At 41.4% G+C, this 72,089-nt stretch overlaps 2 protein-coding genes across 2 annotated transcripts; both read right to left on the bottom strand.

Annotated features, from left to right (window-relative positions):
* Positions 1-15,495: 15,495 nt before the first annotated feature.
* On the bottom strand, positions 15,496-36,012 carry MSL3 (MSL complex subunit 3). Its single transcript, XM_066313865.1, has 13 exons — positions 35,883-36,012; positions 33,917-33,999; positions 33,280-33,375; positions 32,628-32,728; positions 31,653-31,744; positions 30,834-30,956; positions 30,214-30,374; positions 28,128-28,286; positions 27,596-27,858; positions 27,106-27,215; positions 26,816-26,915; positions 26,272-26,356; positions 15,496-16,412 (listed from the first exon to the last, which is right to left on the bottom strand). The coding sequence occupies exons 1-13, from the start codon at positions 35,979-35,981 to the stop codon at positions 16,313-16,315; spliced, it is 1,572 nt and encodes a 523-aa protein (XP_066169962.1). The 5' UTR covers positions 35,982-36,012; the 3' UTR covers positions 15,496-16,312.
* A 28,353-nt stretch (positions 36,013-64,365) lies between these two features.
* Positions 64,366-69,137, bottom strand: LOC136375180 (skin secretory protein xP2-like). Its single transcript, XM_066340547.1, has 3 exons — positions 67,980-69,137; positions 65,491-65,538; positions 64,366-65,404 (listed from the first exon to the last, which is right to left on the bottom strand). The coding sequence occupies exons 1-2, from the start codon at positions 69,135-69,137 to the stop codon at positions 65,530-65,532; spliced, it is 1,167 nt and encodes a 388-aa protein (XP_066196644.1). The 3' UTR covers positions 64,366-65,404; positions 65,491-65,529.
* Between the last annotated feature and the right edge of the window lie 2,952 nt (positions 69,138-72,089).

Below are 72,089 nucleotides of genomic sequence, written 5' to 3'. Positions count from 1 at the left end.
CACAGTATCCTCTGGAATAAAATTGAAATTTATTGTAAAGATGATCATTCAGCAACGATGACCCTTTCTTATGGTCCTCTAGATTCAGCAGTGCTTTGAAAAGCAAGAATTTAAAGATCAAATCTACCAGTGCCAGTCTACTTTTTTTTCTGGCCAGTTTTCACAACTCACTCTAAGAAGCTATTTGATATTTGCGTGCAGCTGCAGTGTCCCAGCTGGAGTGTCACCGAGGAAGGAGCGACAGAAATTATTGTTATATTCAAATTTCTGGTGAAGTTTGACCACTTACTCTTTGTAATCTTTGAAATTCTCTTACATCAAACTAGCCAAACAACCCCCTCAAAATATCCAGCACATAAAACTATTTATATGTCATTATTTTAGGAACCTTTCTGAGGTGGCTCTGCCTTGCTCAGATGAGTTGATCAATATATTTATGACACTGAGAAAGGATTATAAGTCACAAAGCACAGAATTGGTCAGGTTAGAAGGATCCACAGTTGGTCATCAGGTCCAATCTCCCTGTTCAAGCAGGATCATCTCAGAGCACAGGATGCATCCAGAAGGTTCTGGAATATCTCCAGTGAGGGAGATTCCACAACCTCTCTGGGCAATCTGTTCCAGTGCTTGGTCACAGGCACAGTAAAGAAGTGTGATTATATATATATATATAGAGAGAGAAATATAAAAATACAGCACTTGATACTCAAAGCTTGAAAAATACATGAACTTTGAAAGAAACCCAAAAAACCTCTTCATTTCCAAAGGTGAAATTACTTCTCTTTCATTATCTGATACTTCTTGGAGACCTCATCTTTAAAGTTCAGAACTGGAAATATCTAACTACCTTATGTTCAGGATGTTTCAGCAGGGCTGGAGATCATCTAAGAGATAAAACTAAAGATATTGGCTGAGATTTCCAGACCAGTGAGAAATGCTTTTGTGAACCTGAACTTACAGGCACTGAAACAGCATGAAACCTTTTGAAAATCTTCTTTTACTCATAAGCACATCACCCATTGAGAGGACAAAGACATCATCATTTGATGGAGTTTCTGCCAACTCCATGTTCACTCTTTGCAAGAGATTCTGGCAAAATATTCAGAGAAGGAGATAATTTTTTCTGAAACAAGCAGAGTATATCCTTCTATTGCAGGGTGCTTATGGCTATAACTCTAAAAATATGGACAGCTTTTATATGGAGATCAATTAAAAGAGTGATGCACACAGACTGAGAGGCAGTGACTTCATAAACACAGAAAGCCCTAGAACAACATGATCCAGTAGTTCTGGTGAAATTATATTGTTGTCATGAATGCATCATTTAAAAATAAGGCAGTACATCCCTGAAGAATACAGTTCAACTCAGATTTAATATGGGTTCACTGCTCTCTACTCCTAGCTACTATTTTAGAAGAAGAAGCCAATATATTGAGAAAATGTTTTAGAAAGCACAAATACATTTCAAGTTCTGGTAAAATTATTGGAACCTTCTAGGATTTGCTTAAGTATGCCATATAGTTAGCCCTTAGTTAGTGATTTAAAACTTAGGTTAAATATATGAGAAAAGCCTGTCATTTCACTTGAAATAAGTAAGACTTTTCTTCCACAATAAGCATTTGCATTTTTTTTATATTTGAAAACTCCTATATCTTATGATTATGTTGCTCTGCCAAGTTAGGATACTTTAATTAAATTGAAACCAGTTAGATTTGATGCAATCACCAGAGAAAAACAAAATATGAAAAATGAATCTGCTATTAAAAAAATCTTCCTTGAGACATTTTATCAAAATGGTGATTTTGAAATCTATTAGCAGCTGAAGGGCAAAAAAGGACATGAAATCACTCAGGCTGGCAGATCCAGAGGTCCTTTTTCACTAAAGGTGAAACTATAATTTCAACAGCTGTATTACAGCCATTAAAGCTGTACTTCAATCAGCTAGCTAGTGGTCAAGCTCCTTCTGTAACATATTATGGAATAAAGTCATGGAATTATAGCTATTACAAAATTAGGTACATTTCAAAATGTACAACCAAACGTTTATAGAGGTTTGCAGAAATGAGGTTCATGGCACAGGAGCTCACGCTGTGCAGAAGCAAGAGTTCACCAAGTCTAATGCCTGTGACCTGCTAACGCTGCGCTGCACTGGGAGCCTCACAGCAGCCACTTCCAGAAAACACACTACAGGCCAACACTCACAACCTCTGCTTCAAAACTGCAGGGTGCTGACTGAGAACAAGGTTGTTGGGCCACATCCATCCTATCAGCCCCACTCCTCTGTGGCTCCTCTGCAGCCTGTGTTCCTCCTTCCCTGCCAGCAGAAGGGAGGTGAGCATGGACATCCCAGAGGCAAATCTGCATGGTCCACAGAGCACCCAGAAGACATGGAACACGAGATGGGTTTTGTGGATGAAAACAACAGAAATGGCATTGGAAAAAGTGGCATCCTGGAAATGGGGAAAATTTCTGCTCCACTGTACAGATGTCCCATTGCTGTGAAGAATGAAAAGAAGCAAAATGCAATTGTAGAGAGGTCTGCTATCCTCACCTTCCCTCTGCTACTGCATTTCCTAAGTAACTTGCTGTTTCTTAGCATCCCTTTGACACTATTATCTGCACTGTAAGTCAGAGACCCATGGGTTAGATGTGTTAAGGGATTCAGGTTTTCCAGCAGCAGCCATGGCAGTATCTGCCTTCCTGGTGCCCAGCTGCTGAGTGCCACCTGTGCTGGATTTGTAACAGGCAGAGCTGGGAGCAAGGATGCTCCAGGGCTTACTGAGAGACACCTTAGAGAGGTACCTGCCTGAGAGCCCACCACTCATGTGGCCATGCCTGAGTTACAGTTAAATTAGCTTCGAGTCATGCCAGGGGATGTTTAGATTGGATATTAGGAAAAATTACTTCATTAAAAGGTTTGTCAAGCCCCGGAACAGTCTGCCCAGGGAAGTGGTTGAGTCATCAGCCCTGAAGATATTGAAAAAAATGTGTCGATGTGGCACTCAGGGACAGGGTTTATGGTGGACTTGGCAGTGCTAGGCTTACGGTTTTCCTTGATCTTAAAGGTCTTTTCTAACCTCGAGGATTTTGTGATTTGCATCAGGTTGGAACTTCTAGCCTGGAGTCCTCTCCTGCACTGCAGCTGTACACTGTACTCAGGCCTGTGTAACACAGAGAAAAGTCATTGCCTGTGTGACAGGGAAGCAGGAGGCTTCCATATTAGCCAAATTAACTAAACTGTGTACAGGTCTCACTTGCTGTCCCAAACATTCTGCTGCAGGCTTTATGCTCAGGATGTTCCTCTCCCTTCCTGTTGCAATCATATTCCTGACAAAAAAGAGATGAAAAACATCAATGGACTGATTAGGAGAGAAGCTGCCTAATCTTTTAACCAGTGACTGGGAAACCTGATCAGAAGTATAGAGGCTTGGTTTCTAACTGCTCTAACAGCTATTAGTGTGCACAGAAACAAAATACTTAACACTTGGTGAACAGAAGCATGAAAATTTGTATGTCTCAAGAACTAGCTTAAGGAATGGCAAATAAGGATCAAAATTTAGGGTTTAATATGTGAAATTACTCAGTCCCATTTAGGGAACCTCAAACCTTTCTGAATTTGGGCTAATAATGGCAGATCTGAACTGTTAAGTACAGGGGGTGTGGAAAGGGGCAAGGGGTGATCTAGAACCAGTGCCAGATGCTTGTCCTTTATCCAAGGATAACAAACTCAGTTTTACAGCCCTGTGCTAAATACGACACCTTTTCCAATCAGCCCTATGTGTGCCAAATCAAAACAAGGAGGTTATGTTGCACATATGGAAGCAAACACCAGACCTGGTGAATACATTTAGCCACACACAGACCCACCACATCAAACATGGATGCAAAGTCAACAAGTTTCACTGGCATATTATCGGCCATTGATGGAGAGACGGGAAGACTGATTCATGATCAGAATTCGATTTTACTGAGGTTTTCCAAGTCTTATATACCATTTCAGTGAGGTTAATAATTTCTACTACAATAATTAGGTTAGAAGATCATACAAGCAACTCATGCATTATACAACATCTTTATCGTAGGGGGTTGATTGAATCTTTTCCCTTAAACAGGTTTTAATCCCATCTTCTCATAAGCTCAAAGTTCTGTTTGTCCTTGCCACGGCATCCTAGTCACCAGACTAGTTATGCTAATTAAGTCTGTCTTACTCTCAGACTTGTGTATTCCCACAGCATATTGATTGTTTAAGCCTTTGCTAAAGGGTGAGTCTCCCACCAATATCAAACCATAACATCAGCCAAACTTCATCCTTCCAAAATACAAGTACTGACAAAACTGGGAACAACAGATGCACGAAGTTTTGCTGTCTTAATCCAGTAGCATCTGAAAACAAAATTCTGCAGTTTCTCTGCAGACTTCAGGCACAGAGCTCATAAAACTGCTGTTAAATAGAATTCAAACTAATTGCCCCTGGTTGCAGGATGTGAGGTGCAGTTATATAAAACTGTCCGTGTCTCCTGATGAAATCAGGATCCGTGTTCTTCTGTGAACACATTTGCATTTTTAGCCCTCTCAATCCACAAAAGAACCTTACATGTACCAAAGTTGCATCTTGTCCTTAAATGCTCCTTTTCCCTCTAAACTCTCTGCTTCATTTGGTGGTTTATCTGTTGTCTCTGCTTTCTTTGAAGCCTCTGGATACCATCTGTGAATTTGATTGATGTGTGAGTTTTCTTCTCTTATTATTTTAGGTCATTTATACAGAAGTGAGTGTTAGGCTCAACACTAGGCTCTCTTAGTGAACTTGACTTTGCTATTTTACTCCTCATCTTTGTTTTGGTTTCTTATTTTTCAGTTATTTTGAATTAAAGCTGCAATTATCACTGTGGGTTTTTTTAAAAGAAATTGTTTAGATTGGATTTCCTTTGTTGAAAGTCTCATATTTTTGCAGAAATTTTTTCCTTTACCTAGTTAAAGTATGAATAAATTAAAGAAAGGAACAAAGTTTATGGGTTTCTCTTAGACCCATGTGTCCTGTAGCATATCTGGTTATACATGACTGGTTACATAACAAAGAGTTCTGTATTTGCTGTGCTGTAAAGACAGTATATCCACTTCTATATATAGCATACTTCTATACATACTGCATGGAAGTTTAGATTTATAGGGCTTATCCACAGCATAATAAATGTTCACTTTTCACTCATTATAATGACAGCTGCTTGCCCTAGCTTATTTGAAGATACGGAACTTTACTATCAGAAGAATAGGTGGAATTCCTATTCCTTATCTCTTCCTCCTCCAGGTGAGATGGAAAGAGAACTAGCTCAACATTTATATGTTTCCTTATAAATGCTTTATTGGTATAAAATTTCAAAAATAAGGGGCAAATTTCTGTTCTTCTAGGAAAAAAAAAAAAAAGCAAACTAGTTTTTTTAATATTTCCAGCCAAACATAAGGCGTTAATTAAAAACCATAAAAAGGAGTTTAATGCTGGTCACATACATCTCTCTCTTCTGGAATAACACTCTCTTAAAGTGATGTTTCCACCAGGAAGCAGAGAGCACAGACGATGTTTGATAGCCAAATATACAGACCCTCACCTTGAGCCTCATTCAGTGTCACCATGAGATGACAGTACAGAAAACACTCCACTCTGGCAAGTGGATGACCACTGCTAATCCTGGTATTCAGGGATAGAAAGTATGTGCATCTCCCTGTTCTTACAGCCACTTGTACTTACAATTTTCAAGTTATTTATCAGAGGCAAAGGTGCTGACTTTGCTTTGCTCTGTATCATTTCAGCTGAAGCACAATAAATGCTATAAAATGACTGGAAAAATACCTAACACAAACCTGCATTCAAAGAAATGGTGTCAGAAAACCAGGAGAGAGAATTTTTTTAAAAAATATTTTGACTGATTTGCCTCTTGTGCTTTCAGGTCTGCCACTCATAACTCCACAAAGCTTGTCAAATTCACTTTTCCACGAGGAAGATGTGAATTTTCTTCTCGTTCTGCTCTGAGACAAAAATCAAAGAAAATGGAGGTGACTTCTGTAATCTTTCAATACACCAAATGTTTCTCCCTCTGCAGTTGAACAGCATAATTAAGAAGTCCTCATTTAGAATTTGAAACTTTAATCATGGTTGTCCTAATAAAATCCTCTCTGGTTTGATGAACTTTATATTACTTCTCCTTGAGTGAACCCCAAACTGATTACTTGACAGAGAGCATTATCTAATTAATTATTTAGAGGAACAACTACCAAATTACACACAGAGATTGAGCAGCATATGGTGATCCAGTTTTAATCTTCTAATCCAGAGTTCAAATCCCAGGTGGGGACTACAATCTTCTGAATATTAATCTAATTGCACCTCTACTGTCCCAGAAAATGAGTTTCTTGTCCTTATGAATTTTTCATTATTTCATCTGTAGTGAGAGAGAAGCCTACATCCATCACAGTTTGGAAAGCATGAACTACATCTCCACGAACTCCACTTGTTCACCCTATTTCTGAGCAGTTCCTCTGCATCTCTATACCTTCTTGGCCCACAACACTGACTTCCACCATCACCCCTACAAAGAAACCCTCAGCACTTCTCTGCCAAGGCATTGAGGGCTGTACTCTGGACAAGCAAGACTCCATCCAACCTCTTCAGTGTAGGAAGCCCAACTTCTTACCACTTTCTTTAATCTATGCTCAGTACACAGGTGACCCACATGGAGACCCATATTGGGGTTTTGAGATTTGTTAGATCTGATGACTACTCACAAGTCTATTTCTTAAAGTAACTAAACACTTGAACAGCTAAATTAGGGTTGAACTGATTCCAAATACAAGTGTTGCTGCATCTTTTTCTTTTTCTTTTTTAACATAGCCCAAGGATAAATTGACTTCAAAATTGTTTACATGTTAAAAAAAAGCACATAACAGCGAGAATCAGAACACTGCTTCACAATGTAGTGTTATGTTTGTCACCCAAATGTCTGTGCATATGACAAACACGGTGTCAAACAGGCTAGAATTTGCATGGCCTTAAGCTTAAGGACAGAAATAAAGTATTTAAAAAAATAGGTATTCAGAAAGAACTCCTTTCAAGGCCCTGAAGCCTCTTGATCAGAGCTTCATAAATGACTCAAAACCCAGCCTACTGCTAATCCTAAGGAAAGCCACATAAAACCCCGTGCTGCATCCAGTCCTTAATTCCACGTGATGGCCCACAGCACTACATGGACCATACACCCACCTCATTCACCAGCTGCTCCCCCAAATCTAAACACTGTAAGTCTCTCCTAGCCACCAACCCAGAGGCAATTGCCCTCCCAGCCAGGTGGAGATGGGCAAGGGCAGCCTCACAACAAGGCAGTCTGTGTATTGCCACCTATCCCCAAGGTGTCATTGACTACTTAAATCCCCACAGGTGGCTTCAGTCCATGAAGTAAAAAAAGCAGGGCTGCTCCCACACTGATGCAACGGGCTAGGTGAGGGAAGTGACAAAACTGAACCCAGGGTGCACCCTCTACTGGTTTTCACACGCTCCTGAGCAGAAAAGCAATGATTGATGTGAGCAATTAAAAACTGTGACTGGTATGGGACTGAAGAAAACAGTCCTACCGCAAGAAGGATGTTTGAGCTGGGGTTTATTTCTCCCTCGGCAGCACTATCTTTCACAGTGCTTTAGCAAGAGCTGCTGTGGGGTGCTATGCGCAGGGTCTGCTGCAGGATCTGAGAAAGCACAGGTTTCACTGACTGCCTGCACTTGCCAGCAGGACACCAGCAACCATGGGCTAAATGTTACAGCAGAGGCAGGTAAAAACAGTGTTGATCCTACCTACTCTGTGCTTGTTTGCTTGCTTTCAACTGCACATTGTGTGCACATTAGCCCCTTATTTGCCAGCTCTCTTCCCCCACAACAAACAGTTATTCTTCATGTGTTCCACGCTCTATATTTTCCAAGTTTCTATCTTTCATGTCACGAGTCTCTGAATGCTCTTGTAATAACTACATAGAATAACAGGAAACCTCTCCTGGGCTTGGAGAGAGAGAGAGATTTACATTTACAAAAATACCCTAAATAAAGGAGAGCAAAATATGAAGTACAAGCTTTAGAATGCTCCAATAAGTTTAAATTTATAATAAATAGTACACAGAGGGACACTCTCATGTAAATGTATGCCTAAGCATCTGTGTCAAGCTCTTGACTCCACTCTCTGAGCAGAGAGCAGGCGGTCTGGCTCAAGAGCTTGTGTTCCCACTTCAGGGCAAGATCAGCCACACCCTGAAGTACTACTTCTTTCCAAGGACTACAGAAGGGTATTTCAGATCCATCATCTCTATTTGCTGAGCTGAATCCTGCCCTACATGCTTGAGCAGCAAGAGAAAAAAACAAGTTTGGGTCCATAGGTAGGTTGGGGGACTTTTTTGGTTCTTTATCAGAAGAACCCAAATTTCAGATTTGAAGTGGGGCTTTGGCCCTCTCCAAATGCTCAAAACTTGTGCCTGGTACTTCTCAGATAAATTATTTCCATATCTCCAAGCAGGCTGTGGCAAGGCTGTCTTCAAGGTGTGCAAAAAATAAAAAGGAAACAAAGCACTGTATCGGGAAACTAGAACATGCAAGTGGAAATATCACTCTCTACTTCAATGAGAAAGAAAATTCTTCCTTCCTGCAGCTCTTGTGGCCCTTTCTGTGCAGTGAGACATTGCTAGGAGCAGTCTAAAAGGAGGCCTCATGCAAGAGGCTCTGTAAAGTGCATAGCTAAAGTTCTGAGGTGGAGCAGGTATCAAACCCAGATCTCCCATTGTCTAATCCACCTTTAAACCACTGTATCTAAAGGACATGCCACAGCATTTCCAGCCTGCTCCTCCTGCCACAGCACTTGCTCTTGCTGTAACGCGGGTTGCACTGCCATTGGCAAGAGGCACATGTCCTCCAGCAGATGCAACTGCAAAACTGGTGCCCAATCTGTACATCCCACATGGTCTTGCAACCCTGCCAGGGGTGTTAAAAGCTCTGTTTGTCTTTTTAATATCTAAATAACTTGACTGGAGAAAACTTAGGCAACTACAGCCATACAGATTGCTGTGCTAGATTTAGAAAAAGAAAGGATTTGTGGATTGGTCTCTTTAGATTATCTGATCTCAGCCTATATTTTTCTTTAGATACTTACTACTCTTTCCAGAGCTGGACCTAAGATAACAGCAACAACTTAGCTTGTCACAAGAGAGAGACAATTCAATGAGTGGGTCTAACAACACAAACATATGAAGTTTGCACACACCACACAGAAACCGCAGAGTTCTCATTTAACTTCTCATTTTCTTCTGATGTATGATTTCATCATCTTCATCATCATTCACAGCATAATTCCGTTACTATGGTAAACAATTTATCTCTCTCATTTTATTAATAGTCATTCCAAACAACTCAAAAATTGAATCTACAAATTTAAGCTTATGCCTTTGGCAAAGGCAGCCTGTTTTGTAGTTCAGCAGATATAACTGTCCTACCCGGAAAACCTCACTATCTGTGGCTTGTGTTATGTTCGCACAGATGTTCACAAACAAACTCAGTCATGATTATTTCAGATTAATGACATCCTGCTCTATTAGAGCATTGCCAAATCATCCTTTTATTGCCAGTCTTGTATGGACGGTTTTGTTTGGGTTTTTTTCCTAAAGCTCCAACTCTAAAAGACCCATGATTAGTCAAAACCCTCAGTTTTCCTTCCTAAAGTCTTCAAGAAAGCCTTGTCGCAAGCTTGACTCATGTTACCCTAGGGGCCCAAAGAACAGAAGTTAATTGTCATATTTTCTTAACCACTTTCAAGACTTTTAAAGGTCTGACTCATGATTTCTAATGCCTACAGTTGGCAATACTGCATATACATTACATGTGTCATATCATCCATATGCCAGTAAACAAAATCTTTATGAAATGTCCAATTAGTTACTACTCTACTGTTTATAATAAATGATTTTTAAAAATAATGTTTCAATCTCTGGTGCCCGGGAAGTTATATCACTGCAGTAGTCACTCACAGCAACAGAAAATAAATTCTTCATTAATCTGATTAAAAACAATCAGTAAAATCTGCCTCCTACTCAGACATGCATGTGAAACCTAAACAGAACTAATTTCGATTTCTTAACTCAGCAGCCTACAAAACAGAAGGTAAGCCACGAAAACTTACTAAAAATCAACTATACAAGCATTTGCTGTCCTGCTGTCATTGAAATATAAACGTAAGAGACAACCTGTGAAGGTTTGCTCCATCTAAGGACTTTGTCACCATGTGCTTACCAGTGCCCCCAGCCCACCAGTGGAAGAACCCTGCGTGGGCTGGAGGCATTCTGGGGAGAGCTGCAGGTTACCTTAGTCCTGCTGCTGAGAACGACACTTTCAGCCACCTGCCAGCAGATTTGTCATATACTCCATTTCTAAGAACCTTTTGCAAAAAGAAGGGTAGATTTTCTGTTTATAACATGGGATGGTAGCATTTCTATGTTTGAATTCAAATTTATGGCAAAATATGATTTTTTTGATTACTCATGTTAACATTTCATCAGTTTTACACTTTAGAGAAAGGCCCTCATGTATAATGCTTGGCATCAAGTAACCAGAATCAGAAAGCAACATATAAAACAAAAAGACACCCAACATACAAATACATACAGTGGAAATAATTTCAGGCATATTTAAATTATCCATTAACTCAATTAGATATTTACACCATTCAGTTCACTTCTTTCATTTTGGCTCTACTTTCAAGCCTACAAATAAAAGCCTAGTATATGTTGTACAGATGTGATGACTGTACCTCAGAACGAAGCAGAAACATATAAATGGTTAAGCAATCTACGTGCTCAGACTCGCTTAGTCTGAGTCAGAACCCTTCTTCTCTCCATGAACCTCATAAGCACGTTTTTCACAACTTTCTAGACTAATAGAAAAAATATAAACAAGGAAAGAAGGGAGTAAAGGAAGAAAACACTTGCAAGATATTTTTGTTTCAAGTACTTTAAAGATTATTAACTTAATTATCAGATCGGCAATTATTAATAGCTTATAATTAAAGACTAAAAAATGTTTAATAAATTGAACATCTACTTGACATTATCTACTGGAAGCCCAACCTGCACACTACTGCTGTAATGGAAATGTTGCTCATTTTGCCAGGAACTAAACATGTTTATCTCTATAATTCTTGGTATATAAGCACAATTTGTTTTCCAGTTTCACACTGAAATATCCCCAAGAATATATTTGTATGATTCAATGCTTTAATACCTGGGTTGCTTTCCCCAGAATTAGATCCAATACCTTGGTTCTAATTCTGGTATTGGTTAAGAATTTAACTTTTAATCAAAACTTCCCACCATTTCTAGAAACAAAATGGCAGAGAAACGACTCCATTCCATGGAATGCATTTTTAAAGGTCTGTATTAGTGGTGGGATTTATCAATTTGCATCTGAGCATTGTTCATTCTCTTCACGCTGTTGCCCAGCTCACATGATCTAAGCAACCACTCCCAACTGACAGACAGCAGGAACAACGTGCACTTCATTTTCCCCCTCATTTCTTTTTTTAAGACAGATTTCTTTTCATCTTTGAGCACAAGTTTATATTTCACTCATTTTATTCAGCTTGCTATAATCTTTACCCTTAATGCAAAAAAAGTCATCTGCTATGTGAGTTAGATGGGGAAAATACATAATGCATGCAAAAGGAAGAATGCATTGAGTTAGATCTTAGTAAGCATCCACATCTGCCACTCAGTCATTGCTGATAACATTTTCCTCAAGCCATATACCTTCCAAACTTTGGTTTAGGAGATGGGGGGAGGGGGTGTTGCCATTGAAGTAAAAAGCACCAAAAACTGAGACAGAAATACTGTAGTGTTTCTACCTCTGACTCCAGCAGTGTAGTGCCTGTATTCAATAACTTCATGCAGAAAAAGCATGCAGCTACACAAAAAGCAGAAAATCCCTCCAAATTCGTTGTTTCATATGCAAGTGGAAAAGCTGACTGTGTAAACACATCAAGGTTGTACTGATTGTGGTCAAATGCACAATGAATGTAACACACCATCTAGAACTGTTGTTCCCGGGAACCTCAAGACACTGAGATGTATTAAGGTATAAAACGAAACAGGTATCTATCTTGACTTGTTAATGTGATTAAGTGCCATCACAAAGATTCTACAGTGCACGGAACTTAACCAGAACACATTTAGCCAAAGCATGCTTGGGCTGTGGCTATTTATCCTTGAATTTAGCCTAGCCTTTGTGTGCTCTGAAGCACTATTCGCTTTCTGCCTGTTATTAGTCAAGAAGTTAAAAGTGATCAGACATGCACCAACCCAAAGACAACCCTCTCTGTCCAAGAGCTGCCAGCATTGTGCTTTCCTACAGCCAACTACCAGAATAAAGGCTTGACTTGAGACTTGGCAAAGGATAACAAATGTTCCTTCCTTTCCCCTGCCTTGAGCAGCTTATTTCCACCCCATTATACATATTTTTGGAAGATGTGCTAAAGATGGCAGTGGAGAAAATGTATAATTTTCACAAAATGAAGGATTTAATATACACATATACATTTTAACTCCCCTAACAATCTCCTCGGCATTCTTCCCAAATGTGTTGCTAACACTTTTGATGATAGAAACATGAGAAGCAGTAACAGCTTTTTATTTCAAATCAGCTTTTTATTTCCTCCTTGACTGCAGACACTTCTTTCAGCATAATCCAGAGCAAGGTTATCCTACACTAGTGTTTGATAAGTTCCCATCAAACATTCCTGACGTAATGGGTGACGACTCATTTGCTGTTAGCCCACACCAAGTGCCAAGGGAAACCCTAATATGTGCATAAGCTTGCTTTCAGAATGGGACAAGGAACATATTCTTAATTAGCACTTGGTCACATTTGCATTTGTCATCTCAGTGAGAAAAGGACCCTCCATGAAAGACTGAGCTTTGAAAAAGGAGCTTGACAAATCCAATAGCAGAATGAAAGACAACATGACAATTCTAGACAGTGCACCTGAAAGAACAGTATGTTTTTCTTCTTTTTTTCCTGAAGGATGGTAGGTACAGAACCAAGCTTAAAATCAGGAATTGAAGAATATTAAAGTTATATTCTGTTTATTCTTCTTCAGTAAACTTTCCTGTTTTTGTAAAGCACGTAACATAAGGTCAGTTTCATAGTCGTGTGGCACCGTGTAAAGTTCCTCAGGCACTTTTTTCCTGTGCCAAAGTCCGAGCAGGTACTGAAATGAGTCCTGTGAGTGCAGCCCAAGCACCTTGGGCACACAGGTGGCAGCTCTCTTCCCACCCATCAGGTGCATCACCTGCTTCTACACACTGTTCTGCTCTGCCTTTTCCCAAGAACAGTAATATCCAACACCAAAATCACCCACCCTGTGGGAGCACTCCACTCTTGAAGGGAAGTGCAGGACTCACCTTCAGCATAGAGACTTACCAGTGCACTGGGATAATTTCCTGAAATACACAAACAAAACTGCCTTGGAAAGGGATCACGTGTGACTTGTACAAACAGGTATGTTGGTATAAACTACCACTGCCCATTAACCTGCTTCCTCAGCTCAGCTCTGCTGCAGGCAACTGTCTCTGAGTCTGCTGGCAGACTTGCTCCTCTGAAGGCTCCCATAGCCTGCTTCAGTTGGGGTTTCCTATCCTCCAGCTAATCCAAGCCCTTTTGACTCCATCAGGTTAGAAAACATGGTATGAATAACTCTACAAAGAGCAACTAAATAACAACAAACAGTTAAGAGCAACTTTCACCACCTCAGATGGATGTGGGTCCCATCAAACATCTGATCAGCCAAGGAGATTGAAAAAGTTCCTTCAGATTCACACCATCTGTATGGCTACACCATCAAGCTTCCTTAGTCACAAGAACCTTGAACACTGCATTCCAAGTGAATTTTGGGGCCCACTCTGGTAAATCTTTATATATTTGAAGACTGTAAAAACTGCCCCTCTTGAGCTATCTATTTCAAGTTTTGGCAAGTGTCTCCCACTGCTCCAGCTTAAAAAAACTTTTACAAAACCAGGTATAAAATTTTGAGTGCCATAAATGAATAGTGACAGCAAAGGGGGATGTCCAAGTTGCACACTGAATATATAAACCTAGATTTTAAAAATTCATATATTCAAATATGGAAGTTATATCAATTAGAGGCACAAAGGGGTGCAACTTTGGAGAGAAGTTTTTGGTTGTTATGAGAGTAAGGTAATTTGCAATATCATTCACATAAAGACTACAGTGTAATTGGACCATCAGAATTTTTCCCCCCCACATCTTTTGAGCTTCTCCACAAGGTAATACCAACAGTACTCCTAACCCCTTGATGCAGAAATTTTCATTTCAACAGTTAAACACTCACACAATAGGGTTTTAAACTCTGTTAGTAACTTGTCTTACACTCACAGATGCAAAAAATGGAACAAAACCAGATCTGCACTATTATACATGAGCATTCTTACACTAAAAAGGATTAATGTTGAAGTTTCAGGCAGCATTCCTAGACTAATCTCATGTTAGACAGCTTGTTCATATTTTGTTGAATTGTCTTTTAGAGAAACAGCATTTAAACCTAGAATGAAACATCCTGGCAAAATTTTGAGGTACATGGATTCTGCTAGAGATTCAAAACTTCTGTCATTTGAGAATGATGAAAGCTTACAAATATGGGGTTTTCTTGGTACAAGAGAAGCATGTTTAAAAAAGAGTATTGCTGCTAAATGGCTATTTTTAGAATTAACAATCACCAAATCTGCATGCATCCATGCCAAACACTGGTTTAACAACCGAGTTCAACAGATTCTTCATAAGAGGTTTTTCTAAAAAGAAGAACCTACATTACTAAAACCTGGGTAATCCTTGAGTTCAAAAGTTTGAGCACACCCCAATGAATAATGAATATCAACAGCAAATTTTATATTTCTTCTGGCCTCTTAGTCTAAGCTTGCCATTTATGCTTGAAAGATGATGCATCCAAATTACTAGTTTCTGCAAATCTGTGAGTAAACTTGAGTTCTGCATTACAAGTGGAAATGTTCTGAATCAAGAAAGATTAGAGAGTGATTAATGCAGTCTGTAAACCAGAATCCTGTTTTCTCTCAGTGCCTTTAAAATCTTTGTCTATCTTGATACAGCTGAGGATTTTGAAGACCAGTGTTCTAAGTCCTGCATGTGGTTTCAATGACAAGAATTATGTTTCAATTAATTTCTACTGAATGTGTTGTCACATTTGTAGGAACTCAGTTCTCACTGAACTTCTATTTCCAGAGCCAGTGTCTTAAACAGTCTAAAGAGACATCCTTCAAGTCTGCAGAAGAAAACCCAATGACACAGAAAGAGCTCCTCTCCATATGTTGTCAGTGCTCCCACCTCTCATACGCACACTTAGCACCCTCAAAAATACTAATTAAGCACAAACAAGATGCTTTAGACAGTCAAAATCACACATCCACACAGCAGCCACTGTGAACTTTATTAAAAAAAGAAGTGTTTGCCAATTAAACTGCAATGACTTCACTGACTTTCCCGTTTACTTGTAGAAAATCAGTTTTTCTTAAGGGCTCTGGAAATCACTTATTGCCAGGTAAATGCCGAATCCCTGGCAGTGTATGGTCTGCTTGGGACCTTGTAAGCTCTACCATGAAAGGTTTATGTACACCCTTGCAAAATGCAAAGTCAGCAACACATCTTTCATTCAAGCAACAAAGTCATTTTTGAGGCAGATGCCACACTAGCCAAATAGCAAAGCCACCTTTACATTAAGCAATCCTTTCTATCATGACAGTTCCACAAATGAAATGTAATTTGTGAGGAAAACAATCCGTAAGATACCAGTTACAAATTCTCTTAATGTAACTGTTTAGTCAAGTCTTCTTTCTCAGGCAGGAGAGGCTGAGTTACAATAAAACACAGCATGGTGATTTATCTTCATGAAAATGTCCTATTGCCAATGCATCTGCTTTTGCCTCCTTTGCTTTTTATTACTCTGTGTAGTCCTGTGCAGTAAAGTCAGAACAAGGCTTCTTCATTTATCTGGAGTCAGATTTATGACCAATCCTCTAAGTGACTCATACCACTGTCCATACACATCTCTGGAAAGTAGTTCTCCACTCCTAAGTAATCCAACCATCACAAAGGTATTTTCCAACGTCTTCAACTCCAGAAGTTGTTTTATTTCCTTTTTCATCTTGTAGCCATGTAGCAGAATAGCATTGTCATGTGCTATGTATAGTAGGTTTTTAATCCTTATTAATAGCTTCAGTAGATTGCCCGAGGATTTTTAGTACTGTAGTAGGCTTCACATGCAGCTACATAAGCAGATTCTGGGAAGAAATCATCATGGTATTCTGCTAAAAACCTGAGAAGAAAGCACACACACAAAAAAAGAGCAGAATATGAAACATTTAAGAGGAAAGCTATTTTCAAATTAATTTTTAAGCTCAGCCAAAACACAGCCTGGGAATTAAGAATTATTACTCTTTGAAATTTGGCATACAAAAGATTTGCCCTATTTTTCACACGTTTCACATAGTGAGAAGCAGCCTTCCCCCATCATTCTGAAATCCAACAAGCATTAAAAAAAATTCCGCAAGCTCAGTAACAAAACAAAATAAAAAAAATCCAAAAGTTAAAGCTACACTCAGAAAAAGAATTCAAAGGAAACAGCACAGAAGGAAAAATAAAGTTGATATATTTCTGCAACTTCTGTTAAGTAATGTGCTCAGCACACCATTTTCACTTATATCCAAACCAGTATTTTCAGTTACCACTGTGTCAGTATCTTACACAAATACCCAGGAGCCATTAAGTCAAACTATATCTTTTAAGGCAAGTAAAGCTATGATTTTTCATATGTTTCATGTGCCTCTGCATTTAGGGTCTCCATCTTTCAGGAGTACCCGATTTAAATATGGGTTTCAACGGCAAAACACATCCTTCGCAAATTCAGTTCCTCAATTTCATATTTCTGCAAGTTGGTCTGCAAGTACTATTCAAACTGCCAAGCACCCAATGTTTTATGATGTTTTCCTGCTCTGCTAACACACAACTGTTTCTTTGGTTTAGGACTGAAAATGAAAATAAACACTGCAGCTACAAACACCAGTAAGAAACAGCTAAAATGACTATAAGCTCTCTGCTCCTTCTTTTGATTTCAAAGACACTGGGTGGGTAAATGGAGGCAAAAGGGCAAAATGGTTATTAAACGCAGGATTACAATCAAGCTGTACTTCAAAAAAAAACCACAGACCTTCAAAAATGCGTGGATATTAAAGATCGGCATCAATGAACGTGGCAAAGTGCTACCTACATGTTTTAAGAGTAGGAAGCAAAAGTAACAACAGAAAACAGTACCATTTACAGAATCTGTGTTCTCTGAAGAAACAGTGGCTGGGGTGATGACTTCACTATTGGAAGCTGAAAATACCGGTTTTGCATAGCTAATACTTTGGACATAGAAAATCCAAATTTAAAAAAAAAAAATGTTCAGGCGAATGCCATAAAAACTACAGGCCTTATCCAACCTCACTCACTGCTGTAATGCCTGAACTAGGGATATCCTTTGATCTAAAGGGAGCCAAATCATCAAAGAATACTGGCAAGAGCCTCTAAATAAAACACTTCAAATTTATTAAGAAATATATTAATTGCTCAGAGCTCATAGAAAATGGTGACAATATAAAATTGCAGATAAATGAAAAAGAGTTGATTTTTCCCAGCCCCCCCCCATTCTCTGCACTTGAACACGGACATCAAACAAGTGCTAAACTGAAGGAATAACTAGTTACATCCTACTAATTCTAGAAAAAGCAGCGAGAAATAAAAATTTTTTTGGAAGAAATCAATCCTTCATGGAGCCATCGTTAATTTAAAAGGCACATTGTCAACTTCTTCCACACTTCCTATTTCACAGCAGCTCTGTGTATGGGAATTAACAATATACAGAGGGGCCTAAATGGTTTCTGATGTAAAATGTTTCAAACCACTAAAGAAGAACACTGAAATTATAGCAATTTAGAAGCTAATAAAATATCCAAGTCATCAACTGCTATGACCTCTGACTTTAGTTAGCTACAAATCACTTTCCAGGATGAGGGGTTGGTATGAAGTATGTGTGGAAAAGCCTAAAACATACACAGACTTAACCCTAACTTTGCATGTACTTAGACTGTATATAGTTAAGATGAGCCACAAGTGGTACTTAATTAATACACATTAATGACTCCAAGACATTAAAAAATTACAGGGGCTATAGAAATTCTTAGTGTCTTTGGATAATATTCAGTAAAACACTGTACTAAGAGCTGGATCATACAAGGGATCACGTTTTAAAATAACTTCTGAGGGCATTTGAGTAGCTGACCCAAGAATTTTAATGGCAAGTAATGGGAAACAGGCTCACTTTCTCTTTTAAATTTCTTGACTTTTGCTTAAATCATCAGTCATACATGCCAGCTTGGTGCGTGCTACAGTGACAACTGGTATAGATGAGAAATTTTAGCTGAAATGCTGTGCCACAGCTAGAGCTCAAAAGAACAAGCAGAATACACACAGTCAAACAGTGAAATATACATCTCCCTGTTCTTCATGTAACAGTTGTGAAAAGCAAAACACCCCAGAGCTTGCAGACACAAATTATTTTATGGAGAGACCGAGCAGAAACACCCCTACAGATCAGGGTGAGGAAAATCTTCCTCCCGGTGGGCCTTTCTGCCACATATTAACACCTCTTACGTTTCGTTGTTCTATTGGTTTGTTAAGTTTATGTCACCCTGTTCAGTCCTCATTCACAATGCATGCACCCCTCCCAGAATGTTCTTCCTTCCCTTGAACCCCACTGGCTCTGTCTTGCCATAGTACCCCACCCCAATGGGGAACTGTTGGCTCCCCCGGTTCCTATTTACCCCTCTACACTTTTCCCGATCCCTACCGGCCCTTGACCCTCACATCCGTCCTATTTGTCTCGTTTATAGCCCTGTGCCCGTGGGCCCCTCCTTGTTCTCGTCCCTGATTCTGTTTGAAGCTGATCTCGTCCCTGAGCCGCTGTCCCAGCAGAAGCCGTCCCGCAGCGCCCCGTCAGTGCCCTTCCAGCCCCACGCTCCCGGGCCAGAGCCGCCAGTCGCCCTCTGGGACCCGAGACCACGCCCGCTTTGTAACAAAGGAACGCAGCTTCTGTATCCGTATACAACGAGCAGGGCCCCTTCTGAAGCTGCTTTCTATTCAAAAGACATCCCAGTGCAGAATGCTGGCACAGAAAATATCAGGAGACTCCTAAGACACTTGCTCTTGGACAAGCTAAACCAGCACCAAGATCAATTACACTGTTACCTGCAAGTCATGAGGCAAGATTTAAAGACAGAGGGAGCTGTAATTAGCAGACAGAGCCAATGTTCAGCAATAGATCAGAAAGCACATTGCTATCAAGCTGTTCAGAAACTGTTTCATTATTTTTAACTTACAAATCTGCTCAATTCAGTCACCTGGTGCATTATTGCCTTTTTCATTTTTATACTTTTTATGGAGCTGATATGCATACATCTACACAGTGAGACTGCTGATGAGCAACCAAGTTCTGGGATGCACAGTCCACACTGAATCGAGGCTGCATGCATTTTTCATGAACATCCTCAAAAACAAACTCACGCTTTACACTCATTCTTAGAGCACAGAGGTAACACGGTTCCGTGCAGCTACTTCCTCCCTATCACAGATTCCTAGAAGGGCAACACTTCAGAAAGGTCTAGAGGGGATGGAGACAAGGGCAAAAGAACGACTTACAAATTCTTCACGCTATGTTCTGATCTTCAAGTGTGAGTGTTTTTAAGCAAGCAACAGCCTCACAAACACACTACCATCTGACTTAGATAGGCAGTTCTACCAAAAAGAACTGAATTATCACTACCCACATTAGGTGGCCATTTAACACACATCATGAACACATGAACTCAAAAAGAGTCACTGAATCAGGATGAGTTTTAAGAGCATCCTCTGGTGTACCTTGTCTTAACATCATCAACACAACTTATTACCAGAGGTCTCTGAATGAAGAAAAAAATTCTTTTAAACATCAGCTACCATCACATGAATAAACTTAGGGACAGCCCAGAAAGGTGAAAATGACAAAGAAAAGAAAACCTTCGTTTTCAGAAATCCCTTAGCTATTAAGCTATAAGAAGACAGAGTCCAAAGGAAAAGTTTCCAGGAAGGTGACTTTACACACTTCTTCTACAGAGCTTTAAAAGGTAAGCAGATGCTCTGATGAGATCAGCGACCTGATCTAGATGATTCTGTTTGAAAGGCTACTGTAATGATCTATCTAAATTTGCTAGAAGACCATTATGGGTCCTAGCTCTATGAGTCACCTCATCAAAAGAAATGTCATTTGCAGATTAGTAAGTTACCTCATCATTGACACCACTACTCAAATGCAGGATTTGGAAACTAAAAGGCTTTAGGTTCACAAAAATAACATATGCCACCATCTGACCCTCATCCCTCCCCAATTTATAAGCCCATCTACATCTGGAAAGCTGTTTAGGGCAAAAGAAGACAAAGCCCCCTTTGCAGTCAACAGAAGAAGTGAATTGAAATTTCTGGTGTTTATTTTAATACCCCATGCCTCAAGAACCACACTGAAGGAGTAAACAGGCCTGTTTTGTTGACTGGACTCTTGTCTCTCATTGATATATAGAAACTGAGATCATATTCCTTCGTGGTTTAAGACAAAGTGTGTAGAACCCTCACGATACCAAGCTACCATCATATAACATTTCCAAGAATCAGACTGAGTGAGAACAAAATTTTCCCAAAGACCTTTTGGGAAAACATTCCTCTAAGAGCTCAGTGAAGGAGTCCTTGGTTTCCCTTGAGGATGAAGACCCACTTGTGGTCAGCACAGGTCCATAGAGCTGCCTTCTAAAAACGCTACCATAACACTTTTAAAGTATTTGGGGCAGCCTCTCCATTTAGGTACATGACGCAAACATCAGCTATTGACTAGCAATATTCTCAATTCAAATTCCCAGGCATCTGATGATTTGGAAAGCAGAAGGAAGAGAAGTAATCTACATGGTGAGTTTCAAGAACAGTTTTTGGCATGCAACAAAACTTTAGTCAAGGACAATAAGCACCAGTGAGCACATTCTGCAGAACAAGCAGCCAGCAAAGCCCACTGAAAGTAAGAACCTGCACAATACCAGGTACTCACCAAGAAGCATTCAACCAAAAGGTCCTGAAAGTTTGAGAGGGCCCAAAATGGCAATTACCTTTCTACCCATTCAATGAATACAGCAAAGCCCCCTCAAAATGGTAGTAATGCCCTAAAATATGGCACCGTGCAAAGAGAATTCCTTCAGTTCAAAGTATTTCAAAACTTGGAAAAAAATGTTGCTTTGCATGTTTGTGCACTCTAAATCCATGTCTCCATGTATACTCAGAAACTTGACTTTCTCACATTTACGTTCCAACTCCATGAAGTTTTCTAGGGTGTCATAACAAAGTAACTGCTTAAATCAAAAAACTTAAAGAGAAAAAAAACCCAGTATAATTCAACAATATCAATCAGTTAATAGTACAATATAAGAAACACTGGCACAATTGCATTCTTTTCCATCTTTCAGAATGTGATTTTTAATCACTTTTGCAGCTGAAGTCACAATGACTCACAATGAGCAGGAACTCTATCACAAAGCAACTTTGCCCAACTAAAGATGTCTTCTAATCTATTAATCATGTGCAAGGCTCAGTATTTTTTATCCTCAGACACAAATACCCTCTCATAATTGTACATTAGCACAGACTAGTGGTGATAATTCACCGCTGCAGTTAGATAGAAATAAAATTACTACACTCAAAATGTGATGTCAGCACCAGAGATCTATTTCTTAAGGTTACTTGAAAAAACTTGTCATCTTTGTATATACACATTTTATTATCACAGTCCTCTAATTTGGTCACATTCTGATCTGGCTTCCTTCTCAGAAAAACACAACAGTATCAAAATATTTTTCTACCCATGGAGCAGAGTGGCACAACAGGTACAAGCAGACTTTAGAGTATCAGAGAAAAAAAAGAGATCTAAGCTTACAGGAAACACTGAGTTTGAAATACCTGTGAGTTTTTAACAAAACTAAATTATTTGACCATTAGCTCTCAATAATCTGAACCAATACATTGGCCTCATCTGAAAAAAAAATTATTAGAAATTTCAGAAGCAATATTTTAGAAATATTCCATCACTTATTCATTGTTTTGTATTTCATCAAAGTCAAAATATCTGTCTATTCCTTTCTGTACCACTTCATTTTGCCTTTTCTCCTAAAATGCAAATGACATTCTCTGAAATTACCTCAATGAAAATGAGTCTTCCTCTTGTAAAAACAGACATACTGTATCCTCCTAACTTTTAAGCCGCTCCTATTGGTTAACAGACCTGGGATGAGGCCTCTGATTCCAAAACAGTTTTCCAAGCCATGACTGGGTGCAAATTAATGGAAACAGCAAAACAGGAACAGCCACCTTTCTGCCAGTCATTTATCATCACTGAGTCAATCTTTGGAGGCATGTTAGGCATCTTACATGCCAGGAAATTGTAAAATAGAGCATGCGCAGCATTTTATTTCAAAAGTGGCTGAAATAATGGAATTAGTTTAAAGCTAGTGCTTCCTCTTACTCTAAAGCTATTAACGTGCAAAAAGAAATAATCAGGGGTCTTTCACTAGTCCAATTACCAGGTAGCACCAGTTAACGTATTAGCGTCCACTGCTTGGTCCTGAAGACTAAATGCAAACTAAGTGATATTCAGTGAAACCAACTGGTGAGTCTATTTTAGACTGCAAGTACTCCAAATTATTTCAGAAATAAATAATTTAAGATTCAGAATTTTGTTCTTAATTTGAGAAACTGATCTTCTTCTGCAAATTCTGTTACTGAGAAATCAACTTTCACGTTCTCCGTAAAGAAATTTTTATTTTGCACTCTCGCAGAAAGCTGGACTAAGCACAGACTGAAGAGTTTCTACTTTACAAGTCAAAGAGATGCATTTCAAACATTCCTTAAAAATATATGTTGTCTGGGAAATTGAGAAAAATCATGTTTAGCAGCAGTCTGAGGGTCTGACTGGAAAATATTTTCCATGCAGCATCTCAAAGCTAATTTAATGCATCTATCATGTCCTAAGTAAATTCAAGACAACAAGCTTCCAGAAAAAGTATTACATCACATAAGTCCCAGTTTCTCAGTCCACAGGAGATTAATAATAAAAATGGAAAACTGTAAATTTTAGCCACAAAATCATAATTCAAAATTTAATCAGTATCTATGCAAGAACTAAATCAGTTGTGTACTGCATGAAAGCTTTATTTAAGAATACATAAACTACTTATGCTTGGACTACTCTACCTAGACATCAGAGAAGATTTAGGGGTAATTTTATTAATGCAAGCAGACACATCAGTCCTTTGCTGTTAGAGAAATAAAGAAAAGGAGAGTACTTCAGCTTCTCACTCAAAACCAGTTCACTAAAAAAAAACTAAAAATTAAGCAGTGTGAAGTAAACTGGCTGCTATTGCCTAATGCATACAGACCTTGTAGGGAAGTTTTTACTGTTCAAATGTTAAGCCAGACCAGAACTGATAAAAATATTTATAATAAACATCCATTAATCCTTTCATTCCCGAAAAGACAGAATGGGAAAACTGAAGAACTAGTACTGATTCCTAAGATTTCTAGCTTTTTGTATTTTTTATGTATTTGTAGCTTTTTATAGTGCTAAAACATTGTTGCAGTTTTTAGTATTTTTCCTATCATTCTTCTCTGCATTTAGAAACAATAAGCTAACCTTATAAACACATTCCTAAATACTATTTAGTCTTATTCCAAGAAGAGAACCAACTACACAGGCATCCTGTTTTCCAAATGAAATCTGGACCAGATATTAAAAAAGTAGGGCAAAAGAAACCTCTGGACTGCCTTCAGCGGGGCAGGACCCCAGAGATTATTACCTAACCAACTAACCTTTTAATTGGACAGTATATGGTAAGTATACTAATTGACTAACCTTATAAAAATTGTAGAATTACTATACCAGGTGCAATTTTTGCCATATTGTGTACCTGAAAGCTTTCAAGTAAAGACCTGTTTTTATATTCACTCTAATGGGAACATCTATATTCCAAGCATCAGTACGAGGTGTCATCTCAAGTTTTCTTGTAATTAGAAAAAGATAATGCAGAACTACTTCTGTGATAAAAATCAAGCATGAACAAGTGTCTAGAAAATGTAATTGTTTGACCACTTTCAATGACAAGCAGCACGAAGAAATAAATACCCAGATGAAAAACTTCTCACAGCACCATGCGAATACATGTTGAGAAAAAAAAAAATCTAGTAATTTGCACTGGTTTCTGTTGCCAGTAGCATAGCTGACAAGGAAAGTAGACTAAGCAAAGCATTTATTACAAAGCTACCTAAGACCAAATACTTCCTACAGCAGTAATTGCAACTTTGAAGCTTTCTTGACACTGTCAAAAAAATAAACTACTTAAAAAAACACAGCCTTCAAATATTTTATTGTAACAGATATGTGATATCCACATTATGTTTGCCTCGTGGGGCTCATTTTGGTTTAGTTGTAGCCTGGCCTTAAGGACTGAAGCACACTGCTGGTTAAGTGTTTTCTAAAAGGAATGCAGGTTGTGTATGTGGAGGACTCTCCACCACAACACAAAGTATGGAAAGGGGGAACTACTGAGAGTTTTGCCTCAAAAGCACAGTTCTATCTCCCCTAAAAATGCTGACACGGAAACATGATTTTTATTTCTATTTATAGATGACTACACATTTCAATGAGATGCTCAGATGGAAGGTAGAACACATAGATACTATCACCAGAAATTTCAGTTCCCTTAAGCAACCCATTCCAAATAAGCAACCTTTATTGTATGGGGTGTAAGGGGACATGTTTCTCCTTTTGTCTATTCTACTCCACCAAAGCTTATCCATAGAATGGATATGAAAACACTGTATTAAAGACAGTAAAGAACAGAGATCTGCTCTGACCAACACGGAAGGATCTGAACAGGCAATGGTCTGATAAAAACTGATCTGATTCACAATGAGTTAAGCTCCCTAAGAAAAATTTACTTCAAGCAAAAACAATGAGCTCTAATTCGGTCCCGTTTAATTTAAAGGTATTTTGAATGCCAACAAGGATCTGACAAAAAGAGATGCAAAATGGCATCAGTAAAACTTGACAACTAACTGCTCCCAGAAAAATACTGTGTATTGTAGAAACTTTGACATTGGAAACATCTTCTATTTTCAATAAGCAATTCAAGTAAAAGCATTTTAAAGCTTTCATTCCCAATCGCTAATGCAAGTTTTTTTAATGCTGGTGTAATACTACATTACCTTTCTGTAAGTGGCTACTTAAGTCACTGACCAAATTTACATTACAATTTCCGTATCTGTTCCGTTACCATCTACAACACTTTCTCCTGAAAGTTTTCCTCGGCAATTTTATTTTCCAGTGTACTGACACGGCACACCACAGTGCCAACACTAAGTATCTAACCACATCCTCAGTGTCATGCAGAAATACTAATTACAGTACCTGACAAACCAATCAGATCATGGTGCAGCTGTCACCTTACTGACTCCAGTGGTGGAGCCAGTGTGGTCAGAGAGAGTTGTGTATCTCTACAAACCACAGCACTCCATCACAGAGAAACCTTTCTGTTCCAACCTCAGTTAAGACAGACATTTTTCTTAAGAAACCACAATAATTAAAAACACGTTCTAAAGCACAAGCTTCTCCTGCTGCTAATATTGATACAACATCAAAACTCTCATGATCATGCTCTAAAAAAATACCAATGCAGACTTTGCATTTCTTCATAAAACATACTATTTAACCAAGTCAGACTTATTATTCTATATATCAACAAACTTCCACATATTGTGTATGTTCAGTTCTATACCAATGTTTTTATGAAAATTCAAAGTAGAAAATTCAGGTTCCCTTCAACTGGAATTAAAGAATAAAAAAATCTTATATTCATCTTAACTCAAATTGCTATTGTTAAAATGGTATACTAATTTTATCATAATCTTGTAGTTACAGAAAATGAATATCTTATTTTAAACCCCCTTTGCCATTGCAGGACATTTAGATCTACTTAACAATAGAAACACTGCTGTGTTATATTGTGTCACATTACCTCAGAAACATTTCAAAGTGTTTTACTAAAGCCTTTAGGTTTTTCTCAGGAAAGCACATCTTCCCCAGTATTTCTGGTAGTTTCACTGTGAATAAAAGAAATTATGTTTATACCTCTTCTTGTAAACGCAGCTTCAAATTATTTTTATCCAGAATATATATATTCTGTGTATATTCTATATAGAAAAGAATATAAAAATTTCTTCTCACCACAGACCCCATTTTTCCTTGCAAGCTACTTTTGATCATTCAAAGCCTTACTAAATAGAAACATGCTGAGACAGTGAATACTGCTGGGTTTAACGATGTTTGATAGTGTACAGAAAGTAACACTGCTTTGCTTTTCTTAATTGAGGGCTTACAGTGCCAATAAAAGATAACCAAATCCATGAATAGCCTAAAAGCTCCAAATAGATTAAAATGTACATTCCTCCAAGAAAAAAAAAATAAATGTAATAAAGCAAACAGAAAAATCACACAGATATCAGCACTGGAAAAAAAAATAAAGCAACTTCGATAGAGCAGAGAATTTTGCATCAGTTTACCAAACATCCTCAGCAAATGTTGAGATCCATAGATATAAGAGGGAGGTGGTGGTTGATCACTTGGTGGATAATTCTCTGGCATCAATTTCCAGGACAAAACCTACACATAAAATACGAAAATACTGGTTATAAAAACTTCATAACATCATAAATAATTTAGTCTGTACAGAACTTGAAATTCAAAGATGAAATAAGTAATACCAACAAAATCTTTTCTTACACAGCCCTACTCTGAGGTCCACAAAACTTTTAATCATTGAATCTAGGACAGCAACATCAAAATCTGTTACCTCGTTCAATTCATTGTTTCTTCTGCCTTCAAAGCCAGTAAACACCGTGCTCCCTTCTTTGCTAGGAGTCAAAGTTATAGGTGAAGACGACCCGCTGTGGACAGGAGTTTCTTCAAAACAAAAGGAAAAACAAAGGAAATAAGAAAAATTTTACTACTTGTAAACTACCACTTGAAACTGTAAGTCATTAAAGGCATCTAAGGCCTGCTGCTAAAATGTTTCAAGTCTTAAACACGGAAATTCAATAAAGGCTATCCTAAAATACACTCTCAGAAAACCAGCTCATTGCATTCTGCGGAAAAATATACCAAAGCACTGAAAATATTGCTTTGTATTTCTCTCTTTTGTAATTAGGCCTCAGAGTTAAAGAATTGATATGAAAAGTAATGACACCCCACGTCTACCACTCAGTTCACAGTCCACGCAGCATACAAAAAAGAACGGAACTCTACACTTTGTTTAGACCAAGGACGCAGCGAGAAGAACCTACTTTTCTCCAGGTGCAGGAAGAGCTTTGGCATGGAGGCGGGGGTGTCGAGGTGCCGCCGTTTGGGCTGCGGGGACGCGCTGCTCTCCGACAGCCGGTCGCAGTTGGAGCTGTGGCGTGTGGAGCGCCTCAGTGACTGCAGGATCTCGGGCTCGGCTTTGCGCCGCTTGGGCGTGGCCGGCTCCCCGGTGGTGGGCTGGCTGTCCGTGGACTGAGGCGTGGGCGGATTCAGCAGAGGAGGGCTGGGGGACAGCTCCTCCTGATTTCTAGGAAATTAAGGCAACTTTACAGAATTGAAGAGATCAGGACTCTACCCACTGAAGGCCCACAAATGAAATCCTTCTAGTTTCACAAATCTTATTGAACACTTATTCAGGTAAGACAGTCTCCTCCCAATAACTATTAAAGTGATGAGGGCTATTAAACACTGTTTTCCAGAAGTATGCTTTTCTTCAAATTAAAGTTAAAACCCATGAATATCATATTCTCCTACCATTTGAGATAAGCAGTATTAAACTTTTTATATCTGACCTACCTGTTAGTATTTGTTGAGTTTTCTTTGATAGGAAGAAAGAATTTTGATGAAGTCACCTTCTTAAACTGAGCTTGTTCATAAGGATAGAGCAAAATTAAGGGAAGTGTGAAGTCAAAGGTTATTCTCAGCCCATCCACCATCTCTTTACAAAGCTCGACACTACAGGGGAAAAAAAAGAATTTCAAAGTTGGATGACAAAATTTTTCAGCACAGTTGCACAAAATCGCTCTTTAATACAGTCCATTAGCATCATAACTACAATATGCTGATTCAATCACTGAGTAATGATAGGTGATTAAAAGCACACTTAAAAAGATGGCAATTGCTTTTGTTAACTTCAGAAACACAAATCTTTTAAAAGGTCTGGTTCATAACCTCAAACAAAGTCACACAACTGTTCTGTTGTATTACTATTCACTAAACAAATAATATCTACTATAGAATAAGTAAAGTTAGTCAGATATTTTTCAGATAAACATTACTTTGGTTTTCCAAGTTCACTATACTGAAAAAAAAAAGCATCTACCAGAAAAAGTAAGTACTCAACAGACTGAATCTCTGTCTAAAAGGCATAAGCAAAATTTGACCTATAGCCACTAACACACAATTAAGGCTGTGCTCAGGTGATATCTAGTGAACCAACAAAAACAGACACATTTGCACTGGAGAGCAGTTTCCAATGGTTCTGCCCTGGTAATCAGAGCACTACATTTGGAGACTACCAGGAATTTGAATGTCAGGTCTGTGTAAAAGACTGACAATGTTAGGTGATGAGTACATGAGCTATTACAAGTACAACCAAGAACACAGAGTGCAGCACACCTGCAACACCTCTCACCTCAGTGGAGGTATTCCCCTCTCAGGTTTCAAGTGCTCGTATGTGTATGGTAACAGAATTTGATTCTGCCAAAATGATCCATGTTAGAAATTCCAAACCTCCAATATTTCATACCAGCTACTAAAACTACTACACATGAATTGAGCCAGGGGACCAATTCAGCAATCATGTGCAGAAATTCTATAAATCCAAGAAAGTCAATAACCTTCAGTGTTAGAGCAGTAAGGGAAATACAATGAGAATGGCAGCTGAATCTCTCCTTCTTAATGATCACTGAAACTACACCTTTTTTTTTTTTTGCTAAGCTCTGTTTGTATTGAGGAAGTTACTTAAACATAAACCTGTACAAATCATAATGTGTGTAAGACCTTCTGTTCATATTTCTGATATTTCATCCAACCTTTCGATTGGGAGTATACTACAAAGAAGGAAAAGTGTCAATCTGTCAAGGAATAAATTGATATAAACATAAAACTAGACACTCACACAGGCTAAAATATTGCAAGGAATAGCATAATTACACACCATTGAAATAGAACCCTAACACAAGTCAGGATTTCTCTTTGATAAAATACCAAAATTTCACCCCATTGTACCTAGAAGCAGTCTCATCTAATACCAAAAATCTTTAAGAGAAAAAAATCCCCCAAACAATCAAAAACTACCACACTGTAAACATGCATGACTAATGCATTTGTAACATAGTAGAACACACAGCTCAACTGAGAAAACAGACTAAGACACCATCAATTTCAACGAATCAAGATTTGTGTTATGACAGTTTCCCTACATACTGACTCTAGGATTTAAGATCATATGTCCATTTAAAACAAACAAACAACTTGCACTTGGAATTCTTTTTAAGTGTTTGTATTAATTTTTTATCCTTTTTAAACCTTGAACCTGTTCAAGCTTATCTAAGCAGGCTATTCTTATACCAGACATGAAATTCTTCACATTGACAAGAGCAACACATTCTTCCAAACAGGTCTCAATATTTATAGGAACTTACATGATAAAACAAGATATTTATACTTTTGCATAATAACTTTTCAGAGTATAGGGGGTCTCTCACTGATAAACAAATTATCAGTGGTACTCTACTATAGTTATCTGTCAAATACTTTCAACCCTGGAAATAGATACACATTATGGTATAAGCTCACAGAAGTGAACAGCCATAAAACAGAACACAGAATGCAAGGTCATTCTTCTTGTGACAATAACAGTGGACTAAAGATTACTTACTTCTTCTCTGGTGGCACATAATGAAGATTCATATTAGCATGTGGAGTCATCTGATGGTGCCGAGACCTTTCATTGGCTGAAAAAGCAGCATTGATTGCAAAATGTTTTACATATGACTCCAGGATGGTTATTATATTTGTCTGGCAAGGAAGCTTCACTAGCTGAAAAAGAAACAACAAATTAATGTCCTATAAAAACAGTAAGTAAATACACCAAGTTAGAATAGGAGCTTGTAATTGTAATTTAGTAAATGTCTAGTGCATAAAGCAAATTCAGGATCGTGTAATTTCAAACCTTAAACTGCATTTTTCATCAACATCAGGAGAAACAAGAAACATGGTCAGATTAACAAGTCTGCTGTATTTCCAGCTTTCAAAAGCAATCTGCATTCTAAAGCACAACAAGTACCAAGACTCCATTGATAAATATGACAAGCCACTGTTATAGCTATGGAGAAGTCTACTTCCTACACTCCTTGTATTCTTCCTTGCCCAATCTGAGCTCAACATGAAGCTAAAAAGGTGAAGTTAAAAACCTCCAGGAGCTATATAAACAAAAAGTACTTTTGACATCCTCCTCACAAGCCCATGCACAATAGAGTCCCAAATTTTATTTCATACCCTTTTTCTTCTATTAATATAGTAGCAGTCTTCCTCAAGCTTCTTTTTCAAGACTTCAGGAATTTCTATGCTTATTGCTCTTTCTTCCATGTCCCTTTTTGTGTGAGTGTCTTGTTCTTCTTTCTACAACGATTAGTGAAAAAAAATATATATTGGTTGTGAAAAAAGAACTTCAGTAGTGGATAATAGCCTTTATGTAAACTATTTAACATTACTGCTCTTGAAAGCATCTTCAGTAAATTAAAAAAAAAAAAAAAAGTTAAAAAAAATTGTTCTCTTAAGTATTTAACTAAAAAACCAGACATTTGTTAGGTGTTGCTGCTTCAGACCACCCACACTGCAGTAACTAAATTCTACACATCTTCAGATCAACTATTTACTATAGAAAAATAAATTGTTTTTTTCTTGAAAACAATCCTCTCAACATTTTAACTGAAGACCATGGCTGACATGCCTGTCTCACAGTAAAATACAAGACAAACATCCTGCTTTGTCCAACCTGCATAGACAAGTACATTTTTACAGCACCCACAAAAGTGGAAAATCTAGTATCCTACATTTTCTCTACAGAAGCCTTTTGTGTAGAACGAGAGGAAAAGAAACAAATCTGTACTGTTAGCATTATATCATATAGTTCCATAAGAAAATGACATTGTATAATTTTCAAAACCTCAACCACAGTAAACACCAGAAATAACAAAATTATGCTTTTAATTCTAGATAAATTATCAGCTGTGGCCTATATTTCATCTACTTTGCTTTTTCCAGTTTTGAGTACAGATTTTTAAATTCTAGTAACTTAAGGAGCACAAAAAATACCATTTCTGTCCTCTCATCTATGTCACTTTCTTCACTTTTTATTTCTTCATCTGTTCCTTCATCACTGTCATCAGAAGAAGAACTACTTATAGCTGCATAAAAGAGATTTCACATTTTTATTATTACATTGCAGAGGTTATGACCAATTGTTTTTTCAAAGCAAAAAACCCCCAAACCCCAAAAAACCCAACCCACTAAAAAACCACAATTTGCTTCTTACATTTAATCAGGATGAATAATTCTAATTGAATTAAACATGCCGTATTTACAGCCCACTACAAATGTTTTAATCATGTAAGATGAGTTTATAGGAAGCATTCTTGCATCCCCTCTAGCTGAAAAACACTCACTTTTAAAGGCTCCCTACATTCCTGAGCATCGGCACTTTTATCAGACTTCAGTTCTGCAGAGGGGATTATTCATATAATTCATTCAATCAAAAGGCATGAATCTGTGCAGTAACTGTTCCCAGAATGGTAAAGTTAAGTGCCAGCCAATGTTCCTGCTGGCTTTCTAGTCACAAAGGAAAATGCAGGAAATAAAAGATCTGGCTTGCAAGGAAATCAGCCAATCAGCTGACAAGAAACCAACCTTTGCGTGAGGTAGACTGGGAGAAAAATAATCTTATTGCCCTCAAAAATACACTAACACTAGCAGGGAAATGTTGTGTTTCCTACCATAAAACAAAGAAAACTGAGGGCTTCTCACACCTATTAATACTACACTAAAGAAAACAGCATTAAGCTCTGAAATCCTGATTAGAATAGCTGAGAAGAAGAGATGCAAGGAGAAGCCTCTGGAATACATGAAGAAAACAGATATTCCAACTTAACAGAGGATTAGTTCTCACTCCTCATATGGCCGCCTTTGTATATTTCAGATAGGACCGTAATACTCTCATGGCAAGTGATACCATGCACTTCTCCCCCAGGTCAAGGTGTCCCACCAGTTACCAAAGGATGAAAACAAGCTCACAGTTTTCGCTACTCTCATCATTTTCTTCAGCAGGAAGGCTTTTTAACACAGAGTCAACACCAGGCAACCTGCAACGTCTCTTCTTTCTTCCCTTTCTTCTCCTACAGAATATCAAATGATTCACTGACATTTGAGTAATATTATGTCATTCATTTATCCTAGCTAATTCAATTATGTGCAAATGCACAGGAAACCTATGTTTGCGTTATTTTCATTAATTAATGTTGAAATCATTTGGACAAAGCTTATTTGAGAGTGGATACCCTAATGTCTGTACATTACCTCATATTCATGCTCACAAGCAGATCCTCAAGCCATGGCCAACCAATATTAATTGCCTTTGGCTCAAAAATACTTCAGGTTTTCCTAAAGTATTTTGCAAGTACATTTCTTTGGAAGAGGCAGATCTAATACACATGCATTTCACAGCAATAGTTAAGAATAACACAGTTATTGAGTTGTTAGTCTTTTAGAGTGCTAATATCAATTCACCATCTCTGGCTTACAGTAGCTCTCTAGAATGCACTGGCTGTATTATGTATGTATCTACCACCTACAGCATGAGCTCAGACACCAAGCTCAGTTGTAGGCACCTGGATGTATCTGTGTGAAAATGACTCTCATTCATTTTGAGGCCAAAAGGACTGCTTACATGCGAGCCACAGCCTTCCGTGCCAATTTACGCTGTAATCTGCGGTTTTCGTCTGTATCCCGAAGAACATGATCTTCAGCTGCCCACCTATCCCAGCTAAAGACAGGTCAAAAGAAAATAAAAAATGAGTATGAATATATGCCACTCATTATTACCAATGAATTAAAGAACTTTAGTATATTAAAGTACACTTTGCACTCTTCTCTGTTCACATGGCTTCAGCTCTCATGTTGCCACTTAAAATCCCTCAAGCTTTGACTTCACCCACAACAGCATTTCTAGCACTGACATGTATCATCAGTCACAGTCAAGACACTGCACTCATCTAGTGGCCTTGATAATCAAACAATGTAGAGCACGATTTAACAAAGCATAAATATTCACTGATGGAAAATTAGGTGCCACAAGTATATGCCACAGACAGACATCTCATAAAGTTTAAACTCATGTCTATCAAATTGATTCACTGAAATTTATGGATATGACCAATGTGAACATGAGCAAGTATATTAAAAGCATTCACAAAAACAAAAATACTCTTACAAACACTGGTCCTTTCATATTCTGTGCAAAGCCTGTCTCTGCAGAATAAAATAGAAGAAATGGAAAAACTGAAACAACACATATAGTTTCTTACCTTCTGTTCCAACCGTTAAAATGGATCAGATATTCTGGAATCTTTCTGCCTTTCTCATCTTTTCCAACAACAATATCAACAATCTGAAACAAATATTGAATGGTACATATTAACACTTGAAAAAAAGTAAGCCTTTAGGTATTTAGAAAGTTTATGTACAAAGAAAGAAAGAAAAGAAAATTAAACAGACTTGTTATTTTGCCAGTTAATATTGACATGAACAGAAGGATTATATTAAGTGATAAGAAAACCTAGCTTTCTTGCTGATTACTCTTAACATTGCAGACTGCTCACCATCTTTGTCCTAGCCTCAAATGCCCCATGCTTTCAAGACAGACAAAGGGAGACATCAAACAGTGCAGTAGCACAGTATGGATACGCAGATTTGGGATACACTCTTCTCCACTGTGCTGTCTCCTCAAACCCTCTAAGCAGGAAACACAGTTCTCGATACATAAACTTCAGAAATACTGCTCTGTTGAACACCACAGACTCTCAGCCAGAAAACATTAACAGGTTTTGGGAATATCTCAACCTTTGCTTTCTTCTGTTTTCAGGAGCGTTCAATGGCCAGTCGGAAAGGGCCTGCACCTCAGAAAAAAAGACGTGGTGCCTGCACCTGAGTGCCTTTCAACAGACCATATATCAGTACTTAGGCTACGGTGATGTTTTAATTTGGGAGTCCAGAATTTAAGAACTATTGATGAATTCACAGACAGTTATGCTGTTTAGGGTACTTGACTGTAAAGAAGAAAAGGTATTATACATTTTTGTACTCAGTTTATAAGTTTAGAGGCGTAGCAAATATAGCTGCCAGGTTGTTAGGACATAAAAGTAAGTGTAAAAACAAAAAAAGGCAGCCCAAATTACTACAGGACAGTGGCATTCTTAATCAAAGATTTTTGAGAAACACACAGAAGCACAACTAGCAAACCAGCAGCAAAAAGTACTAATTTTATCAAGAATCCAGTCACAACAGTTCCTTTTTTTATCCCTCTCTGTAACACAAAAAATCCCAGAACTCTGTTTCCCAGTAGGACACAGATGATTTAGGATTGAAAACTAATCTTGTGTTAATCTAAACTACTGATACCCTAAAACAGCACTGTATTTACATAAAGCTCTATCATTACTCTTAGGGGTAACAGTAAGGCCTTAGGTAAGGCCCCAATTGAGGCAGTCACCTCTTAGCGCAACACCTACGGCCCTGCACCTTATCCTACTTCCGTACGCTCCTGCACCAGCGGTAGTGTTTAAACCTTTCTGAAACGCAGAAGGGCAGGCAGTAAGCGTGGGAAAGCCTGAGGGGAAGTAAATCCAGCTAGGCTACAAAACTGCAGGGGTGACAGTAAGACTTCAGAATTACTTTGCAGGTGTTGAGCAGAGAAGGCGGGGAGCGCGTCCGACACTTGCAGAGGCGCCCGGCGGCTCCGCCGTCTACCTGCCGCGACAGGCCGGCCCCGGGAGCGCGGGCCCCATGGCCTCCGCTCCCCGGCGCGGGGAAGGCCCGCAGGCTCGCCAACAGCGGCTACGCGCACCCCGGGCTCCCGTGGAGCGGGGAGAGAGCTGAGCCCCACCGGGTACCGGCCTGAGCCGCCCGCAGGGAGCGATAACGGAGGGAGGACGGGCCCGGCGGGGACGGCACCGCCTCCCTTCGTCTCCTCGTCCCGCGGCGGCGCCCGCCCCGCGGCCTCCCCGCCCGCTCCCCCCTCTCGGGCCGGCGCCCGTTTCCCGCAACAAGTGCGGCTGCCGGCGGAGCCGCCTCCCCGCGCCGCCTCCCCGGCCGGGCCCACAGCCGCCGCCCGAGCCGCCTCCCGCCCGGGGGCGCGCGCAGCGCCCGGCGGGAGCGGTAACGGGAGAGCAGGAGCCGTAACGGGAGCGGGCGGGCCGCGCGCCGGCCCCGCCCCGCGCACTCCCGCCCGCGGAGACGCGGGAGGGGGAGGCAGGAGCGCGCGCGGCCGGTCACCTTGGCATCATAGAGCACTTTGGCTTTGGTGGGGTCGGGCTCGAAGCAGAGAACTCTCTCTCCCCGGTGGAACTTAAATTTCATTCCCCGCGAGGTCATTTGTTCATCATGGCGCAAAGGAGAGGAGCCCCGCCCGCTCCCGCGGGGAGGCGCCGCGGACGGCCCGGCCCCGCCCCGCCCCCGGCTCCTCCGGCGGGGGCGGGCGGCCGGGACCGAGCGGGGATGCAGCGCCCGGCTTCCCCTGCCCTCTGCGGGGGAGCGGCGTTCGGCCCCGGGCAGTGCGGGATGAGCTGCCCGCCCGTGCCTGCCGTGCCCGCCCCGCCGGTCACGCGGGGTGCGCGGCACGGGATGCGGGAGCCGGCGGCGGGAGGGGCGGCGGCGGCGCGGGGGACGCGTCCCGCCGGGCGGAGGGACAGTCCCCGCAGGAGCCGAGAGCTCCCGGCCGTGGCGGCCGTGCCCCAGCGCCGGGGGAGCCGGGCGTGCGCTGGACCTGTGCCCGCCGCCGGAGCCGGGTGCGGGCGAGGGTTAAGTGCACTCCGAGAACGACAGCTGCCCTTCTCTCTGCTGCTGCTTCCCCTAAGCATCGGCAGACACTCCCATTCTTTACTCTCTTTCCCGTGTTCTCTGCTGAGAGAGTGAACGGCCCCTACTGCCAAGATGGGTTTGTGTACATTGTAACCTCCCGTAAGGTTTGTTTTTCCCCTCTGTCGTTCTTTCAGCCTTCCTTTAGGAAAATAAAAAGAGAAATAAACAGGGTTTTGGCACCAGAAACCTAATCCACTGTTTAATTTCATATTCTATGAGCACACATACAGTGCAGATAATCAAAATCAATACACAGCTTTCTTGCCAGTTTATGCTGACTGATGCCTGGAAGGGACCTCACGGGGTTCAGCCAGAGGAACACTGCAGTTTCCCACACGATGTTATTAGATGCCCCCTCAGGCTGTTGCAGTTTTTGTGCCAGTTCTGGATTTCTTATTTACTCAAGACCATAACAGGGTTGGGAGGCCTGGGCTTAGCCAGCCTTGTGGAAATACCAGTTAATTTGTGATTATTTAGCATTTCTGAAGTTGTTTTTTCTGTGGAAGCTGTTCAGGAGACGGATGACTCTAGACTATGCAACTGAGCATACACTAGTTTGGTGCTAAGGGGAAGAGGATTTTAAATCCCCATATCTTTTTTCCAGTCACTGAGGCTGATAGCAAGACTGGGAGCTATAAGGAATAACATGGGAAAGAACATGGAGTCCTAGTGTATTACCAGAAAGTATCTGAAGGTAAAAAGCGATAGGCGTACCCAGAAAACATGATTCTGAGAAGGTGACTGCTCCTTAGGACAGAATGGACTGAGTACTCAATTTCTTTTGATTAAAAATGTACATATTTTTTAATAGTCGGAATGGTAGGAAAAGCCTGTAAACTTGCTACTGAGACTGGGTGGAGTGAGAGAAGCCAATTGATGGAACAGAGTGAGAGAAAATCAAGGAAGCGTTCCTGAAATTGTTCAGAGCCCACTGGTGCTAAGATTTTTTTTTTTTTTTTTTTTTTTTTTTTTTTAATGAGATAAAGAAAATGGTGCTGGACATTTGGAGAACAAAGCTGCTTCCAAGGGACTACTACCACGCTTTAAAAATGAGGGGAAACAGCAACAACAAAACAAGGGAAGGAGAATCACCAACTTGTGCTTGTGTCCCTGCTCCTCCTCATACAAGAGGAGCCTCACACCACTTATGCATAAACAGTTTATGTAGTTCCACACTGCCTCCTAGATTCCTCCATTTCCTTCCTCCCCACTGGTGTCCACTTGCAGACCCTGCTTCTTGTTCATCTCAGCCTCTCCTAGTTCACCCCAGCCCATCTTTATGGCTCCCACCCAATCTACTCCTCAAATCTTTTGACTCAAATTTCTTTTTACTTGGGCCTCCTAATACTTATATACAGCTCTCTGCCATAGCATCTGAGATCCAGTTGTTGCCCGGTCTGTTTTCTCTCTGCTCCTACTCTACAATAGATGCACATAGGCATCCATCCTTATCTCCCTGACCCACCTTGCTGTAGATAATCCTTGCCTGCAGATCCCTGGCCTTGCCAGATCTCCTACCCTCTAGCAGGGCTTTCAAAATCCTTTATGTGAGCTGTGCTTCACCAAGATCTGCCCAAAGGGAGCCAGGAGAGGAGAAGTGCTGTGTGTTTCTGGGAAACCCCTGACAGTACTACCCAACCAACTCCTACTTCTAGATGAAATACAGAACATGGATTTTTCAAAGGTACTGAGTTCTTCATAGTGAAGACTGACAAATGGATGTTCAAAATCAAAAATAAAGAGCAATAGCCACTTGGAAAATGGTGTTTGTACGTGTGTGTACATACTGCCTGTGCAGCACCTGTGTCATGAGTTGTTCCTGCCATGTACACCACATAAACAAAAGGCTCGGTACAGATACATGAGATTTAGCAAAGCTGGAACTACAGCTCTGCACTCGTAGGCAGCAAATCTGCAGCAAGGAGAAATCCCAGGCAGCAGAGCAATGTCGGCAGCATCTTCAGGATCATCGTCTCAGACACTGAGGAACAGGGAAGGGAGGGGAGTGGTGGAAGAAGCCAGCAGACAGGTTTATTGAATATTGCAGGAAGATGAGCTGATCCACCACGTATTTTGAGGACATTCCCAGGACACTACGTCGCCTCCAGGAAAGAAAAGCAGATTTACAGCTCCTCTGGGAGACAGAGCAGCCCCGGAGTGGAGACTCTGGCCTCCTGCCAAAGTGAACCCAACGAGTTCACGAAGGTTAATTCGGCTAATTCGAGTTATTTCAGCTGCGCGCCTCACTGCAGGCTCACAGCTCACTCTGAGAAAGTTTTATTCGGGGCAGGTTTTATTTCGTTGTGCCCTTGTGTTTCAGTAACGCAAGGCGCGGGGTCAGCGAGGGGAAGATGGAGGCGGCGCAAGGCTCGCTGGGAGCTGTAGTCCTGCGGCGGCGGCCTGGGCCCGGGGACGCGGTGTCGGGGTCCCCTAAAGAGGACAATTCCCTGCCTCGGGCCTTCCTGCGCAGCGCGCCGGGAACACCGAGGCTTGGGCCGTCCGGGGAACAGGGGTGCCCGCGGCCTGCTCACGATCTGCTCTGTGCGGAGCCTTCACTGCCCCGCTGCGTGTCACCTCAATTTCACCCCAGGTCTGCTGTTGCCCGGCTTCTCGCTGTACGTGCGCAGGAAAACACGAGGGTGACAGCCGCCTAAAGACACACCCAGTTAGTCTGGCAAGAGGCAATACGCACGCTGGTCGTTGCGGTTGTTTGAATCTGCCCTGCTTTTCATTATTTCTCCTGCGATCGATGTTCGGGTGCCAGGTGTGTGTTTCCCCGGCTCACCTGCGTTGGCGCGGTGCTGAAGGGAACACACGTCGGCCGAGGGCAGTAGAGACAAGGGTGTTTCCATCAACTGCAGCACCCACACTGTCAGTGCTTCTTGTAAATCCCGGAGAGATTGCAGTTACACCTAAGCAATCAATAATTCTTTTAGCCCTGCGCTGAGTTCTTTAACATCTCTCCTTCATTTTGTTCAGGCCGGAAACAGCAATCAGAAACTTTTAGGCATTCTGAGAATATTTTGGCTTTATGAAGGTCTCATCGCATTGGCCACATTTGAATCTCTTAAAACTGTGTAACTTTCTTCCTAAACTTTTATTCAACAGCCATCACTGGCATGTTCTCTTCTAGGTTTTGTTTGTTAGAAAGCAAAATTATTTGTTCTGCCATTGATCAGGGCAAGATAATACATAGGGTTTTTTGCAGCTTGGAATTCTTCTTTTTTGCTTCCTCCACCTTGTTTTTTGAAAGTAATTATAACCACGAGTTTTAGTACGAGTTTTAGAGATTATGGAAATTTCTCCATTAATATTACAGGACGCTCAGAGGAAGCAGAGGACACCCACAATAAGCTCAGAGGAAGCAGAGGACACCCACAATAAGCAGGAGGAGGAGACAGAATCAAAGCACAGTTCACAAGAAAGAGACAACCATAATTTAAGTATTGTATAAAAATCTTGCTGTGTTGCAGTGCAGAGAATGAAACTTCAGTGAGTATCTACACGTTTAATGAAGCAATAAAGTTGTCCTCTCCCTGAAGTTAATAAAAAATTAGTTTAACACCAACATAATGCTATCCATGATTCTTTGAGGAAATCCTCAAAAAGCTAAATGTTTAATAAGGAGAACATACTTCAGGACCTCTAAACTATATACAGAGGCATATAGAAATACTAAACTATTTGCTTAATTTTATTAAGGCAAACCCTGCTGCTTAACTATTTGCTTGATTTTATTAAGGCAAACCCTGTTGCTTTCAAATCCCCTGGTGTTTACACTAATTTTGCTGTTTGCATTGGCTTTGTGAACCTTAAGTGTAAACAGAGAAAAAAAAAAGTAAGGATTCTTCTCATGAAACAGCTCAAGAAAGAAATTCTGACATCACTTAAATGAAGCATGCTTCCTGTTTCAACATAATTAAATTCTGAGATCTTAAAAGTAAAAACAAAGAAGAGGAAAAAAAATCCTAATTTACTGTAATGCTACAGACATCTCAGGGACAAAAAAAGGCTACAGATGGTGAGGTAATTGTTACCTGTGAAGGGCCTGATGTTATTATGTGGGTGTCTGTTTCAAACAGAGAGGTTTCAGCCAAAGCAATTGTTGTTTCTAGGATCAAAACTAACATTTGTTCTGCACAAGGAAAAAAAATCTTTCCTGGTTCTAATGCTCTCAAGGGTTCCAGAAGGATCACAAAATCACAGAATCTGCTGAGTTGGAAGGGACCCACAAGGATCACTGAATCCAGCTCCTGGCTCTTCACAGCTCCATCCACAATGCCTGACAATATTGTCCAAATGACAGTGACCTTAGTGTCATGGGTGCCTTCTGCCATCCCTGTAAAGGTAAGACCACATTCTTGCAGCTGGACTATGTTTATAACACCAAATAAAACAAGTGAAGGCATTTGGCCTTTTGGCCAAGTGCCGAGACCTAACCCAATCCATTTTACAAAGCAATTGCTTCCTTTCCATGGACCTAAGATACAGCTGTTAGTATGTTTGTGCTTTTTTTGTTGGCTCTTTCTTTTCCTTAAAAAAAAAAAAAAAAAAAAAAAAAAAGTTATTTGAATGACATTTTTATTGTTTGAAGCTGAGAACACATGTCCTATGCCCTGGGGAGGCTGTAGGCAGTGAAAAAAGGTGAAGCTAGGCACAGGAAGAGGGAAGAGGGGAGGCTGGTCCGGTGTTTGCCTGGTGCATGCTTCCTGCTGGAATGGGCTACACAGTCACCATCTCCTGGTCTGCATTCTGTCCAGGACTGTGTGAGCTGACAGGAGCCAAACCTTTTCCAGGACACATGCTTGCAGTTAAGCATAATGGGCAATTAGCAGTCCAGTGCTTAAGCTCATTTCCAGGCCCTGTTTTCTCTAGTGCTGCAGTCATAGCTTCAGAGTCCTTTGGGCAAAAAACCCCACCCCACGTTATACTGCATGTGACAGGTAGAGATTTTTTTTATTTTAGGAGGTCTCAGGCCAGGATTCTTTGAAGAAGCTTAAGAAGCTTCTTCTGCTGGCTGTTTCCCCCCTCCACCAGCAGCTGTTCTGGGACAGCAGTATGTGCAAAAAAGACCCTCGTTGGAATATAGGTTGAGCAAATGTAGCTATGGCAAAGTTGAGTAGAAGCTGGGGCCGAAGTACAAAAAACATATAGTGACAAATATTCTTAGAAACTAATCAAGATTTTAATAACTACAGGTAGAGTTATTACAAAATACACATTACGTTTGACTTCAGTATTTTTGCCTTGGTTCCTGTCTTGTGAAATAACAATAATACTTCAATCTAGCAGAGAGCTAAAGCTAAAATTTTCCTACCTTTCTGGTTTAATTGGGACTGTAAAGGAGTTATGCAGTGTGAAATGGTGCTGGCATCAAGGCATGGGGCAGCAGGCTGTACAATCTTCAGGCCTTCAGCTGTGCTTCCAGTTTTATCTTCAGATTTTTGGTCACCCAAGACTTTAGGAGGAAACATACTGAACACACTTATCCTGAGAGTGGCTTGACCATGGTAGCAGAGTGGAGACAATGAAGCTGTAGAATTAATTGAGAGGGGAAAAAAGGATGAAATAATCATAATCACAAGTAATTCAAAGGATGTACATTGAGGCTTTACAAATGCTCATCCCCATCTGCATAGAATAAATACAAGGGAAATTGACAAAATTTAGCTCTTTTCCTTCAGGGTCTGTTATTATTTTATGTTGCTGTGGAGGGTTAAATTTGTAGGGGAAGAGGTAGAAATAAGGTATTTATATATACCACGTATCATAGAAATTGTTTGTCTGTAGTAGAAAGCATACACTGGGTGTTAGGATTGTGCATACTTTTCATGGGAAAGAAATGGCTCTCTTGGAATGCAAACCTCCCTCATTCCTGGCCTTCGCACTGCGACGTCGTAAATAATGCAGCAAGCTGCTGCCCCAAAGGCAGGAGCTTGGAAAGGAAGAAAAAGATACAGACCTTATGTCTGCCTTGGTGAAGTGCTGAGCCAGGCAGGGTGTGCAAGAGGGTATGTGCAGTCCAAGAGGGGAGAGAACAGCTGGGCCCGCTGCAGGAGGGTTAGGTGGGTGTTGTGCAGCTCATCAGATGCAGCCAGTGCCAGAGAGAGCAGAGGGCACTCCAGTGCCCCAGGACTGAGGGCAGAAGAAGCTGCTTTCGGGATTTGTGGAGCATGGCCAGGCTGTGCAGCAGCATGCATCTCCCAGCTGTCAGCCTGAGTCACCCAGGCTCTCAGGAACACAGCCTTAGAAGTCAGCCCTTTCCATTCTGCAGTCCCAGAGCACAGAAGTGTTATTTGCTTTCTTTTCTGTAAAGCCACTCCCCGGGTATTGATGCTTGTGTTGTTCTGGAGCCTCTTGTGGTTGCAGGCCGTCCCTTGATGTGGTCTGCAGAAAAGTCCTCAAGTTCAGGCAGTTGCACAGGCTGAGGTGAAATTCTTTACTTTTGGGGAAGGTCTTGGGATGCACATAGGACTCTTTAATACAACCTCTGTAACCCCAGCAGTCCTGCTCTTTACCATCCCCAATTTCCATTTCAACACTTTTTCTTTCCGCTGTTTCATTGTATCACTTGCGATCCCCCACAACCATCTGGGTTTTCTGAAGTGTTTTTCTCACCCATTTTCTGTTTTCCTACAGTGGAGAGAGATGAACTGACACTTTGTTCCTTAACAAAATGAGCTGCTATTTCCACCAGGTAGGGAAGATCAGTGACAAAATTTGCATCTCCTTTTCTCCTTTTTCATCTACGCCTTTTTTTTTTTTTTTTTTTTTTTCTCCTTAAAAAAAAAAAAAAGAAAAAGAGTTGCCTGAAAGCTCCTCCCTGAAGGTTTCTAGTAGTCTCAGAAAAGAATTCCAACAAAAGAAACTTGCCCATGCCAAAGCCTGTGGTCTCCTCTTGCAAGCCTTCAGCTCCTCTGACTTCCCGCTCACTTGGTTGGAGTGCATGTTCCCAGTTATATTATTTGGATGTAAGGTGTTATTGCATGACTCAGAAAGGGAAGGGTGAGAATATGCATGACTTCAAGATTTTTCCTCATGTTGGTATAAGAGTATAAACTGCCAATTAATGAAAATAAATGGTGGTTGATTAAAAAACCAACCAACCAACCAACTAAAAACTGACTTTGTGCATTTATTCAAAGAGGCAGAAGACTTATTGTAAAGTACAGGTAAGCAAATTACACCTTCCCTGACTGATCTATGAAATTACCTCTTCCAAAGAAAGGCATGTCCTTATTCTGCCAAACATACTGCGTAGTTTCAACTGATGTACTGGTACAGTAAAGTCTTTCTTTTCATATGCCCATTCTTTTGCTAAGCTCTATTTTTCATGGTCACTTTATTCCAAAGTGTAAAGAAGGGGAGAGACTTTAAAAAAGAAATACCTGAGATAACAAAATATATTGTAGTCTTTTATTCTGTAAGATTACTCAGTCAACACCTTCAGTTTCTCCTTTACCTGCACATTGAACAAGTCAGCCAAAGCAGTTTCAGAAGTCAAGGTACAGAGTTATATTGAAATATGATTTAGCATTCTTGAAATTTTTAGTTGTGTCTAGTACAATAGGACATGGACTATACTTGTGGAAAATCAAATGTAAAAAGTTGCCAAGGTAACCTTTGGAAGATCCAAATAACAAGCCTGCTATAATGAAGATATATTTCTTTCAAGTATTCTTAAGAGTTTTTCATTTGACATGACAAGAGCACTTCTGAATTATTTCTAAATTAACTGAAAAGGAAAATCCACATGGGGAAAATTGTTTCTTAACCTACTTTTACTCTTTTCGTTAAGGAAATAATGGTGGAGATAGGGCCAATTTTAAAGCTTTAAATGAACATTTTCATGCATTTATAATTTGCCCAGTAGTTTGGTATTTTCAATTATTTATTTGGCCCCTATGCTTTTAAGTGATTTTTTCTTTTCAGAATTCACAAAAGTTTTTTAGGCATCTCTAAAGTTATTTGAACCCTGAACATAAATTCCCATGATTAAAACATTTTTGGGATACATATTTCTTTTTCTTCCTTGCTTGGATAACTCAAAAACGGCTTTAGCTGTAAACTTGGCATGCAGTTGCTTTTGAACAGAATGTCATTTTTCTGAGCAAGCAAAAAGAAAATTCTCTCTGAAACAGTGAAGCCCTCCATGCTCTTTGCCACATGACACATATTGGCAGAAGAGTACTATAGTTTAGACTGGCAGTCCTGGTTTCATGGGAAACAACCATGAATAACCATGCCATCCTCAGAGTGAGGATGTTACTGATGGCTCTTAGAAAAATAAATACAGAAAGGAGCGTAGTTCTGGAAGCAGTTATGCGTCTTCTCTTATTTTCTTCCTCTCTTCCCAAGCTGAGACGAATTATTGTGGACAGACAATATCCTGTCTACAATTACAAAATGAAGGATATTTGGAATGAGGTAGAGGTCAGAGGTGGGCTTACAAGTCAAGGACTAGGAGTGGTGAAGAGCAGATGGTGCAGGAAAGAATTTGAGAAGCCAAATCGATCTCTGTGGCTTGTCTTTGTGGTGTGAAATCCCATTCTTTCAGTTCTTCCTTTTCTTCCAAGCTCTGAGTGACTTGGAAACCAGTTCAGAAATAAAGTGCACAAGTTCCCTATCTCTTGTTCTCACTTGGTCCATCCTAATTAATTTATAAGAAAGGCTACACAAACCAGTCAGAAAATGAGAATGGAAAATGGAGCTTTTGTTTTCTCCACTCCCTCATTGCCAGAGATTTTCTCTCATTTCTTAGAATACCACCCAACATTCAATTCACAAAGTTGTTCACAATGAGCTTTCTTCAGGCTTCCCTTAATATTGTTTCACTGTGTATAAATATTGCTGTGAAAAAAGACTGAATGATGAAGACTGACTCCTCAGGCCAGTGGCAGGGTCCTTCCTCCAGGAGGCAGGATCTGGACCCACCCCTGCTCCAGGCAAGGTTTATTCACAGAGGCTGAAAAGTGTCAAGAGTAAAACTGTCAGTCTAGCCTAGTCCAGCAGCTGGTGACCACAGCAACTCATCAGATATGGGGAGAGGTGGACTTAGATTTCTAAGGCAGAGAAATTTCCATGGCCTGGTCTACCCCACCTTCAGTGAATTCTCTTCAATGAACTGAAAATAACAACTCTTTTCTTCTGATAGCTCTATGATTTCTTTTCCCTAATCAAACCTATCTAATACCTAATATTAAATTGTTTTCCCAGTTAACATGAGTTTTTAATTTTGGTCTTTTGCTCAATTTTAGAGATAAGATTTATTATTTAAATCTAGTTGTATAAATGCTCCCACTGTGTTTTATTAGTAAAATTGAGCATGTAGTTTATGCTAATTTAAAGCAATTACTTCCTCTTGTTGATTACTCAGGCTGCTGTCACTGTTACATAAAGAATTAAAAATGTGGGTTCATATTCTTTTAAGCCTTAAGTAATTCCTTTCTCAACATCTTTATTTAATGCTAAATGAATGCATCTTTGTTCTTTCTTGTAATTTCTGCCTTCTAGTATTATTACTTGGTGTGCTCCGGACTAACCAGCCTTTCCCGGGGAAGAATGGTTAAACTAAAAATACACAGTTTATTTATTTTACCACTTGCAAATACAATTAAACAGAGGTAATGCACCCTGGAAAGGGGAAGAAGGAAGGCTACTCAGATGGTGGGCTTGCCTATGTTCTTTGGTTGTTTTGCTGGAGGCTGAAAACTCAGCAAAACACATGATTAGCCCATGTTTGACAGTCCCTGTTTTGTTGGAAGTGAAGCACAAGCTGAACTCTGTTCCTATTCAGCAAAGAATATCAACACATGGTGAAACACTAGTAGCTAATTCAGTGTGTGAAAACACTGAAGGTGCCTGCTTTGTCACATCCAAAGTCAAGAGGTGAACATCATCCCTGTTTATCTACATGGCTTCTCCTCTTGTGCTCCTGAGGGCAGAAGAACAGACTTGAGGGTGATGCCCCAACTGTAGGGGGGACAAGACATTAAAGCACAAGTTAATGTCCTAATTAAATTAATCACAAGTTTACCCCTTCAACAAAGCTCTATTTGGTAGATACCATACTATGATGGGGTGAAAGGGGAATTACAGTCAGTATACCATCAGTAGCCTAAGGCCAGGATGAAACTCGTCAAAAACAATGGACTCAAGTCTGGAGTAAATGTGAAAATTTTTAATGATGATCTTCTTGACAGCCTACTAGGAAAAATAAATAGATGAGATATCTTGGAGTCAGCCAGCAAGACTATAAAATGTGTTATGCTTGTTTTCTTTGCATGTAAGAATGACGAAAGGTGGCTAGCAAACCAGAGTCCTTCAATTCCAAGAAGAGCAGGGGCCCTCAGCCCTGGTCCAGCTCTGCTCTTGCAATGCCCAGCATCTCAGTGTTCAGGGGTCCTGGGGAGGGTTGTGGGATTCATATTCATCAAGCATGCGACAAGAGCTGTTCTGGGAATTCATCACAAAATATGCAAGTCCAGGAGAGCTGGTGCTGGCTGAAATCTTCTTAGTGGGCACTGGGCACTGAGATGAGTCTCGAGTTCTTCTCAAATTGTGCATAACACAGGAGGACAGCTGAGAAATGCTGAATAGGCTATGAAGTGGATCACTCCAACAGCCTAGAATATTGTTCTTTCCAGTACTGATATTGGAAAGACAGGATGTTGGGATTATAGAGAAGCTACTTGGAGTAAGTGGCTCTGTGTAGTCTTGCCATGGATGCAGTAATGTGTATGAGGATGTCTTCACTCCAGCTTGGCATCACCTGGCCATAGCTCAGGTGCCAGGTGTTAATGGTGTTCTACTCTGAGTTCAGACAGTTTCAGGGTAAAGGCACAGCACTAAACTGATTACCAGATTAGATTTTATTTGTTAGATGCTTACTGCCAACAGATCATAGCCTCTCTGGAGACAGATGATTATGTTTTCTACCCTATTATGAAAATAAATCTCCTCTCTTCCTGAGGATGCCTTCTCTGTTTAAGCAAAATTAAGTATCTGATCTTTTGAGCAACTTGCAGTGGTTAAATCACTGCCTGTATTTCCTTTAGTAGTGATCCCAAGTATGAGTTTGGGAAGATAATAAAACTTTCTGCAACATGCTGATTAGTCCTCAGTTGTTGGAAGACACACAGAGATAGTGCTAAAGGCACTCCTGCCTCTGATATATTGGAGCTGTGTTAATTACCAAAGAGTGGGAGCAGCCTTGCCCTCACCGCTGGGTGTGATAAAAGAGTGAGTGAGTTGGTAGAGAGTGAGTTTGAGTCTGCTGGTTGTGCTGCGAGGAGGAAGGGACAGGAGGTTGTGTGAGAGACAGACAGGGTTAGCTGGCTGTGCCAGGGACAGGAAGCAGTGAGCTGGAACTGCAGAAGCAAGAGAGAGAAGGAGGGAAAGAGCCAGGCTGTGGGGAGCTGCCCATAGGATTGTTACACAGAGAACGTATTAAATGGTCTAGATAACATGGTGCTGATGCTTGAAGCTCTCTGAAGTTTTTAGTGAAGCACTTTGAGTGCGGTGGCTGTCTTGACTCTGACACTCAATTAATGGGGCTGAATAGAGCCAAAAGTACAACTTGCAGAATATTCACCCTGGCATGGTTCTGTATTGTTTCTGGTGTCATTTAAACATGCTGTTATATTTCCAGGACTTCAGATTGGGTTTTTTGCATGAATTTACAGGACAGCATTTTTCAAATAAATTATATTTGGTGCAGATAATTTCTAAAGGCATCCTTGGTTCTTGTGGAGGCACGTGCAAACATTCTTCCTGATACTTGGCTTCTTCTATTAAATGTAAGTGAATGAACAGCACTTCATATTTTAACAACAGCAAAACACTCTTCTAGGATGTGCCCTTTTCATATTTTCAGGTGCCAAGTGTGCTTCTGGTACCATGGAGAGCCTCTGGTACGTGAACCTCTTGAGAACCCCAGCTGCAGAGATTGCACAAATATGTTATAACAGCACTGTTTAGATCCCATCATGCAGAAAATATCTTGTTTAATATTTCCAGCTGAGGGTGGAAAGATAGCCTTCCAGCCTGGAAGGATCTCTGGGGTATTAGCTAAACATGGCCAGGTTTATGGCCAAACTGAAATGTGGAAATCATGGATTAATGTCCCTTTTGTGCAACTTCTCTGCTAATTACTTAATTCTGAGCACACTAGGAGTTCCCTTGACCACATGCATGTTTTTTTGACACTTTGGCTACATGACTGTGCTTACAAGATTAAATTTTGTTTGAAATAGCTTGTTTTATTATGTGCTCAGGCTGTGGTTTGACATGACTATTTAGGGTGTTTCATACCCCATTTAATAGACACAAATTGCAAGGTGCTAGACAAACTCACTCTCCTGGTTCATACTGGTTCAAAAAAATGTATGTAGGAGGTGTGATTTGTCCTAGACTTACACAGGCTGTTTGAATTCTTATTATAAACTATATGTAAGAGATTACATACAGTATTATAACACTTTCTTTGGATGTGGTATTGTTTGTCCTCCTGTGGCTGGCAAGAAATCAACATTCCTAACATAGTCTTCACTCTGATTCAGCATAATGCAGAGGTGTTCACATCTGCTATCAGATTTGTGCTGCTGGGTGATCCAGTTATACAGCTTCTGTATCCATTACCATGACTTACATCACTTTTTATGGGAGAACCTAATCCAAAAATGAGCAAAACTCTCTCTGAAGTCCGATGGCTTTGGATCAAGTCAGTCTTTCATTTGCCTTACTCCCTCTAGGTTGAAACAGACTGGGGACCTTAATAGGTTTTAAAAGAGTGCTTCATTTTTCAAGAAAATGATTTTGACTTAAGCTCATTTAGTAAAATGCCATAAAAGTGAGTTTGCTACAAAGGAGGAGTAGTACATTTTATGTTTAACAGTGGATTGTCTTAACTAATTATTTTAACTGATATATTTCTGGGTTTTTTGAAAGTAATCGTCAGTGTAGTTATTGACTTGTTCATGCATTAGTCCTGGGGAGACCAGGGAAGGAATATGTGGTGTGATACCAGCCATGAGATCACCCCTGACTCAAAGGTGACCTCAGCCTCAGACAGCTAAGGTGTCTAACAGCAGTATCTGCCTAAGCTACAAACATCAGATGTACTTTGGGATTTCCAAGACCTCAAATTATGGGGGAGTTTCAATGTGGTTTTAGCTTTCACCTGGCTTAATTATAATGCTCTGTAACTACAGACTGCTGCTGGTTTCTTTTCCTAGCAGCGAACCTGAATGTGCTCCTAATTCTCTTGACCACAACTGTTTCCCAAAGTCATATCCATTATAAGGTTTGTGACTGGACTGAAAAATAGAAGCTGCTCACAGAGCTGTGCCTCCAAACCTTTTCAGACCTGCAGAATATTTCAAAGATACAGTTCTCTACCTTGTCTTCTAAAAGGAGTGTACTTGCCATGCTGAGTGGGGCTGGCCTTATCAAGAAGGACATGGAGGTGGGGAGGTTTCGCATCGCAGTGAAACCGCATTGCCTCATCTCTCCAGATAATCATTCACCTGCTTACACACACACACGTGCTGCTGGCTGCAGACTTCTTGTATTGCACTAAATAGTTAGTTCATTTTGCACTGGGTGTTCTTTGACTGTACCTTCCTGTGTATCTTTGCACCTCTCCTTCACTTGATATCCCCTGTATCTCCCCTCTCTCCTGGGTCCATCCCCGTTGACCAAAAGACCCCCTTCCCTCCCCTCTTCCCTGGGGCTTAAACCTCCTCAGACGAGGGGTCCCACCCTCTTTTTCCTCCTGGGCTCCAAGAAGCAGGCTCTGCATTAAACCTGTGGGATCGTTTCCCATGAGGAATCAGAGCGCGCTTTTGTCTTTTATCTTTGTCCTAGCCCAGATTCCCCCCGAGGTCCACAGCTAGCCTGGGCTGGACCTTAGGGGTGCTGGAACCAGGGCAGATTGGCCCTCAAGACTTGAGGCCTCCCCATGAGGTCGAGACCCACGTAAATAGCTGAATTTCCACTGTAATCTGTGGATTTTACAGACTTTGGATTGTCAATTACCCAAAACTGGAATTTCCATTTTTTGCACAGTGCCTTGGTTTGGGATGGGACCGGCAACCTGTCGAAGACCCAGACAGATTGGTTTCTGGACGAGGGACCCTTTTACAGCTGATTGCAGCCAGCCGAGGTTCCAAGGGGAAGGTAAGTACCTTTTGGGACCCGCCGGGGTAACCCCCGAGTGTGTGGGGTGGCAGGGCATGTAACTTCAGCTATAGGGAAGGGACGCCTCATGGGCAGGTGGATTTAAGAAGCTGCGGGCTTCCCCTGACACATAATTTCTTCATTACCTCAGTGCCAGGAGGGAAGAGAAATCTATCCTTTCCTAAGCTGGGTTACTGTCGCTTTTGCTTTTGGTTTGCATTTTTGCTGTAAAGGGGGTAGATAAAATGGCACAGACTGCATTGTAACATCCATAATGGGGTCAAAACTCTCTGTGCAGGAAAAAGGCCAATATTCCCTAATACTACAAGCTTTAAATAAGGGGGATAAAAAAATCTCGAAGAGAAAATTACAGAAAGATTGAGAAAATTCTCGAAGAGAAAATTACAGAAAGACTGAGAAAAGATCTCTGTTTGAGAGCTGGGAAAAGTCTGATGACTCCAGTTCGTTCTCTGGCTGTCCTCTTTTTTGCCTGACTTTAATGAACAAATTACAAATTCTGTCTCTTACTGGGACAGAGTTGGAACATTGTTAACAAACAAAGTTGAATTAGGTGATAAAACAACTCTGAAATTTCTCCCACTGTTCATTTTAATTCGTAAAGAAATAAATAAAAAGCAGGCAAAAGAACAGCCAGTACAAGCCCCCCTACCCATTCTCCCCGAGTTGGGAGAGAAGTGTAAGACAACCTGGGGAATGCAAGGAGCCTGGCAAGAAGCCACAGTCCCCCTGGTCTCTCGCTTGTCTCTGTGCCCCAGCTCTTGCCTCATCTTCCCAGATAATAATTCACCTGCTTACACACACACACTGCTGGCTGCAGACTCAGTGTGACATGCTGAAGCCACAAAAAAAGGCTGTAGGTTGTTGTGGGAATAGTTGGAAAAAACAGCAGGCGTTTGTGGCATTTCCTTTGAGTTCCTGCGTTCTCTGCTTCTCTGGAACATGGCAGCTATAGGCCTGATGGCTTGGAAGGGGAACAATTAAGTCAGTTTAGGTAGTATTATGGGCATATAGGACACACTGAAAAGGAAGACTGAGTGGCAGTACCGATTAACAAAAAATTGGCTGCAAAATTTACAATAACCCCCTGCACTAGTACAGGCTGGGGGTTGACCCATTGGAAAGCAGCTCTGTGGAGAAGGACCTGGGGGTGCTGCTGGGCAACCACCTGTCCATGAGCCAGCAGCCTGCCCTGGTGGCCAAGAAGGCCAGTGGGATCCTGGGAGGCATTAGGAGGAGCATTGCCAGCAGGGTGACGGAGGTGATCCTGCCCCTCTGCTCAGCCCTGGTGAAGCACATCTGGAGTGCTGTGTCCAGTTCTAGGCTCCTCAGGACAAGATGGACATGGAGCTCCTGGACATGGATCTACTGAAGGGCAACAAAGATGATTAAGGGACTGGAGCATCTCTTTTGGGAGGAAGAGCTGGGAAAGCTTTGCCTGTTCAGCTTGGAGAAGAGATTACTGAGAGGGGATCTTATCAATGTCTGTTAGTATCTGCAGGGAGGGTATCAGGAGGCTGGAGCTGGGCTCTGCTCAGTGGTGCTGAGCAACAGGACAAGAAGCAATGGGCAAAAACTGATGCCCAGAAAGTTCCACTTGAAGGTAAAGAACTGTTCTGCTGTGCATGTGACAGTACTGGAACAGATTGCTCAGAGAGGTTGTGGAGTCTCCCTCACTGGAGTTATTCCAGAACTGTTTGGACTCAATCCTGTGCCATGTGCTCCAGGAGGACCCTGCTTGAGCAGGGAGGTTGGAGCTTATGACCCACTGTGGTTCCTTCCAACCTTACCCTTTATGTGGTTCTGTGATTTGCTTCATCTATCCTCCTTACTCCCACTGTGTGCCATTTTACCTCTGTGATTTCTATTAGGACAAGGGTATTTTAGTTTTTCTTTGCTGATTAGAGACATGAAAAGCCTTCAAGATTGATTGATTTATTTATTGTAAAAACCAATGCCCTGTTTTCATGCAGATCCCACACTGCTTAGGCATGTCAGTGGATGAGATGGAAAATAAAGCATCAGGAGGAACAGGAGAACCTCCTAGTCTAAGAGCTGATTTGGGAGAGCAAATGCAGGTGGCAGGGAAGCCAGTGGGGACTGGGGTGAGTGCCACAGTGTGAGCAAGCATGAGGACCAACTGAGATTGAGAGGCACATTCATGCCACTCAAAATTGTGAAGAGAGATCAGGTGGGAGGACATGCAGAGCCTCGGGCAAAGCAAGAGAAGCAGAGGATGGGAACATGGGGTGCTGAGAGGCTCTGGCATACAACATGAGGAGACAGTCGTGGGAAACTGGGTGCATGATGAAGGTCCCAGTGGTAAGGTAAGGAACAAAACCTCACAGTGGTGGTTTAATCAAATCAGTAAAAAGAATTTTTTTAAAATTAAAGAAAATATTAACAACAGAGGCAGAAAGAAACAAACAGTATAGTGACTATGTGTAAAGAGAATGCTAGAAGAAACTTTAGAAGAGGAATAGGTCAGATTTAATAATCAAATCTGTATTGTAGGTCTGTATTGACAAGGAGGAAATGGTGTCCTTGAAAGGTGCCTTCCCAAATTATTATCTCTTCCTTATCAGTAAGAAATAAGTCTGTGTCTTTTTACACCTACAACTTTCTCTAGAAATTTTTCCCTTGAAAGGAAATATTTATTTTTTCAGAACAAAATTTCAGTTTAAACAGATTGAGAATGCTTTTTCTTTTAATCTCTTGGTCTGTTTAAGGAGCTGAAAAATCAGTTTGAGGCTCAGCCAGAGCAGTTACAGGCATTTAGCAAGCTGCAGAAGTTCATCCCTCTCCAGGACGGGCTGAAACACATCTCTTAGCAAGGCAGAGTGGGAGTATGCACAGAGTTACTGACAAGAACTTCCCTGGAACTCACTGACACAACTTGGACACATGCCTCATTTCCATTGCTTGGCTAAGGATTTGTTCAGCACGTCCTGAAGAGAATGGCCAAGTGCCTTCACACCCATGAGCTACTGCCAGGCTGATCCTCAGGACTGTGTTGAATTTCACTGCTCTGCAGTAGGGACCCTCCTGCCAACAACAGGAATATTTCAGCAGTGCACTGAGTGTGACCTCTTGCTTTCAAGCAGGCATGGCTCTGATGCTGGCAGGAGGCCAGATGAGTGCAGTGTAGGGCCAGCTTTGCTGATTCACATCAGCCATACCTCTTCCCACACCAGTGAAATCCTCAGCTGACCTGTAATCAGCGCAGAGGACAGATCCATTGCTAATGCTGGAACTCAGTTTAGCTTTTATGATATTAAAATCTTACCAATTAGTAATGCACTGCGGGATGGGTCTATATAGCTAATCAAAAGCAGAGCTCATGCCGCCTTAAATTTTTGAGCTGAAAACAAATGGGCATCTAAATGTAATGGGAATAAAAAAGACTAACAATACATCAAATTAACCACTGCAATATTGTCTGTTGGTTCACTAGGACTTGTTAAGTATTCCTGCTTAAACTGAAAATGCAAATGTTAGCTGGATGTGAGCACGCAGTTACTAGAAGGAATGGGCAGACTTCTTCTGATTCAGGATACCAAACTACTCACATTAATGAGAAGAAATATACTTGAATTCTCTTTTCCACTTTGGGCAGCTTCTACCTCACCATTTCCATTCCAAATGTTCATTTATTCTGTTTACCTTCTCTCATCTCTTTCCCAGGACCCATGGTTGTCTCCAGAACAATTTCTCCCTGGTAAAGATCTGCAATGTGTAAGAACTTACTCCTCCAGCCAAAACAACAATCTGTGTAATAATTTCTGCATTATGAAAACAGGCCAGCTACTAAAAGTTGGTAAAAATCAAAGTACTCATTTGTTACTTGCTCTCTAGTCTGCTGGGAGAATGAAAACAAAGACTATGAATGCCTCAGGAGGATAGTGAAAACTCTTATTGCCCAGGAAATAAAAGTTTACATTGAAATTTTGTGGACACCAACCCTCTGCATGTGAAGATTTATCCTGTTTTAAAACAAGACAAATTTTTTTTGATGGTGGGAACTTTTCCTGTGATATAAGAATAATGAACACCAAGAAATCAATCAAAAGACACTGTCTTGCAACTGTTCATGATCAGATTTTCTGTCCTCATGCTGCTTGGTCAGGTTGTTTCAACTGGAGGTGCCTTGATTTTATGTGACACTTTGTGATGCACTTGTGAGATGACAGCTGATCCCCCACCACCCTGAATTTCAGACTGAGACTGCTCTTGCAGTTAATAGATAAAACACACCCCTGAGTAGTGCACCACCTGAGACAGCTGACTAGCCAACAAAAGATTGAGAAAAGATCTCTGCTTGAGAGCTGGGAAAAGTCTGATGACTCCAACAAACATTTCTGAATCGCAAATGCAGCTTTAAATAAAGCAGACACATACAGCAATTTATTTATTTTATTATTTATTTATTTATGCTTAGACCATTGACATTTATTTAAAACTTGAGAATGAAATCCACGTGGTAGTTGCATATGCATGTTTTCCATTTATATAAACTTAACTTTATATTTTTTTGGGGGGTAGGAGAGTAAAGGTAGGCAGGCACAACGCTTTGGCATCCTGTACAGTAGCTCACAGCTCAGTCACATGCACGTTTAAGTCATTGCCACAGTGCTCTTATGCTTAGATTGCTTTGTGAGTAACATCTTAGCTCTCTCCCTCACACTACAGAGGTGGACATCTGCCTTGCCCAAAAGCCACAGATGAGCAGCAGTTCAGCTCCTTTGTGTTCCTGTCTTGCTGAGGACCCTGTTTATAGCAAGCAGGGACTGCCAGGACCCACAGCCCCAGGATGCTGCCACAGCTCTGGGGCACCTAACATCAGGATCAGCTCAGCTGTCTCTGCACAGAGAACCTCTCTGCTCTTGGAGTGACAGTGAAAGTGAGGGAGTGTGCAGGGTGTCACCTTCAGGGATATTTAATGTGTTTCTTTCTATATTAGTATTGGTAAGGCCTAATATTAATCTGCTTGCAAGTCTGGATGAGAGAAAGTCAGTGCAGCTTTACCAAGTACAATACAGCCCAGCTACATCAAATGGCTCTCGAGAGACATCGTGTTGCAAGTGTGGACTGGCTGGTACAAGTCACGTCTTGGGAAAGCCCAGGAGTCTCCAAAGGAAAAATCCACTCCTCTGGAATCACTTGTATACAAGAGCCCATGATTTCTAAATCCCTAAGTGCCAGATCTTACAGTCTGTACATACCCAAAAGTATGATTAACATTGACAGAGGAAACGGCTGCATCAAACAATCTTGAAATGAGGGCTTACTTGTGTTAAATACAGATTAAATTCCAAGTTTAAAGCAGCAATCAAGTTTTTAATTGCTCCTTTCAGCTGCGGTTTTCTAAGAAGTAGAAAATAACTACACAAGTGTTGGTTAACTTAGAAAAGTCTATTCTGAAAGAAGATTTTGCAAAATGTTCGGAATAATAAAAAAAGAGCCATTTTTGCATTGTGCCAGAAAAACTTCAAGTTAACAAAAAAAAAGTCTGTCTCCAAGCCAGACCACCAAAATAGAAACTAAAGATAGTGCTACAAATATAGTCTCAGAAATTGGTTCACATAATTTGGTTATCCTCTAAGTAAAGAGAGAAATTATTTAAAATTTCTGATTTAAGAACGTTTTGAAACATCCCACTTGTATTGCAGGCCATCTTCATTAATGTAAAAGCTAAGACTCCTGTTTTGTTAGCATACACACTTTTATATGCAGTAAAAAGTGCACGAAGGGATTGTTATAATGTACTTCTAGGGCTTTGTAGCAAAGTGAGAGTAATTTCTGTGCAAATTCCTAGATCAATCAATTTCCTTTCAGGGAGTAAAAAGGAACAAAACATCTTAGAATAATTAAGATGGGCTTTCAGGGCCTTTTCTTTTTTATAGGAATTGCTGTTTTCTGGAAGAAACAAATGACTTTTCTGATGCCACTACTTGCTAAACTAACATCTTCAACAATGAAAACACTCAATTGGAAAATTGCAAATAAATAAATATACATAAGTGTGCTGAACATAAGAGGCTCATCTGCTGAGTAAAAAATGAGTAATTTTTATGTAGTTGAAGTAGGAGCAGCTTCACTTTGAACAAAATGGGTTGAATGATATTTTTTTAACATAATGCTGCATCCTAGGTCAGGTGGCTAAGCTTTGTTTTAGAAACACAAGAAGTAAAAGCTTGCACTGTAAAGAACAGCACAGTGTATCAGAGGACAAGAGACATGACAGGAACAAAATAAATTAAAAGACACACACAAAAGCTGAGCTTCTCTTACCCACTATCTAGCAGAGGTATTTAGAGATGTTGCAAGCACCTTCATACAGAAGAAATTAGAAGGAACCACTGGGATATTTGGAAATTTGTGGGCTTAATCGCCATCTTCAAAGGAAACACTGAAATTGCCAAGGGCCCTGGCAAACTACACAGAACATCAGGAAGTAAAATCCAGCATACATAAAAGCAAAGGATCACACAAGGAAGGTAAGCCATGAGTGTATCTACAAGAGCTCTAAAGAGTTTCTACTCAGGACTTTGCCACTGACTGCCCCTGGGAATTCCTAGTCAAAAAAAAAAAAAAAAGAAGTAATTCTAGGACAAAGACTGGAGTAGAAACTGCAATAGGAAACAACACAGGGAACAAATATTCATATGCCACCCTCAACAATTTGATCTGTACAATGCATCTCTATAATTTATGACTCAGTATTGACTACCTTTAAATGACATACAATAAAGTCTTACAGACTCTGCTATTTCCTAACTGCTTGAAAGAAGCCTCCAAATAGACTATTTCCCCTAGTTTACTGTTAAGTATGTTTCCTCCAGCTTCCTGTGGCTCTGCAGTTCCAATTTCCAGTACTTACATACAAATTTGCCAAACTCATCTTTTCTGGACATCAACTAAAATGAGCTCCTAGAGCATCCTAGAGCATGAAGAGCTCAGGCAGTTGTTGAGCAGCCCTGGAACAGCACAATGTGATTTTCTGTACTGTACCCACCAGGCCGCAGCCACAGTTCACCCACCTCTCCCAGCAGCACCAACTGTTCCAGCATCACTTGGAACTCCACAAGCCCAGGTGTCACAAAGAACAGGGGTGGTGAACTGACCCCTTCCTCCTGCCAAAGCCTCTGCAGCAAGCATGGCAAAAAGACAAGGAGGGAAAGCAGGGAATCTAAAGCCAGCCCCAAACCACCCTTTTTCTGGAGCTCAGTGTAAGTACTGGTGTGTGGGGTGAGTGCATGTCCTACTTCACCAAATCCTTAGAATGGACACCATAGGTGAAAGTTATTAAATATTCACAACTTTCCCATCCTTACCTATCTCAAAGGGCTCACTCCTCCTCACTGACCCACCTGGGTGCTGCTGACTCTTTGCCTCTAGTCCTGCCTGTTTTCAAGAGGTGCAGCAACAGAGAGAACATCAGGTAAATGGTGCTCTCTGAAGCTCCCAAGTCAGTCCAGCCCTCTCTGCAATGCCTGAAATAGCTCTCCTTTTCACAGTGGCATCTCTCCCACAGATGGGGACGGGAGGAATGGGGAGGAGGGAAGACGTCAAATCAGAAGATTAGGTCCTTTGATTGCTGTGCATAAAATAATTAATAATGACACTGTAAACCTGCAGTGAAACTTCACAGGCATTAAATATGAATACATCAGTTAATTTAATTGCCAGTAGTCTTGAGCAGAGCAAACTCACAGATGAAGCATCTACAGCTAACATTTCAAAGCTTTCAGTTCTTGCTTGACAGGGCCCATCACTTGCATCACTAGTTGTTTTAAAACACTACATCAAAATGGCACACATGCTCAAGGCAACACCACCATCTCAAGAAGTCACTACTGCATTTTGAAAGAGAATTAAGACATGTTTTACTTTCCTGTGGCTTGCCAGGTTAAGCCATCTCATCAGGACACATCTATCAAGTAATTTTTACCTCCTACCACAGCCAAATCTTCCCATGCCCATGCCATTCAATATACAGGGCATGCTGTGATACTCCCCTGGGCAACACAAGCCACAGCAATAAGGTTTATCTTTTCTGGTCCACTGCCACTGGGAGATATTAACCAGGCTATAACAAACAATTCCCAGACTTAGGAAAGCTGAGTAGCATTGTACTTTTCTTATACTCAACAGTAAACATCTCAGCTGTCTTCACCTGTTTCTCAGTTCCAGCATTTCTTGCAGGAGCTTCAGAAAACAAGGTGTCAAGACTCAAGCTGCAGAACACTGGGGGATGGGGAAGGGGGGAAAGTAATGCAAAAAGGAAGAGTTTCTTTGTTTCCATGCTCTGCAGAAACTGTTCATTCAGGGGCTATGGGCTGGAGAGATCAAGAGAAGCAGAAAGGTACTGTGTATCCAAGCCCAGCAGTCCTGATGCTGTCACCCAGTGGGGAAGCAAGTGACCCAAGGTCTAGTTCTCAGCTTCTCTATTTGGGGAAGCACTCCATATTAACAGCTTCCTCATACAAGAGGCAAGTAAAGGACGTGCTTATCCATTCCTCCCCATCTGATGGGGAACAACTGAGATTCTTTATACCTCTGTGCAACACAGGCCCGTGAAGAACTTGTGCTGCTCTAAGCAGTGCAAGAGTGTTGTAATGTGCTAAGGGTTTGTTTCCAATGCTTTGAGCAGTGACAAAAAGCCTCAAGGAAATCAAACATGTTTTTAAATGCTTGCTAACAAAAGTAAAAAACATTTTGCCTAAACACATGGGTGAACTGTATTGTTCTCTGATAATACTGAAAGATTCAATTTTACTCCATTTCATTTGCAGGTAATCAAAATGTTTAAACCAGAAAATGCATGGTAGGAAATGGTGCACATCAGATATCAGCCACTGTTCTCTCAGAAAGCATTTGCAACTATATTCCAGTCATACAATGAAAGAACTTGCTGGCTGTGTGGTTTTCTGTTGTTTTGGTTTTTTTTTAAAGCATGCTAAGGCACAAGAAGAAGAGTGGTCTTTTAAGGCCCCTCCTTGAGCTCCAGAATTCTGTAATCAGTTCCATGAAATGCCCTCAAGCTTGGTGGGTCAGCACCACTGACAGCCTGGTCAGCTTCACCTGCTGACCAGGGCTCCTTTTTCTGCTCAGACACTGGCCCACAGAGCAGTGGAGCAATACTGATGCACATCATTTACTTTCTGCAACCAAACCTCATTGAGATACTCTGCCCAAAGCTTTTCCACTAGCAAATACCACACTAAGCCACAAAGCTGCATCTTCTTTTTCCCAATGGGAAAGTGACAGACTGGGTACCATCAAAGTCACTATTTTTGCCCTTGAATACCAATGAATCTTTTGTGCTGCTCCTGGAAGAACTTTATGATCTTACAGGTGTAAACTCACTCATTTCTCCCAGCAACCCCATGTGATGGTAGTGAGATTTCCTGTTATCCACCAATACTCAATAACAAGGTCACATATCTCACCTGGGAGACTGCTGGTGAGGGAGAAAGGACAAGAAAAAGACACAGGAAAGGAAAACTAAATGCTTCTCCCAATCCAATACCACTTCAAGGAGCCTACTGCTTCAAGTCCACACAGTCACACCAAGTACAGCTAGACACACACCTGCATGCCCTGAGCAAGGGCACCCTCAGAGATTTCCCCACCTAAAACTGACCTTATTTTATTATGGCCAGTGCAGCACTGCTAACATTCATAATCCCAGCACCTCTGTTAAGTACTTGTATAATTGTCATTCCACAGCTAAAAGCTGGGGAAAAAAAGTCTTTTCCCTTAGCACTGCATAGACGATCCCACTGAGATTTACACTGCAGGGAACCATCTCCCTGCCCTGGTGGCATTTCTTTGTTCCAAACACCATCAATGACATCTCACTGCTACAAAGTGAAAAAACCCCAGGAGCTGAGGCTAGGCAGGTAGGGTGGAAGACTGCCCAAGGTGCCAGAATGCCCAAGTGTAAGGTGGGAAGTTTAGGCAGGGGAGGTTTGAACTCTTAGCTCATGTTACACATTTCAAAGACATGCCTTGTCCCCATTTATGCCAGGAACATCTACTCCTGCACACACAGTCCAGGTCCTCTGCCACCATATTGTCTTGCAGGTTATCAACTAAGCAGCCCCACCAACCAACATCAGCGCACTTTACTGCCCACTACCTTCATGTAGTCTTCTATTTGGGGGTAATAGAGGGATTTATGGACACTGAGAATCAGCAGTGCAGATGGCACTTTTATCTGCAGTCCATGTAAGCAATGTAGCTGTTTTTAAACAGCTACTTCTGACCTCGGATCATTAGAACTCCCATTTGAAGTAGCAAGCAGAATCTTCTAAACCTGCTGAAGTAGGTTCAGACAAAGTGCTCATATTGCATGGTTCAGAAAATAAATAAATAAATAAAAAAGTCTGGAAATTGAATATGATCCAGGTTTAGCTTTGACTGGAATTAAAAAAAAAAAAAAAAAAAAAAAAAGCTACCTAAGTTTTGTGGAAAGGATTTTATGGACACAAATGTTTGCAATTAAAAAATTTAAAGAAAACATTTTTGGTGTTTTTATGTAAACATTTCCCTGCTGCCTTGGAAATACTGACACAGCAACAGTGCACTGAGACATTGCAGAAATATAAAGTATTCTTTAAAGTAAAGAAAGAGCTACAACCACCAAAAAAGGTAAAAGTACTTCTTAAATTATTTCAAGTTTACAAATAGTAAGATATTGTAAACATGGTCTTGCTATTTAAATCTCTGCTATTCTTTAGCTGATTGTCCAATAAACTGCTAAACTGCACCAATGCCAAGTGGTATGATGAGAATTCCCAGGTGAAGGAAAAAAACAAATGCTGGACCCAGAAGATTTTATGGATCAAAATGTCCTTTATTGGGTTGGCCTGAGGCACGCTAAACTTCATGACAGGGTAAAAAACAAATCGGGGTACCAAAACAAGAGTGGAAAATAAGATCTTTATAGTTTCTGCAGCCAAGTTTTCAGAGACATAATCTCTTCTTAGGAAGAGTTACCAACTCCCACAGACACTATCAATTGTTGCAGTCCCTGTTACATCTATGACTAGAAAAGAAGTTTGGTAACTTCACTAGGCAACATTTTCACCAACACCAAGACTTTAGAACTGATCACATATCTTCCCTCAATAGGTAGTAACAGTCTGTGAGGCTTTTGGGTTTGATTTTACCAGAAGAGTGGACAGAAAAAAAGGCTGCCAGTGCCACTGGCTTCTCAAAACTACACCACCCTTGTAGATAGCTGGGGAGCCTTCTGTGCGCTCTCCACCCAGCCCCACTTAAAGACACACTCTGATTTCCTTCATGCTAGACCACACAACTTGGCAGAACTCCTCACACAGAGCAAAAGACTAGATGCATACAGACAGGCTGATCAGACGCTGCCCTCAGAACAGGTCTGCTCTGCTCACCAGATTTTTATAAAGAAGATAGCCAAATCGGTAAGATGATTTGAGACAGCAGAAGACAGGAAAGCAATGTTTGAAGCTTAAATTGGAAGTCAAATTGAGTAACTGAGAAGATCTCATCAGAGGTGGGAAGTAACTTTGCTCTACTGCACATGCAACAGGCTACCTCACAGGCAAAACATTCTGCTGTCGCCTTATCTTTAAAGACACATCACTGTACCAATAAGGCCAGAAGAGAAGAAACAGCCTTTTCTTTTCAGATGTTTCAAGTACCTCAAACTGAACTGTTGCACACAGGTGCAAGCTAGAAATCCCATTTACATGACTCCACTTCTGCTACAGTTCAACTCTGAACTCCCCAAGCACATCAGCTTACTTAAAGGATTATGTATTTTAGTCCTATTCTTACATTGCGACTAGTTTTGTGCTGTCAGAATCACACTGCACTACTTTTGATTTGTTCTTTGCAATAACAATGCGTATTAATCCAGCACATGGAAAAGCACATCCGTGGGGAAAAAAACCTATCCTGCTAGATATCATTAAAAATAAGCTTATTTGAAATTGCTCCTCAAAAGTATGCTCATTAATTCCAGTTAACTGAGAGAAAACTATTCTTCCATAAGCTGCTGGTCCTCCCAAACAAATCGATTCCCACACACTTCACAAATATTCCCAGCTGGAAATTCCATCAGCCTTAGTGAAAATCTCTGCGGCACCATTGTACAAATGCTCAAAATCCTTTGAGCAAAGCATAAGAAATTGCAGCTACACCAAAGACATCCCCCCATGCTATGAAATAGCACTTACAGAAACAGCATTTATAGAAAAAGAACTCCTGTGTATCACTGGTTTCCACTGCAGATCAGTTACCCCAAGAGTAACAGAATCATGGTTCAATCCCAAGCCTCTCTCCAAGTGTGTGCTCTAACCTCACACAGCACTTAGCTAAAGGGTTATCCCCACTGTCAAAGGTAGAGGCAAACTTGTGCAGTGACTTAAATGTTGAAGTTTGAAGAAGCCCCATGAAGTCCAACATTTTAATGAGAAACTAGTGTAGAAGGAAATTTCCTGCAGAATCTTACAGCACAGCAGTGAGAGGCAAAGCACACAGGCAACAATAAACCCTAAAGCAAGGATGCACAAGTACCACAGAGAAATTACAGGGTGGCTCAAAGAGAGTGAGGAAGAAAAACAGCAAAGAGGGGAGAAGTCCCACATGTTGCAAAAACATCACTGCCAATAGTATGAAACACAATTTTGTTATGAAAGCAGGCAGCAACTAAAAAGCAGCCACTGACACTGGAGAGCAAGGTAGAGCTCTGGCAATTCTCTACAGCAGACATGGAAGACAGGGTGGTCCAACCCAGAACCAGTAGCAACCAGGAGACTGGGAGGTGACAGAGTGCCAGGAAGGGCACCAGACACTAAGAAAGCCGGAGAGAGTAACAAACAAACCCAAAACATTCTTGGCAGAAGGACTCAGCAAAGAACATTAGGAAGTGCTTTAGACTCCAGCTGGCTATGCCGCTCCCAAAGAGGATACAAAAAACAAAACTGTTGCTGCTTTGCTGCTCTGAGTCTGTAGTTAAGACTCACACTTACACAGCTCATCAGGGAGACAGAGGAGACCAGTTTTTGCTCACCCTTCCTCACTCCACATCCACCTCTTCCCAGATCTCTCCCCAAATCCTGCCACTACTGCAGCACTTGCTGAGGCAGAGATGCCTGCAGTGATGCAGCAGCCATGTGGTTCACGTAGCAATGATGGTAACAAACACAGCACAGATCAGCAAGTAACCAAGTTTTGATTTCTGAAAACAGGAGGGCAAGGAAAAATAGCATGAGTGATCCGATGATTAAGCTTAAGTTCCTTCTTGAAAACAAAAAGTACTTTTGTAACATGTGTAAAGGTAGTCTATACTCTACTGTACCAAATGCAGGAATCTCAGCATTCACTCGATCAGTTTCAGATAAGAGGCCATTAGGATATCGGTATTTCAGTATAGAAGCTATTCCATTTTCAAGGCCTGGTATGTGCTGTCACTGTCTCAAAAACTGGCAGATTAATAAGCTACGACAACTACAGCTGCATTATGAAGTCTTTATGCAAAATATTGGAAGAAAATGCCAAAGGCGGATTTATTTTCACTTGTCAGTTAAAATTCAGTTGTGCTTTAATAACTGAAAACCAGAAATTGTGTAAAGTCAGATGATGAAAAAAGTGAATAGAAAAGAGAATCAGCCATACAAGAACAAGGGAGGAAAAAACCCGATAAGATTAAGAATAGCATTTAAATATAAAAATTTATTTAGGTGAAGTCACAAACAGTTTGATATCAATTTACAAACACTTTATGTTATGCATATTATTGGAAATATTGAGAAAAGGAGAGGCGATAATGGCAGCTATTTTCCTGAAACAACTAAAGGCAATCCTTTACCATCATGTGCATTACTGGATCATAGTATTACCTTGACCACACCCCTTAGTATGTGAGGTAAAAGGAGAAGAAAACAAAACACTGAGATGCAGAATGAAAACTGTAAATCAGTGAAAAAGATTTTCTTGAACACCAGACTACAAAGGTCTAGTCTGATGGTCAGGATTAAGTATTCTACTAGAATAAAAACAGAATTATAACTTAGGTCAATCATTATAATTGATGAAGAATTTTGTAATGCACAATTGGGCTATCTGGCAATGACAGCAATGGTTAATGCAGAACAATGGAGAGGATACTGAGCCTCACAGAATAATTCTGTTAACAACCTGAGTTATTATCCCGAGTGTATGATGCTTTGTTGAGTCAAATACACATTTATGTTGCAGATACTCTCAATGAAATGGCAAAAGTAACAGCTATAACAACACAAGTTATGATTTATTTGTTTTAAACAAATATAATACACAGGGTTTTGAAGTGTCCGGTTGTGATCTGCAAAGATCCAGGATTGCACACAAGTTTGGTCAAATGAGAAGGTTTAATCTGTGCATTAAACTGACTTTTACTTTCAAAGTAGTATTTTAGGGCAGGATTCTCCTCCGGGAGAGTGTTCCTGACCTCATTCAACCAGTGTTCAATTTATTCACCTTCCTGAATCTCTGCCCTCTTTGGATAGTCTGTGACAAGTGTTGCGCTGCAGGAATTCCTGTTTTCCAGCAAACTGGCTTGCTCTGCAGGTTTGTAGTCCATTGTTACAATTGCTGATTGGGCAAAATGAATTTCCTACGTCTTCTCTAGCACAGCTTGCAACGCAACAGAAGCAGAGGTAAAAGAATGCACTAGAATACCAGAGCTCCACTTAAACACCAACGGAGTCAGGCTGTTGGCACCAATAAGAAATTCTGTATTTAACAAATCTGCAAATATTTAAGATCCAAAGTTATTCAGTTTTATAAATTAACTCACCCACTTAGTCTGACTCCCATCCCAACTGGTCTTCTGTTTTCATGAAGCCTGGGGAAAAAAAGAGAATTGTCTGAAGTTATACAGACATAAATTTGCAGGAATGAATCTCAGCTATCCTACACACGCGCCAATTATTGCACTCAAACTAAAACTAGGATTTCTGCTCTTTCCATGTAAAGCTAAGTTACAGCTCTTCACCAGTGCCTTAGAAAGGTCAGCTATGTTCAGACACAACACTTTGTATACTTTGACTTCATTTTTACTGTTTAATCATTTGTGGAAATGTAGAATTAGAGACGCAGGCACTAAACTAAATTATGCTGAAATTCAAAGAGTCTTGGACTAAAAGGGGGAAGGAAATCCAGTCAGGCTGCCTAACACTATCCCTCTAAAGTACAAAACCAAAATCAGATCAAATCAACAATCTGGGGGAAAAGCTTTTATAAAACACCTCCTCGTCCTCTTGACAGTATGTGGAAAAGCTTAGGTTTTGTCCAAAGTCTTAAGCCCATAAAAGGCCATTCTCTCCCATTTTAATTCTCCAGCTCTTTTGCCCAAGTGTGACATCACATCTTACTTTCCTGAAGCAGCTTTAACAACATAAACAGAGCTTGCAAAGAGCTGGGGAGATATGGGGAAATGCACAGGTCACCTCCAAGAAAATAATTCCTTGCTGCGACCTTGCCAATGATAAACTCATGCTTTATCCTAAGTCTCATCTACATCTGACAGCTGCTCAATCCATTACTTTGTTTAAGGACATTTTTAACAGTTATAAGAGACTACATGCTAACTATTAAAAACTACTCTAATAACAGAAAGGTGGCAGAAACCACAACAATTAATTGCACAAGTTTTACTTTTTCATTGTGCTGCTAAAGTACTACTCATTTCACAAACAATAAACTTCTGGTATTTTGTAACAGTTAAAATAAACATGTTTATTTTTTTTTTCTTTACACAGGTTCTGGGGGAAGAAAATACATCAATGCCACTGATAAAAATCATCTAGGAAATTTCCATGAAATCAGAGGGGACTGAGACCCCTGGTGCCTCAGCAGACAACTGAGCAAAGCTCAGCAATGACAGACCAGCTGCTGTGGAAGAAGTTACAAGAGCGGTTAACATGACAAGCTGAAGGTCCGTTCTCAGATGAGATGAAAGCTATAAGCCATTGCCCATGTGGTGCTCACATAAGATCTGTAGCAAAACAAGAACTGAGCTGTTCACCTTGAGAATGGAGAAATGTAAACAGACATATCAGAAAAAAGTTGCAGAACACAGAGCATCAACCACAGAAGGCACAAGGCCAAAAGGCCTGGGTTTGTCTTACTGCACAGTGTTTGCTCTCTTTCTTTGTCACAGGTTGGCCTAGAGAAGTTACTTTTGATAGGCAAGACTTGGTGTGGTATACCAAGCACTTTCAGATGCCTTGAAAAGGGGTCAGGCTAACATGAGTCAAAGAACTTAGCCTCTCTGTGCTGACAATCTCAGGGAAGCACAGCATCTGATAAATTAGCAAAATTTCTTCTGGAAGGCAAAGGTTCTTTCTACAGTCGTAAAAAAAATTGGTTAGAAACAAACATAGCTAATATAACAGAATCTCTCTGTCACCATTCAGCTGGCATGAAACTCAACATTCAACATTTTCTGTGCTGGGGATTTGGCTGACTGCAGTCACCAGTGTAAGAGAAACAGCACAACCCCTAACATGGACAGGCATCCCTTTGTAGCTGTGGAGCTTAGCATCACGCCTCAGGCAGGACAAAGGGTAGACCTGCCTACATCCACCACAGGTTGTACCAATTCACAGCGATGTCCATACTGAAAGCAAAACAAGTACACAAAAGCCTCCCTACTTCTCCTAATCACACTCATCATCTTTTCCCACAGAATAGGCCCTAACTTGTGGATTAAACCTAGTGAGCCCCCAAACAGGTTTAATGTTCAAATCACAGTGAATCTGCACACTGTGGTCATTTTCATAGAAGTTTATCTTTATTCATATCAATTTTTTGCCATCCCACACTGCCTGCAACTGCCCACATGCTCCCATAGTAACAAGAGAGTCTGTACTCCCTGCCTTGCATACAGATAACTGTATTGCTGAGAAAGTTGATTTTTAAAAGACAAATCAGAGGAAAAGAACAAAACCACAGAACATCTTTCTTCTCAAGTCTTCAGGAAAATGCAAAAAGTATACCAGAAGAAGGAATTAGTGGGGGTTCCTATTTTCTGGTGGCCGGAGCAATAAATGCTCTAACATTTGCTCAGAGCATCCATCCGTGTGCACACCTCTCACAGTGGCCAGCTGAGCACCCACGATATCGTGTCCCTACGGTCAGCACGAGCCAAGGGTCAGTGCCATGAGTCGAGAGCTGCCGACCAAGACAAGGGCCCCCAACTGCCCCTTTCTCCTCTTCCCGTCCGAGAGAGCACCATGCCCAGCCAGCGGAGCAGAGAAACACGCGGCCATCGGCCCATCACACCTGGCTTTTCTCCTCCTGCTTGGGGCTGTGGCCCGGCGGTGGCGGCTGGGCCGCCGAGGCCTGTGTCTCGGCGCTCCCAGCACGCGGGCGCCTGGGGACAAGCGACTTGAGGGGTGCCATCCACTTCATCCACAGGTCCAAGTCGACGTCGCCCCAGGGCAGTGAGGGGTTCTTGGCCGCCCGCCTCCTGAAGTCCTCATCGTAGTTCATCCAGGAGGTGCCCCCGTAGGTGGCGTGCAGCTTGCGGATGGTGTCCAGGTACTTGAACATGGCTCCGCAGCGCGCCGGGTGCTTCTCGCACAGCACGCTGGCGTACACCAGGAAGGCCGAGACCCACTGGTCCAGCGTGTCCCCCGGGCGCGGGCCGTGCTCGGGGGCCAGCTCTGTGTGGAGCAAGGAAAAGAGGTCAATGAACTCCCCCCGCCAGATCCGCTCCTTGGTGGCCTTGGCCAGCTTGTAGCCCAGCGGCCGCCGCAGCCCCACGTAGGGGGTGGCCGCCGCCTCGGCCTCGCCTTGCCCCGCCGCCGGAGCCGGAGCCGGAGCGGGGGCCGGAGCCGGGGCCGGGGCCGGGGCCGGAGCCGGAGCCGGAGCCGGGGCAGGGGCCGGAGCCTGAGCCGGAGCCGGGGCCGGGGCCCCGGCCGCGCCGCTCGCCGCTGCCGCCTCGGCGCAGGGGCTGGCGGCCGCCGCCGCCGCCCCCAGCGCGGCCTGCCGCTCCAGCCAGCGCGGGTTCACGTAGACGGTCCGCAGGCGCGGCGCGGCCCCGGCCGCCGCCGCCGCCGCCCGCGCCGAACCGTCGGCGCCGGGCTGAAGGCGCAGCACCGCCAGGGCGGCGGGCGCGCCGGCGGGCAGGTCGCTGCCGTCCCGCCGAGGGGCCGGCTGGGCCGCCGCCGGCACCTGCAGCAGCGAGGGCGCCGCCCAGGGCGGGGAGCCGCCCCTAGGCCCGGCCGCCGCCGCCAGCGCCTCTAGGCCCGGGAGGCCGAGTCGCGAGCCGGGCGCCACCGCGCCGAGCACCCATCGGGTCTCGGCGATCCCGGCGCGGTCCCGGGGGCTCCGCGACCTCCCCTCCTCGCGGCGCCCTGCGAGCGCCGTCCCCAGCGTCAGCGGGGCCGCGGCTCCGGCCCGGCGGCGGCGGCGGCTCCGCCGCCTCCCACGTGGCATCGGCACGGCGGCTCCGGGCGGCGCGCGCGGCGGGGGGCGGGGCCCCGAGGGGGCGGGGCCAGAGCCCGAAACCCCGCCCCCGCCCGGCCCCGGCCCCGCCCCCCGCGGGCCGGCGATCCCGGGACGTTCACGGAGTCGGCTGTGCGGCACTGAAACGCCGGGATGGGAGCACGGAGAGTGTAACTCTCTCCCTCTCTCAAAAAATAACTCCCAGTACCGCTGGGGGCTGTTTATATATATTTACGAGTGTGTATATATATATATATATATATATATATATATATATATATATGCATGCTCTCTATATATATATGTACAGCTAAACGCACATATGTATATACGTATATACACAAACATATACAAATATGCACACCATATTTAGTAGTATATACGATGTGCTATGTAATATATTTGCACGCTGTATATACAACTTCTGTAAGGATATGTAGTAGGCATCCCGATGCCGATGTCATTATTATTGCTGCAGTGTAGCAAAGTTTTGAGGAGTAATGGCATTACATCACTTGTCCCTTCCAGTATGAATAAGTAAATAAGCCTCATTTTCTCTTTACAGAAAATGGCTTTTTTTTTTTTTAATTTTTGGAGGATTTTTTTTTTTTTGAGCTGAATCTGATTCACAGATTCAGCTTTCCTAGGTAAGCACTGAGTAGGTCACCAGCTGGGTGAAGGTTGAACCCCACTGTTGCCAAAGCTGAGTGCTGGTTCCTTGTGTGGACTTATGCACCCCACACCACAGCTGCTTCCACAAACATTTCCGTAGCATTCTCTCTTCTGGAGGAGCAGCCTTGAGTCCTGGGCTGAAATGTCTGTAGATCGGTTCCGCTGCAATAAAGACAAAGTTCAGTTAAAAAAAAAAACAAAAACAAAAACAAAAACAAAAAAAACCCCAACAACAACAAAAAAACCAAACCCAGTTCTTTCATTTTCACAGAAAGACTGGAAAGGATGCATTTTAGATAAAAGTCTTTTTTCCAAAAAAATTAAATCCCAGGAATGACAAAGTCAGGAATTCTTCTGTAAGAAAAAAAAGGGAGGTAAAAGAGGGACTTTGGGTTTGGGTGTAATTCTTAATAAATTCTAAAGGAATAACTAGAGTAACAGAAAGTTACTATTTTCCAAATCACCATTTTTTTTACAGATTTTTCAGAAGTCTGAACAAAACAGGCTTTATTTAATTTTTGAGATGAATACACTCTCATTTTGATAAAAAATTATTTTTTTAAAATCCAACCAAAACAGATGAGAGTGTTTCCAGGTGAGAGTATCCAATTTCACTTTAATGGGGCATTAATAAAACCAGACATTGTTGAAACAACAAGAAGACCATTGTTTCTCTAAAACTTACCCATGTAACATGCTTGTTATTAAGTCAGGTAATTAGGCATTTACACAAAGTCTCTGAAAATTTTCTGAAGATTAAGGCTTTCTGGACTTTGATGCAAAATTAGTACTTGTTTAGAACAAGAAATTGATTCAAGTTGGAGAGAACCTTGAGAGGTCTATAGTCCAACCCCCTGGTCACAGAAGGGCAAAACTAAACTAAGAGAAGGTTGCTTTCTGCTTTCTTCAGTTAGATCTTGAAAACCACCAGTGACAGGGATTCCACAACCTGTTCCAGTACTGATGATTACCCTTGGTAAATCCATGCTGGGTCTTCCCAGTCACATTTTTCTCTTCTATGTGCCCAGAAATGGCTTCAAAGAGAATTTGCTTTTGTGATTTTCCTGAAGCGAAGCAACCAGCTTATAGAAGTTTGGGTAGTTCTTGCTCTTTTTCAAGACAGGTGCAACATTTAGCCTTTTCCAAGCCATTAGATACTTCTCCAAATTTTGATGGCCTTTCAAACATAAAAAGTCACCTTCCAGTGACATCAGCACCCTCAAATTCATCCCTGTTGGTTCCTGAGACTTGCATGGGTTGTGACTCCTCAAGAAAAGATGCAACTTCGTCCTTTTTCCCTATTTACAGGTTTTTTTTTACCTTGAAGCATGAAGGGCTGGGAGACTTTGTTGGTGAAGGCATAAGTAGAGTCTTGAAATAATTTAGTGCCACTTCTACAGGTTTTTTTAAATACCTCCAGGGACTGTGACTCCACCACTTCCTTGGACAGCCTGTTCCCGTGCTTTGCTTCAGAAAAGAAGGACTAGCAGCCTCAGATAAACTAGTATTATCTCACTAATCTTCTGCAGATATTGCTGCCCAGCCACTATCTGGTGGCTGAAAGTTATCAGCAAAAGTTGGGAATTAAGACTGTGTTTTTGTCCTGTGCTTGTACCACGCCCACTAGAGCTCAACCGTATTTCAGGGTAGTGCTGCTGGGTCTCACAATGAGGCAGTTCATAGTGATAATGAACAGAAACTTCAAAAATAATCAGTAAGTGCTTTTATTGCTGTTTCCCCTGAAAGATGCAGACAGCAGCTAAGACCAGTAGCAAAGGTGTCTACATGGAGCATCTCTATACAAATGCTGCATTCACTCCGAATTGCAGCTGTGATTCTCTATGTCTCTGTCTCATGAAAACTATAATTTTTCATGGGAACTCTCATGAAGAAAACCAGCTGGGCAATAAATAATACCTGGGCTGAGGCGGAAATAAGAATGCTTTGCCTCCCCTTCATTTAGAGTTGCTACTCATAAGCTCCTAACTACTCCTAACCATGCACTTATCTGATCGTTTCAGCCTCCTTTCACAGGCTGTGTGTGCCGTGTGTAAGGATCTGAATCGGAAACTTGGAGGTTTGCCTGCTGGCAGCCGGCACTGCCCAAGAGTATCAGCCCTGCAAAGTGGGCAGTGCACTTCACAGAGAGTGGCGGGAACGGTTTCTGCTGAATTTTGGAGGCAAATGTGATTGTCCTCTCTACTCCTCATGTGATGAATTATTTACAGCTCTGAATTTTCCTCTCTGCCTTTCTCCTCATGTCTTCCTGTC

Source organism: Sylvia atricapilla, chromosome 2 (genome assembly GCF_009819655.1).
Source record: "Sylvia atricapilla isolate bSylAtr1 chromosome 2, bSylAtr1.pri, whole genome shotgun sequence".
NCBI lineage: Eukaryota > Metazoa > Chordata > Aves > Passeriformes > Sylviidae > Sylvia > Sylvia atricapilla.
The sequence above is the reverse complement of the archived record's forward strand: the minus strand, read 5'-3'. Positions and strand labels throughout refer to the sequence as shown.

Excerpts from the sequence above, each read along its gene's own strand:
- MSL3 (XM_066313865.1), bottom strand. The coding sequence starts at position 35,981 with ATGACCTCGCGGGGAATGAAATTTAAGTTCCACCGGGGAGAGAGAGTT. Across the intron at positions 31,745-32,627 it reads TGATGAGAGTAGCGAAAACT|CTATAAGTAGTTCTTCTTCT; the intron begins GTGAGCTTGTTT and ends TCTTTTATGCAG. Across the intron at positions 26,916-27,105 it reads GAAACAATGAATTGAACGAG|GTTTTGTCCTGGAAATTGAT; the intron begins GTAACAGATTTT and ends TTTTATGTGTAG.
- LOC136375180 (XM_066340547.1), bottom strand. The coding sequence starts at position 69,137 with ATGCCACGTGGGAGGCGGCGGAGCCGCCGCCGCCGCCGGGCCGGAGCC.